Source organism: Zingiber officinale, chromosome 9B (assembly GCF_018446385.1).
Source record: "Zingiber officinale cultivar Zhangliang chromosome 9B, Zo_v1.1, whole genome shotgun sequence".
Taxonomy (NCBI): Eukaryota; Viridiplantae; Streptophyta; class Magnoliopsida; order Zingiberales; family Zingiberaceae; genus Zingiber; species Zingiber officinale.
Window position 1 is genome coordinate 9652564 of NC_056003.1, and position 71741 is coordinate 9724304.

A 71741-nucleotide genomic window follows, 5' to 3' on the forward strand; every position below is an offset into this window, starting at 1 on the left:
TGGATAAGGACTGTTTACCTTGACTCCACTCTTATTTTTCCGGTGCTTGATACTTCCACGTTATCTTTGAGATATTCGTTTCCATATCTATACAGTCTCCTTTGTTGTCCATGATCCGTAGCAGATACTAGATATCATATTTGTATGCTTTAACTGTTGTTTGTTTATGTACGATATTGAGCATGCTGGCTTCATGTAGCATACCTGTTTCTGCTTATATATATATATGATGGCTATTGCATTGTTCGCATCATGTCATTGCATGCATGCCGCATCCTCGGCCACTCAAGAGAGTGGTAGCTGGAGTTGATGCCGCTTGTCCTGTCGTGTCCCACTCGGCCACGCGTGGGTAGTGGTAGCTGGAGTTGCGAGCAGCAGGGACCCCCTTCGCTGTGTAGCTAGTTAGCTACTCAGCACCTGTCCATCCGGTCACTCGCGGGAGTGGCGGCCTTTGGGTGGTACAGTTGTCATTGATCCGGCCTCTCGACCATACAGGGGTCATGGTGCAGAGAGGTGGGCGGGGTGACCATCCGTGCATACGCTGTTATTATGCCTGCTTTGGCTGCTGCTGTTTACTTATGTTGTTATTGCTTACTTATGCTGCTGTGGTATATTTATGTTGCCGTTGCTTCTTGCTGTTGTTCACTTATGCTGATATGCTGTATTATGTTAAGATATGCTCACGTTGTAGGTGGTTAAACCTTGGTTTAGTAATTGGAAATGTTTATATACCTTACTCATTACCTCTGTAGTTATGAGCAGTACTGTAGCAGATTGGTACCATTTCTGACTTTCTATATCTAGCCTAGGATATCGTTCCAGGTATGAACCTTTATCATGGTTTTATTTTTGTATCTGCTATTCTCTTATGAGACTGTATTCTTTTTGGGTATTATTTATTGGTTGATTATGTTCATGCACTATCTCTTTCCTTACCCGCTGAGTTCCAATACTCACCACCCCGTAAAATGGTTTTCTTTCGCCAGGTAACAGATAGATGAGTCATGGATGCTTGGAGAGATGCCGGCTGCCAGTCCTGGGTCCCGCGTCATATTCGAAAATTGATTTTGGTTCTGTTTCTCTTTACTTGCATTTCGTATTCGTTGGATTTGGTGTTGTGTGAACTATGTTTTGATACTTGTTGTGTGGACTTGGTATTTGTGATGTTTTGATAACTTTGCAATTTGTGGGTTTTCTCTTCGTTTTCTTTCTGTTGTGCTTATTTTATCTTTTTTGTCCCGCCGAGTAGGCTGAGTATATTAAACTACGTGGTTGTGTTGTTTCCATTTTCTATGGTATATATATATTCCAGCCGAGTGTGGCTGATGTATATTTTGTATGTAAATGCTTCAGATTGTCACTCATACAGGGGAGATGCTGCCGAAATTTCTTCGGACAAGGACTCCTCTGGGGCGTGACATATTAGGCCAACCAATTATATACTGAAAGATTGTAGCAATAAGTTAGATCTAGCTCATATGCTTGACCAGGGTTAGTCTATACATCCTGGCACTGGGTGGAATGACGAATCTCTTAAGTCTGACCAACTCTAGGGTTGCCTGAACATGTGCTCCGGATAGAAGCTAGGTCTCATAAGTCCAATCAATTTTTTGATCGACCGACTATAAACTGAATGTCTAGATACATGGAGTACTATATCCCTCCAGTCCGATCAACTCTTAAGCCGACCGTCCTCATATCGAAAATCTTAACACTGAATGAGAAGCTAAGCTGATTACAAATGAGGCTTAACTATTATCTCATCTTAATTTTAACTACCATCTTTTCTTAAATTTGACGGTCGCATCACCTTTAAATTTACTCACAGCAGTATAAAAAATGATCATAACTCACAGCAGTAGATTGATATTGTTTAGTTTAAACAACAGCAGAATGAGTTCCACTGGATAACACAAATTGACTCTTAATCCATGTGTGAATGTCACAATGCAAGTAAAAGCAGCCGGTAAGAACACGACAACTACCATTAAACTCGTGCATTGATTTTCCTGCATGCATCTCTATCAGCTGCCAAGTAAGTCAACTTCTGACCTTTCTCAGCTGAACGCAAAAGTCTCCAAGGCCTGAAACAAAGATTCTCTTTCAGTCCCCATTGCCCACTATTCGCTTGGAACTATATTATTTAAGGACACCTCTCTTCCACAATCTTTTTCTCCATGAAGAAGTAGAGTCAATCAAAATGCCTTCTTCCCTCCTGCATCAAATTGCAACTTTTCTTCTCCTCCTCTGTTTTCTGAGGACTTCTTCTGCAGTGCTGTTCTCCTCCCTGCACCAGGCTCTCATAGTCACTGCATCACCAAGACCAGGCCAAGGTTAGTGCTTTCTCCTCGTACAAGTTTGGAACTGTAACTTCATAGAGATTTCTTGGTTGGGCGTGCAGTGTTGTATGCCGGCGTGGATCAGATCAGAGTGAGCTGGGCTCTTAACGGGAGCCTCCCCGCCGGCACCGGCGCGGCCTACGCAAAGGTGAAGATAAGCCTGTGCTACGCGCCGGTGAGCCAGGTCGACCGCAGGTGGCGCAAGACCCGAGACGACCTCAAGAAGGACAAGACGTGTCCGTTCAAGATCACCACCACGCCCTACGCCTCCGTCGGCGGCTCCTACGACTACGCCGTGGAGCGGAGCATCCCCACGGCGACCTACTTCGTGAGGGCCTACGCGCTCGACTCCTCCGACGTCGAGGTCGCCTACGGGCAGACCACCGATGCCAAGAAAACCACCAACCTGTTCCACATCATCGGGATCTCCGGCCGGCACGCGTCGCTGGATATAGCTGCTGCATGCTTCTCGGCCTTCTCCGTTCTCGCGCTTACTTTCTTCCTAGTGGCTGAGAAGAGGAAGGCCAAGCAATGAGAAAGGTCAAAGTTTTCATAAGAGCTTCGTCCTCGATTGAAAAAAGTTAGCCGAGGAAGATGAAGATCGAAGAGCACAGCCGACTTTAGTAGAATCGGAGGCTCAATTCTGTCAATCCCTGTGCAAGAAAAAATTATTATTAAAAATAAAATAATTCAGGAATATGTATTTATCTATTTTTTTTTAATTTGGCGGATATGAATACAATTCGTAAGAAATAATTCACAGGAATAATCAATTCTAGTCCTACTTTATCGACAAATAGTCGACTTGGGTGACAAGCCATTTTTTTCTTCTAAAATTTTAAATATTTTTTTATAATTGTTCTGTTTATTATTATTTTTTAAATACAACTCTTGATCTAATAAGCTCAAGTTAGTTGGGCACGACTCAATTAAACTAATGCATGTGCTAGACGAGCCAGTGTGACGTCGCCAGTTATATCTAACACTATAGATATCACACGTGTACATCGATTTCAATATATCATGATAAATGGATAGACTCATACCTATCCTTAGCCCAACTCATTAATACCTAGAAATGTCGTCAATAACAAAAATAATATTTTTTTTTAAAAAAATTAAAGACTCATACAATTAAATAAAGAAGTAATATTATTAAATTTGACACAAAAATTAAATAACTCAAGTTATAGTACTATCACATGAGTATAATCTAAAAAGTAAGTTAATTGTTTCCAGTGTACAATAATGATAAGTTCATTGTTCCATTGTACAATAATTATAAGTTAATTGTTTTTATGGTACAATAATTATAAGTTAATTGTTTTTTAGGAAGAGCGCCAGTGGCATTCGTGTAATTTTAATACTTGAGAGGGAAAAGAGAGTGGTTGTTCGTATGTGTGTCTGCGAGCAAAGCGTGGTTCAGAGGAAAGCACGGTGGGGGTGGGGTGAAGAAGGCGAAAAGCTAAAACGAAAGATCGGAGAAAGAGAAACCCTAATTTCTCTCCTTTGAATCCACTCTAAATCTCTGCAGTCATCCCCTTACCCGACTCGCCCAACCTTCGAATTGTGAGAAAGCTGGCCCTTGTGCTTCCGCCACGAATCCGCCGCCGGATTCTGGCTTTGGTGGCCCAATGCCGTTCTTTCCTACCAATAATTCGTTCCTTGTGGAGGATAAGGGTCTTGAAGAGGCTGGTTTGGCCGCTTAGGTTGGCAGTTGGTGCAGATGCTCTAAGCGGAGGGCTCGGAGAGAAGCAGATCGGAGGTTTCGGGAGGAAAAGAATGAAAACGGGGGATTCTACTTGTCGGCATCCTGTAGCTTGAATGCGGGAGGTAGGAGTTCATTGATGTTCCTTGTCTCTTCTTTTTGCTTGTTCTGCTGTAGCGTTGAGAGAATTGTCTGTGAAAAAAAAATGAATTTTGATGTAGTAGGTCAGTTCGACGCTTAGTTTTGTACTTCGATGACCTTACCTCATAATTCATGCATTATACGCTCTTTTCTGATGATTCCTTGTTCCTTGCTGATCAGTCTAACAAACATGTGTTTGTTACGATTTGGCATTATGTGTTGAAAGTTTCACGACAGTTAGCAAAAAGGCCGAGGATTCTCTAGATTTGAGTGTTTGCCCGGAAACATTTTTTTTTTTTCCGTTTCTCTATCTTAACGTTATTAATTGCAAGCTCGATCCGCAGGTAGTCACATTAACATTGATCCAATCTGGATGAAGGTCCTAAGCAACTGGTTTTATTGCGCACCTATTGAACATTAATATGTGAGGATCTAGAAGCAATTTTGTCTGCAAGAAGAACTAGAAGATTATAAGATGCCTTCTTCACCTTTGACCAGGCGCTCCCTAGTGACAGAGCTTAAAGCAGAAAGCGCCCACAAACGGGGCCACAGTTTTGAGAGAAAATATTCTCTCAAGGCCAAGGATGATGATCTATTCCTGTTTAACGAGTTGCAGAACCGTGAAAGAGACAACTTCTTGCTGCACTCCTGTGACGACTTTGATGAATCTATATGTAATATCAATATTCTGCTTTTGATTTCCTGATCTATAGACTTTATTCTTTAGATTTCTCATCTGTGTTTAAGTACTGATTTATACAAATTTGTCACTCATCTCAGCAAAATTGAGATATGTTTCGGATTTTAATCTTGGGATCACCATACCAGTTCGAACAGAGAGAAATGGCCTACTTGATGCAGATGGTGAGAAGAATGATTATGACTGGTATGTTCCCTTATGTAAGAGGCTTTGTTCATTGGCTCGATGACAATGTTAATAGTCACTCCACTATGTTGTAAAGAGACACTTAGGTGCTAAGAATCTGGAATAGACTATTGTTATATTTTTCCCGAGCATGAAGCATGTAATGTGAAGTTTCTGTTGGTTCCTTAGCTGTTATGTTTTGAGCTTGCCTTTGTTTGTTATCCAATTATGGTATAAGAAGATAACAGTTTTGTACCTTCTCTTGGAAATTTAGCTATATCAAATCATGACTAATAAATTGCTTTCCATTCAGGTTGTTAACTCCTCCTGATACTCCTCTATTTCCTTCGCTGGATGATGATGTGTCACAATCTCCAAATTCTTCTAGAGGCAGGACAAGAAGTCAACCTATTCCAATCTCGAATATATCAATGGTATGAATTCCCTTTTCTGACAACATTTCATGTATGGGAAGTTTCATTTTATCCCCCTTTCTTTCAAGTATCTTTTTTGATTATTCTTCTTACAGTCTGCAAGGCCTAAAAGAAGCAGTGAGAGTCCACATAGATTAAGTTCATCTCCTAGCTCTAACTATAGTGTCTCCCGTCCAAGAAGTAGGCCATCCTCAGTTCCTCACTCAAGCCCACCTCCAATTCTTCGATCTGCAACACACTTGCGGAGGCCTTCCACACCTCCAACCAAATCATTGCCATCAGCTCAAATGTCTTCGACTCCACCATCACGGAGGATAAGCACTGGTTCCAGTATGCAGAAATTCACTGGTAAAGGGGGCATGTCACCTGTAAAGGCAAATCGTGGGAATTCTGCCTCACCAAAACTGCGAGGATGGCCATCAAATCTTCCTGGTTTCTCCACTGATGTGCCACCTAACCTTCGAACTTCCCTAACAGACCAGTCAGCAACACGTGTCCGTGGTTCATCACCGATATCTGGTAATGGAAGGGGGTCTATGTCGAAATATGGAAGGCAGTCAATGTCACCATCTTCTTCTAGAAGTACAATATCACCACGTAACAGTGAAGGTGACAAATTTAGCTATATTAGCAAGCCATCTGCATCATCTTCCCAGGAAGATGATGCTCAATCACATGCTTCTGCAGGAGTTTTGGTTAATACAGCTACAAGGAAATATCAAAATTTTGCACACAACAGAGCTCTGGGATTTTCCAAGAAACCTTCAGGATCTCTCTCTGCAAGTTTTGCTCCAAAAAGATCCTTTGATTTTGCTTGTAGGCAAACGGTAAAGTGCTGTACATTGCTTTATTACTGCTACAATCTTTTGTTTAGGAGCATGTATACTCTTGAACACTCTTCAACCCTTGGCCCTCTGAAAATACTGGAAATTTGTTTGAGTTGGATTTTTGTTAAAAATGACTTTTTTGCGCTTCAACCATTCCTATACTAGTGCTGATTTTGTGAAATTACTCATTGTTAGTAAATTCTTTATTCATTTCTCTCTAAAAACAAACTGAACTACTTTTGTTTGTCATGCTACCAAAATTTTGAGGTTGGTGGAATTGGTAAATCTAATACTTGAAAAGAATGGAGATTGTTGCATAGGAGCAATCCGGTGCACGAAGCTCCTGCCATGTGGGATCCCGGGGAAGGATTCATTGTACGCAGCCTTACCCTGCTTTTTGCAAGAGGTTGTTTTCAGGATTCGAACCCGTGACCTTTTGGTCACATGATAACAACTTTACTGTTGCGCCAAGGCTCCCCTTCAAATTGTTGCATAGGAACTGAATAATAATCCTTTGGGTACATGAGGAACATGCATTTTTGTTATGCATGGTTATCAACTATCTTTATTCTTTATCATTTAGAAACTGACACTTGTAATTTGTTCATATGGAGCCATAAGTGTGAACTGATTGTCTACCTGTGTGTTTTTTAGCTTCAAAGTCAAGTGTAGTTTTCTACTAATTGCATATCTGTTAACTGCCTTTGTCTCATGAATTCTTGTTTTGTATATATTTTTTGCATACTTATATTATTATATTTGGAAAACTGTTGTTGTATTGCAAAGCTTTACAGAGACAATAATTGTGAGTATGAAATCGGAGTCAGTCATCATGATATATGAAGTACTTTTACAGAATGTTTCTCATTAGATACGACTATGTTCGTTGGTGATAGGACTTAGAAGTTACTTTTATGAGTTATTGGTGTTATAATAGTATATATGGGTATAATTCCACATGAGATATTTTACTAATGTGGTATTGTATTGAGTCCTTTATACAATATCTTTGTCTCAACTGTTGGAATATATATACATACATATAATTTACACATTGTGGCATACATACAGGAATATTTCATCATGTGTTCATCATCCTTGTGTGCTTCTTTTCTTTTATTTGCACTACCTTTGTGGTATTTCAGATTTTCTACCCCTTAAACCTTTTTTAATAAAAAAAGAATATGGTTTTGACTATGTTAGAATGATTTGATGCCTAAATGTTAGTTATATTACTAGCTAAATCAATTCACATTTTCTCTAAATTGCATAACAAGGGTTCCCTCCTTTTGTACTTTCTTTTTTTCCCTACTTTAATATTCTAAAGTTTCCGCGATACTGATTTCGATATAGTACCAACATTTTGATGTGTGGTGCCACTAGTGAGTTAGAGGTAGGACAAAGAAAATGAAGAAAAAGAAAAAAAAAGACAATTATATACTTAAGTTCAAACTTTGTTTTCCATCTGCCGTGGTACTATCTTGACATTATCTTGTATGACAACACACTAAAAAAAAAAACAACATTATCTCAATACATCTTGACCCGTGTTGTAATATATCAAGGGGTGTTGAGTGTTGGCATCATATAATATTTATCAACATCATTGGGACGACGACTTAGGAGACCTTGTATGTACTGAGTAGTATCAAATTTGATAATTTATTGGAATGATACATTTTGATTGTTTTGCCTACATGGTATGAGATTTTAAATCATGCTTTAATGCACTTCAAAGTTAACTTTATCAGCTATGCTGGCATGTAGCTTGCACCAATGCGCTTAGCTAGTTAAACATATTATGATAAAATAAAAATATAATTATTAAAGTCTAAGTACATGAATACACTGTGAGAGCTTCAAGCTATTGAAATATCAATAGAAAATTGCAGGACTTGGAAGCATCCTTGTGATGGAAGAGGTGGCAAGCATAAGTATTCTCCAGAAGTTTGAGTATGCATGTTCTCATAATTTATCATGGTTAAACTTGAAAGCTTTGGTGAATTTGATAGCCAAGGCTTCTTGCAGTCCATGAGAAATTGTGGAGAAATAAAATTCTTTAGCATTTAGTTATCCAATTTGATAAGTGATATGCTATACATGGAGATAAAGCTCTATTTTTCTACAAATGGTGATATCATAATCATGGAAGGAACATAAGTGGAATGAAAATGAATCGGAATGAATTGGGAATCAGAGTGAATCAATCAGGTAGAGCCTTAGGGGATGCCATGATATCACAACATCCAATACAACCAAGGATAACATATTAGTGTACCCTCAGCAATAGGGGATGCCATGATATCACAACATCCAATACAACCAAGGATAACATATTAGTGTACCCTCAGCAACATTTTTCGACTACCAAAGTCATGGTCATGGTGTCACAACAATGGGAGTAAGTGGGCTGCCTCTGTTGGTGGGTGGAGCAAGAAGCAAACAACTGACCTAGGCTGATGACTTCATATACTGAGGCCTAGCACCTATTTTGCCAAGGTGATGGAGGGGCAATTGTGGTGCAAGGTGTTGGTCCGCGTTGGCCGGCTAGAAGAGGGGTTGAATAGCCTTAAAAAAACACAAACACAAAACACCCTTCTTGAACTTATAACTTAAACACTTGCATATAATTAAATAAAGAAAGCAATAAACTACAAGAAGAGGCTCACAGACTTGACTTGGTTACAACCGGGGAGGTTGTTAATCCAAGGAATAAATCGCACACTAAAAGATCTCCTTCAGGCAGAGAAGCCTCTTACAGCAGTGAAAACGCAAAAAGAAAGAAGCTAAACTAACAAGGAAGTACACAAGTGTTGAATGCAAGAATTGCTTGTTGTTAGCTTCTTGGACCAAGGCTATATTTATAGCCTTGGTCGGGGGGTCTGGAAGCGTTCTAGGTGTCTAGAAGGGGATAAAACTTTATCCCTTTCGCATATATCGTGTTTGATTGCGATCTGGATAAAATCCAGGTCCGGGCCCTCTGCTCCGGTTCAGCTCGCCTCAGTCCGGGTCTTCCGCTCCGGCTCCGCTTGCTTGGGTGATCTCGACCATCCGGAATAGGGCTCACTCGAACCCAACTTCCGGTCTTCTCGAGCAACCTTCTGTTCCGACTTCTCGTCCCTCGGAAACGCCGCGCCCTCCTTCTCGTCCACCAGCGTACTCTTCCGCAGCACTTCGTCCCTCGGACGCACCGAGCCCGTCGGCTCTCTCCCGTGCCGTCCTTCTCGCTAGCTGCGTCTTTTGCTCGACCCTCTGTGCTCCTAAGCTCCTGCACACTTAGACACAAAGTTAAAACACTACAGGACTTAACTTAACTTGTTGATCACATCAAAATAACCTTGGGATTCCAACACAAGGGAGATATCCATTGATGATCCTCCAACAGAGTGAGAGGCAACTGAGCAACTTAGGGATGTTGACTATCCACCAAGGCTTGGTGTCAGCACAACTTTCTGGGAAGAGTGCTCGGGTTTGAAAGGCCGAGAAGTGCTGAAGACATGCACATTTTTGCATATCTTCTATGCAGATAATGGCTGGGCAGCTATAAAGGCTGTTCCCTTATCAGACTATTGTATATGGGACGGACACACAATTACAGACCACTAAAGCTACTCAATCAGATCCCTGGTCTGCATTGGTACAATGTTCAGGATGTTAGGACATAGATTGGGTACACCCATACATGATTGTGCACTTTTTTTGGATCATAATTTATTTACCTTATCCAATAAAAAAGATAACATATGATTAAATACCATAAAACTTGTCAAATTACCATCCAAAGCTAGATTAGATGACTTGCCTAGCCCCAAGGATGACCTTCATAATCTTCAGGAGGAGGGGATATTTGCAAATGGTCACAAATAAAAAAGATTTTAGGTTATCACCTAGTGTCATATCCAAAGGTTTACATTACCTATGGATGATTGCATTTTCAATGGGATGTCTAAGTGATTGACAGTATGATAGTATAACACACAACTCTTCAATTTGAGAGAAGCAATTTAGGCGTGGTAACCAAGGTGGAGGTGTTTACATAGGATAGTGCCTGCAATGTTGGTGAGTTACAAAAGTGTGTACGGATGTTGAATCATGGAACTCCATGAACAACCACTTATTAACAATGGAGAGCAGGAAGGTGGAGATTGTACAATAGTCGGTGGTGTCATTAGAGCGCAATCATAAGATGGCATGGATAATAGAGAGGCAAAGGGGTAAGAGGGAGGCTAGTGATTAGATGGAGGGAGGCCACAATCTCTATGTGCTCCCTCAAATTGATAGCTATGGAGGAGGATCAAGAAGATTTATTGATAACGTGTTAGAATTTATCAAAAAAATATTCTCTATTATTCAATGAGGATACATTGCCTTGCATAGAGCTCAATGGAGCAATGACATTCATGTAGTTGACTTGAATGAGGCCTTGATAGAGGCATTACTGAGAGAGGTGGTGTTTGGCACAAGATAAATATGGTGATATTGGAACTTCTCAGGTATTATCGGCTTTAGCAAAATTGCTAAGGAAATAGTGAGTCTCCTGTTGGAGTATCTGTTGTAGTTTTAAGAGAGGACTCATTCTCATTCAAAGTTTAATTGGAGAAGGAAATAATAGTATTGAATCAATAAGAGATACTATAGTTTGCCTTATAAAGTTTAACAATACAAGGCAAGAAAACAGCCTAGTTTAGCAAGGCAAGGCAAGAAAACAATCCATGTGGGATTATTATTACGATAACTATAATCTCCTTAAACAAAGCAGGAAGTTCTGGTTCTTATTTTTGATTGTTTGAGAATTTCAGAAATAGGTTGATAACTTTGTATGTCTTCTGCGCTTGTTGGCCTTACATAGACAAGTGATGTTCTACTATTTAATAAATCATATGATTCATGGTTCATATCATTTGATGGATTCTGATTCATATATAAAACGATACATTTTCTATATATGAACCAAAATATAAAAGAACAATGATGCTTTGGTTTAGATTAATATGATTTGATAAAATCTTATTTTATTCGATTCTTAAAATGAGAAATAAATCCATTAAACATTAAATTTGTCCAATTAAAAGGAACTCATTAAGGCATTAAATTAAACCCCATATATTACAAATCGAACTATATTCATTATAAAATAAGAAAAAAAAAGATGCATCTTATGTTACATCATAAAGGTATAAAAGTAAATCTCAATGTCAATGATAATATAAAAGAAGAAAAATTTTATCACCTGAAGCTATAGTTGACGATAACCAAGGTGGACTCATTATCATTAAGTCCATATTTGTGAATGCACAGGAAGACAATGAAGGCAAAATCAATGGTGATTTAAAAGCTGTATCATGTCTCTGTCACCCTTTATTTCTCTCATTACATAGCATGGTCATTGTCCGCCTCTCTTTATCTACTGCTGTGTTGACACAATTGAAACTCAAAGATTGACAACAAGGGTAGAGTCAAGGATGATATGTTAAAAGAATTTGACAAAGAAATTTTTGATTGCTCATCTCATTTCGATTCGTAATTGAATAAAATAAACAATTATTTATGAATCAGAGATATGATCCTATGTATTTTTATTCTGAATAAACATCAATTTACTCTATTTATAATGGTTTAATTTACTCCATTTATGAGAGTATGCTATTAAATAGCTTATTATTTAATTTTACATATTTAGAATCTCAAGAATAAAAGTAGAATGATTTTCTAAGATATTTTATAATTTTAAATTGAACCTTAGACTTATGATTTGAAATTCATCAAAGCTATTCATTACTCGAAATTTGATTTGATCAGCCTTGCTACTCTGTCATATGCAGTTATTGCTGTCGTGTTTTTTGGGGGTTAAACATAGTTGTTTCATTTTCTTAGTTCACTGTTTTCTTATGCAGTGTAAATTGATTCTTCATATGGCAGAAAACTTGGTGAATATTCAGCTTATGTTTGGTTCATACTTTCTTTTATGTGTGGAACTATTGCAATTTTTACATTTTTTAACTCACTGAAATCTCTATTTACAAAACTCTGTGTAGGATCACAATAGAACTCCTCAAAATATGTTCAGGCCGTTGTTATCTAGTGTTCCTGCCACCACATTTTACTCTACGAAAACAAGCAGTGTGCATGGGTCTATGCTTTCTAGGAATTCTTCACTCACAACCAGCAGTAATGCAACTTCTGAGCACAGGGCACATTTTCCTCTTGATTTAGAGGATGCTGACCATGATCAAAGTGATCTGGCTGGCAAATGGGATAGGAGAAAGATTACTGGATTCCAAGAGGAAGTGTTTATCTTAGATAAATTAGATGAGGTAAATGAAGATACTTGTCACAACACTTACTCTGGAAAATGCCAAAGTAGTATTGGGATTTTTGACGAGAGTATGCCCAGCAAAGTGGACTCAAAGTTGAACAAATCAATGGCTGATGATGGTGTTGCCGGAAATACTGTTGCTTGTCAAGATGCATCATTTGCTTATGAGATTTTAGATATTTATGCTGGTAAAAAAGTGAGCATTTGCTTGAAATGTGGAAAATATTTTGATTTGATGGATATGGATGTTTGTCAAGAATGTTTAGCATCATGTTGTTTGGTAAATTCCAAAGAATCTGAGACTAATGCTACTTCCCAGGAGATCAATTCTATTGAAAGATTATGCATTTGCTTGAAATGTGGAAAAAGCTTCATGGTCATGGATATGGTTGTGGATGTGTGTCAAGAATGCTATGCAATACACGGGGCGATAGCTTCTGAAGCTTCTGGGACCAGGCAAGTTGCATCCCGGGATGATCCTAATGGCGCACTGTGTCATCAGGTTCAAAGGGAAATGGGTATGCCTGTGCTGCATCACAGTAGACCTCATTCTACTCATGAACAGCATGGACAAATTAGGGAAATACCAGCAACTGATTTCTCCATGGATAGTGGAATAAACCTGATGATTCACAAAGAGAATCTTACTAAACAGGAAGTATTAATCCCAAATGAATCTAATGATCTAGACTCCTATTGTAAAAATGAATCATCACAGTCACTACAAACTCCTTGTCCAAATGACAGGGTTGATAACTCTGAGGGCATGGGTATTGCAATACTTCTAACAGACAGGTCCAGCAGCAGAAAACAGCATCTTGTGCTAGGAAACAACATTTCTCTCACAAATATTCTGTGCACAGAGCCGTCTTATGGAGTTGATGTGAACATCATGAAGCACAACGTTGGGAATGATAATTCTTTTGCTTCTTCCTCTGTTGAACTGGGATCATCTGGACAAAAGGACGCGCTCATTTTGCATCAGTTAAGTAATAGAAAGGATGAGATGGACAATGTGAGGTGTGGCAGTCACATTACTGCACATTCAGATTTGGAAAATTTTCCTGGCACATATAGACCACTTTATACTGAAATTGAAACTGAACAAGTTTCTTCTTGCATTAATTCAGGTCTTGAAAATGATGTGGAAAATAAAAGATTGAATGCTGAAATGTCTGAAAATTCTTCTGGATACTCGTGTTTGAGTGGTTTAAAACATGCATATGCAGATCAAGCTGCCGTATGCACAGATGAATCTTGCTCTGCTAGTTCAACTTTGGCATCTGGTGGCATGTTACTGCAGTTGGGTGAAGAAGATACTCTCGAAATGCATGATACTTCTATTTCAGGTAATCCAGGTAGAAGCTGTATCTCTTGTCAAAACATGGATGAAGTTTGTTTTCATTACAGTGAAGGGGGCAATGAGAAAATTGAGAAACCTACTTCTAACCAAGGTGCACCTTTAATTGAAGACAACTATATGGTAACTGATGTTGAAACAAGTAGCTTGCCTATTGTAACCTTACGTCAGCAAAATGAAATAGTCAGTTATCAGGATGCACAAATCGATTGTACAACTGCTGAAATGATTCTATGCCGGGAGGCTTTCTTAGAAGATTCCATTTCCAAATCTCTGGTCAAGGATGTGTTGCCTTCTGAATTGGAATCTAAATTTTCCCAGGATTTTTCCTATGGTATGTGGAAACACCTATTAAATAATTATTATTTGTCATTTAATGACCATGATTAGCTTTTGTTTGACATTTTCAAACCTTATATTCATTGAGGCTTCTAATGATATTTGCTTTTTCTCAGCCGTAAACATGGTTTTTCTGTTATGCACATTCACTCTGTGTTTGATGACTACTTTTATCTGCAAAAACCTTTTTGTCATATTGCACTTAATGTAGATGCTGCAATTTTTTGCTTATCCAAATGTTGAGTTATTAACCACTGGCAATTTATATTTTCTTTGATTTTTATTATTTTATCTTGCAACAATTTATCTTGAATTTTTTGGCATATTTATTTGAAACTCATAACATTGCATCTCTTTCTTTTTAAGTGGACACTATTTCATTTTTACAAATTGCACATACATCCTCACTGTTAGGGGTGTTTGTCTTAATATTTTAGGTTTAGTGTTATATCTAAAGTGTTGGTTACCCCATAAACAATACAATATTGTCCTACTTGCCTTAATTTCTTTATGGTATCACAGCCTCCTGTTTAGATTTTAGCTTAAGGTTCTCTAAAAGTGGTATTAACCTAAGGGGACGCCATGACCTCCCACTTATCTCTTGATTTTCTCTCTACTCCGCCAAGCTTCTTCTCACATCAACGACCTCTTTCCGTGGTAGATACATTCCAGCCAAAGCATTGCAGTGAGGGTCACAGATGCTTATCTACGAGGAGTGCTACCTCCAAGCATCGTTATTGTACTGACGTCTTTGCTGATTGAGTCCTTTGCATCCATTGTGACATCTCAATGGCAACAAGTGCTGTCGCCTTTGCCAGCTCTGCCCAGAAGCCCTCTGACTTGCAATCTTCGAGGCCTACCTTCAGAATATCAGCCTTGACTATCTTGCCTCTTTCAGATCATCATACCTAAACCTCATTTCTGACAAAGTCTTTGCTAGCTACTGCCAGTTTAAAGGATCATATTGAATTCATGAAGCTTCTGTTGAAAGGTGTGCTAGTGAAGACCCCCACAGTGAACTTGATGGTGATGAGCACTATTGCTCCTAGTAATCCCTTCTTTGGTCTGGTCTGTCACTGCCATGCTGATGTGGACAGAAGAGCAATTCAAGAAAGCAATTTTAATCTTTTTATTATTTTTATCAAGTTTGGAATTTAGGGTATTTTTGATAATTTTTTTTTTATATTTTTAGATTTTGAGTCCGTTTAGGATATTTTGGATTTTTAATATGTTTAGAATTTTTCATTTCTGTCAATATTTCTTTCCTTTCTTCGTGTCTTAGAATTTGGAGTCTATATAAATAATTATTTGGGTTGGTTTTTTTAATTAATAAGAATTTGTGATTGTGTCGTTTCTTCCCAATTGTCGAGTTTGGTTGCCTATATTGACATTCTGCGGAATCAATAGGGTTTGGAAGACCACTTCCGTTATTCGTTGCGCGAATCAACATAATCGATAATTATCTCCTTCGTTAGTTAGTATCAGAGCAGGGTTGATCTTGTGGAGTCAATCGTCGTCTCTTAGCATTTTGCAGAATCAACAGGGTTTAAAAGATAGTTTTCAATATTCGGGCATGAATCAACGAAACCTATAGTTATGCGTTGCATCAGTTGGTATCAGAGCGAAGTTGATCTTGTGGAAGCATATCGCTGTGAAGACAACAACGTGTTGACTATGCTTTTGATTGTGATATGGAGCAGTAGGTTCGAGTTATTGATGAATGGAATGAACAGATGGTAGGGTTTGTGGAACAGCTGGCTGAAAGGATGGTGGTTAGGTTTGAAAACCAAAATAGAAGAACTCCGATCTAACTCCATCATTAGACAAACTCAGATGTCGAAATGGGTGATGGGGAGGAGGATGCTTATGATGAAGTTCCTGCAGGCATTGGGATACAAGTATTGATGCAGTGGATAACTGTCGATTTCGAAAGCGATATTCTAAATCCTGTTGATTCCGTAGAATGTCAGGAGATAGACAACCAAACTCGATGTTTGGGAAGAAACGACACACCTGCAAATTTTTATTAATAAAAAAACCCCTTACATCAACCCAAATAATTGTTTATATAGATTCCAAATTCTAAGATACAAAGAAAGGAAAGAAATGCTGACATAAAGAAAAAATTCTAAACATACTAAAAAATCCTAAATTGACTCAAAATATAAAAGACAGAAATTATCAAAAATACCCTAATTACCAAACTCGATAAAACTAATAAAAAGATTAAAGTTGCTTTCTCGAATTGCTCTTCTGTCTGCGTCATTCTCCCCATGGTGGAGAAAATTTGCCCTCAAATTTAGGATGACAAAAGTGAGGGGACTACTATTAGGTGCTATTGCTGACTGATTTTGATGCAATGACCGAGATCCATATGCATAAAATTCATCGCTCGAGGAGGAGGCACTGGATGCATGCTAAAATATCTGATATAAAATTCAATAACATGATTATTCTTACTATCCCTAGATTTCTCTACTATTATCACTATTCTGCAACCCATCATCATAACTTGTATTATACACCATCAAAGGCTCAACCCCAGGGCATCGCCATGGTTTGTCCTCAAAACTCTCAATGTCAACATCAAAAAGTGCCTTATGTGAAGGGAGGGTGAAATCCAATCCAATGCCAAAAGCACGGGCTGAACCCATAGTTTGTATTGTAGCTTTTGGGAGCACCAGGAAAACCCTACCAGAAACAACTCTCCAATCACCTGCCAAGCTGCATAGCCTCTTCGTTCCAATCTTACTCTTCCCTATGGGGGAGGCGATGATGCTGGTCCTCATCGGTGACAATAACCCGATCCTCTTCTCCATCATCATTGTCATAGATTTGGTCACCGATTATTTTGATCTTGTCGTCATTTCCCTCATCGTCGTCGACTTCATCCACCTCCGGCTACCATGAAACTCAGAGATTTCAATTCTTATACCTAATGTGGAGAGAAGAGCAATTCGAGAAAGCAGTTTTAATTTTTTTATTATTTTTATCGAGTTTGGTATTTAGGGTATTTTTGATAATTTCTGTCTTGTATATTTTTTAGATTTTGAGTGCGTTTAGGGTATTTTGGATTTCTAGTATGTTTAGAATTTTTCCTTTTTTGTCAGCATTTCTTTCTTTGTGTCTAGATATTAGAGTCTATATAAACAATTATTTGGTTGATGTTGTTGTTAGGATCGATGGTCGCGGCTAGAGAGGGGGGGGTGTGAATAGCCGTCCCAAATTCTTCGCGTTTCTTCCTACGATTAGGGTTAGCGCAGCGGAAATGAAACCGTAGAAACGAAGAGGAAGAAGACAAACCTAAAACTCGATGGATGTAACGAGGTTCTGAGGTGATACTCCTACTCCTCGGCGTGTCCGTAAGGTGGACGAGCCCTATCAATCCGTCGGTGGATGAGTCCCCGGAGAACCGGCTAATAAATACTCCTTGTGGGTGGAGAAACCTCGCCACAATAGCTTGCAACAGCAATATGAAAATACAAAGAAGAGCAAGAACAAAATACACAATGAATGTACAAATACTCGCTTGCCTTCTCGTCGACTGAAGTCCCGGATGAAGCACCAACTTCACGGACGAATGCCAACAAGCAACTCAGTCGAAGAAGCTCACACGAAGCTTCGGAGCTCAGCAAAGCTCAAGCACAAGCAGCTCAGTTTCGAGGAGGAAGAAGAAGGAAGAAGTTTTTTGTAGAAGCCCTCTTTTATACTGCATCCACCTGCGAAGAAGAAGCCGAAGATAGAAGACCGTTGTGAGCCAGCGGATAGTTCTGGACCGATCAGGCCCCAGTCTGACCCTGATCGGTCCTAGGGACCGATCAGACCCCTGATCGGTTCCCGGACCGATCCCACCTCTCAGAGAGGTGCGTCTCTCGATCGATCGTGGAGACCGATCGGACTCCTGCTGCGGATGACTTACGAACCCTTCATTTGTTATCGATCGGTCACTGACCGATCGGATACTCGAGCGTATCATGGATCGGTCACGGACCGATCCGGTTTAAACTCCGACCCTAAACCCTAAATGGTCCCGAGAAGCTACCGAGCCCTCTCTTGACCTAGTCAGGAGAACGAGCTACCGAGCCTCCGACTTTGTCCGGGTCCGAGAACGAGCTACCGAGCCCTCTCCGACTTTCCGTGCCAAGTCTCCACTTGGTCTTCTCCGTGCAGTCTCCATACTTGGACTTTTCCGTGCAAAGCTCCTTGGACTTTTCACCGATGTCCGGTCAACCTTGACCCATCTGGATTTCCTGCCTACTCACCAGGACTTCCAAACCGCCTAGCTTCACTCACTAGGTCTTTCCCTGCCTGGCCCAGGTCTTCCCAACCGCCTAGCTTCACTCACCAGGACTTTCTCCAATCGCCTAGCTTCACTCACAGGACTTTCTCCTAGCTTCACTCACCAGGACTTTCACCGGCTTCACTCACCAGGATTTCTAGCTGGCTTCACTCACCAGGACTTTCCGAACTGGCTTCACTCACCGGGACTTTTCGCTTTCACCTAACTTCACTCACTAGGATTTTCACCGCCTAGCTTCACTTACCAGCTTCACTCACCGGACTTTCACCAAGCTTCACTCACCAGGACTTTTCGAACTGCCTGGTTTCACTCACCAGGACTTTCCGAACTGCCTAACATCCCAGTTAGGACTTCCCAGTCAAGTATCCGGTCAACCTTGATCTACTTGACTCTTCTTCATCCAACCTGATCAGACCCTGATTAGTATCTCTCCGCATGGACAACTGCACCTACATTGTCCATGTCTACATGTCTTTCTGTATTGTCAAACATCGAAACCATGACCAAGGTTTACGCTTGGTCAACTAGGTCAACCTTGACCTACTGGAAATTGCACCAACAGTTGTAAGGGTTTTTTTATTAATAAGAATTTGTGGTTGCGTCGTTTTTTCCCATACTTCGAGTTTGGTTACCTATCTCCTATATTTTGCGGAATTAATAGGGTTTAGAAGATCGCTTTCGGTATTCGTGTATCAGAACGAGATTGATCTTGTGGAGTCAGTTGTCGTCTCCTAGCATTCTGCGGAATCAACGGAGTGTAGAAGATCATTTCCAATATTAATGCGCGAATCAACGGAACCGATAGTTATCCTCTGCGTCACATGTGCACTGTGAACACCTATGCGAAGAATGTCTTAGTAGCACATAGAAGAGGCATCTGTGATTTTCACCTCTACTGCAGCAACAAGGTAGTTCTTATTGTCTGACTCTTTTCAGACCTTTTAAACACACATTCAAACAATGCTTCAAAGGGTGTACATCCATCAAAATTCTTGATGAAAAATAAAAATGAGAACACATGGAGCTAAGATCACTATCTTCACCATATCTTTGATTTCTACAAGTCTGTTATGTCGACTAGATTTCTCCACTACATCTACGAGTCCCTTTCTTCACTTGATTTGCTTTCTTAGCACGTTTACTTGGTCCATGTTTGGATGATACAACTCTTTTCTTGTTGGTCTCTTTCTTCATCTTTCCCAGACTTCCATCTGCAATTTCACCTTCCTCGAGGTTTTCTTTCTCTGCTCACTGCATTCCTTATCATTTTTGTTCTTAAGAATAAAAATAGTGAGCTTGTCCCTCATGTTTACATCTGAAATAACCAACAAGCAGCACATTTGAGGGTGTTCATTTGGATTTTTTTTAATTATTATGTCAGGATTTATTTTAAACTAATGACATTTATGAGAGTCGGGTTAGATTTTATAGTTGGAAATACAGTATTTCAGAATTTGCCAAAGTTTTTTCCCCATCTATTTTAGGTCTAAGGCTATTTCGGGTATTTAATTTTAACCAAACTTTATTGACATGGACTTATTTTTAACTAATGGAATTTATAGAGTAGTATTAGATTTTATTGTTAGAAATATGGTATTTCAGAATTTTACCAAAGACTTTTCCCCATCTATTTAAGGTCCAGAGGTGTATCCAAGTGATTATTTCAAACTGATGGATTTATTTTAAACTAATGAATTTATTTCATACATTATTCTAAAATATTACATAAATAAATAACTTATAAATTTTTTACTGATAAATGATTAAATTCTAAAACACTTCCTATGATCTTTAAAGTTAAAGAAAAATATTGCCAATGGCAATAACATACTGTTTAAGGTAGATAATTCACTAATGACATATATACAATATTTTAAATTTTAAACAATATATATGAAAACATAAAATTTTAAATGGCAAATATGAAAAATAATATATATACAAAAATATATAGAAAACTCTAAAGATAACCTTAATCCTGGGTTATGCATGTGAGATTAAACCTGCTACTCCAACAATCCTATTAATATCAATACCCCTAACACTCCTTATACTAGAGCATAGATAGTATCTATATCCTAACTTGTTATATGAACTTGTAGTATTTTGGCATAAAGCATTTAGAAGCTTCCCAGCAATCATATGTATTTTGATGATTGCCTATTGTTCCAAATATGTTTTACACAACATAAAATTGTTATATCATCGTTATTCTTTCCGGTGCTTGCAGAAGAACCAGTTACCATTGAATCTCCTAGGAAACAAGTGCAAAGATGTTTTACTCTGGAAGAAGCAACAGATACCATTCTCTTTTGCAGTGCTATTGTTCATGATATTGCCAACAAAGCTGCAACAATCGCGGTGGATAAGGATTTGGCTCTTTATGACTCTTCACATCGACTAATTACATTTCTAGGAAGTACTGTTTCCAATCATAAGGATTTTCGCAAAGCATCCAGTGGGCGGACTCAGAGTCCACGTAGAGTTAAAAGGAAAAAGCAAGAAACTGCTGACAAGATGCCATCTGTTGAGCCAACAAACAACGTCATAAACTCAGAGATCACATCTTGCGACAATCAAGTTACACACAGTATAGATAGTGCGAAGCCCCCAAAGCCTGAGTCCAAGTGTAACTGCACAGTGATGTAGGCAGTTCCTTGAGCAACTTTCATGGCATATGCAATCGTCGTGTCATTCTCTTTTGTATAGCACCAGTAGTGAGTTCGATTCTTTTGTATAGCACTAGTATGTGCAATCTTGTAAAGATAATGTCGTCGGCAGCAGTTCTTGAGAGGAATGTAAAGGTTGTGATAGTTGTTGATTTTGCTTTCTAGTCTGGTTAGATGTGGGTGTTGTTTCCACTGTGTTCTTGAGGGACGTATGTGTGTGGGTTTCCCTCTATATATTTTGGTAAATTTATGTCGTTGGTTAGCTTCTATGGCTTTAATCCATCAAGAGAGCTGTAATGGTTATTAAATATATTCTTATGCCTTCATTCTGATCTTTCTAACCAGGAAAAGATCAAGACAAAGGTAATTCTTTCGAATAATTCTTCAGAATAAAAAAAAACAATTCTTTAGAATAATTTTCTGGTTCTCCGATTGAAGATTTGAAATATTAATTAAATGAAATTTCCATAAGAAACGGGAAGAGTTTTACTTTTTTTGTTTTTAAATGTACAGGGGAGGGGTTCTTCTCAATGTTGCCTTGATTTACACTGCAAGTGAATGTTAAACTATACAGACTGACAGACATCATTTTCATGAACTTGTCTCGTATCTTCCAAATCTTGTACCCACTGAGAGTAATTTCGATAAAATGCTGCATTGTAATAATTCAGAAAATGATACTGCTGCAGATTTTCTTTAAAAGATTATTCATATTCAAAGCTGAGACAATACTAAGCTCTTTGCTCGATCATGTTTTAATTTTTGTAATTATATATTTATTTTTGAGGCGATCTATTACATTGTTTTGATAAATCTATCTAGTTATCTGAGGGTTTATAAGTAGCAAACAATTTTTTATTTATCTTAAACTTGTATATATATATTACATAAGAGAGATAAAATTTTTATGGAGAGTGAAGGCCGATTTAAGTAGTCCACAGTGAGTGAGTCTAATGCGTCCAATTCTATTGTGAGTAAATATTTCATTAAACCTAACAAACTATCGAATTTAAATTCAGTTCAGTTTATTTATTAGAAATTCAATTTTTTCTTTAAAAAATTAATTAATTTAATTCGATTTTGATTTTAAAATTTTTTATTCGGTTAAGTTAAATAGACCTAATTAATTGAATTTTTAAATCAAATCTAATTTTTAGACCCTATTTATTAAGACTAAAATTGAATTTTATTTAAAAAAACTGATTTTTTAAAATATATTCAGTTAATTTAGTTTTGGATTGAATTAATTGATATTTTATAGGCTCAATTTTTTGTTTTTTTTAATTCAATCAATTCTATTTGTTTGAAAAAAAATAAATTTAATTTGGTTGAATTAATTTGATTCAATTTGATTCAGTTTTAACATAATATTCATCTCTAAATAGATGACTTTTCTAAATCAGATAATTGTCACACCAACAAATAATTAACAATTCTCTTATTGATGAATCTGACATTAGTATGGTGGCATTGTTTAATCAAGAGGAAAATTTTCCAAATTCAGCTCTTTGAATCTGACACGGAAGAACCAACTTACCACCTTTCTTTTTTATCGCTAATAAATACCAAATTAAGTTGTCTAAATGTGACTTGTCCTCTATAAATGCATAAAGGTCATCCATAAAATTAGGGTGGTAAATGAACCAAATATTCGTGAATAAGTTTGGTGTTCGGTTTGGTAAGAACTTGTTTATATTCGTTCAATATATATTAGATTAAATAAATAAACAAACTTGAATAGCTCGTTAAGCTAAACAAATAAGCTTGAACACATATGTGTTCAGCTCGTAAACGTTCGTGAAAAATGTTCGTGAACAATGTTCACGAACAATATTTATTAATAAAATTCTTTTCAATATGCTAAATAAACAATAAAATAAATAAATAAATAAATTTAAATTATCAATCTTAATAATCAATCAAACAATTAAAAGTTTCAAACAATCAAACAAGCTTGAATTGAGAACTTGATAACATCTAAACGAACCAAGGTCAAGCCAAGTTTCAAACAAGCTGAAGCTCATAAAAAATAAACTAAGCCAATCTTGAACACTCATTTCAAAAGTTTTGTTCATTTTAAGCTCGGCTCGGCTCGGTTATCTTATCAAACAAGCATGAATACCTCAAAGCTCGACTCGGCTTGACTCGACTTGTTTATAATCCTACATAAAATTTACCTGATTAACTAGGCCGTTGATTATGAGTATTTTCAGATTTATTTTGATGATCAATAAAAAAAATCTTTATAAGATTAGATCGATATCCTCAATCAGTCTGAAGGATTAGATATAAAATGCACATATAGACTTTTAGGCACTTCAAGAGCATGTATATAGCATCCCTGCATTTCAATAGCACCTCAGCATGTATACAACACCTCCATATATATATAGTACCTCCTGAATCAAGACTTAATTAATCAACTTGAGCTCCACACCTCCGGATTCAACACTTAATTAATCAACTTGAGCTACATTGAATAACCACTTTCACGGCATCCTGCTTCATAATATATATTAATATATAGTGACTTAGTCCCAAGAAACGGAGGGAACACGAATGCACCCACCATATAATCCCCTAACCTCAATTCTAATTAGTAATGCACGTGGTAATTATGACTTTTGTTCTTAAATCTATTCCTGTTTTGTAATGTTCTAATTAGTAATGCACGTGGTAACCTTTCTTCTCTGTTTTTTTGTACTTCTTTCCTACACAATTATATCTTCTTTTACGACAGACATATAATCCTGTTTTGTAGTGAAATAAGGAATACTATAGACAACGACTCTATCCTTTGCTGAACACAACCAACTAAAGATGATAATCAACTTCATCAAATTGACTATGTCCGGATATTTATGGATCCAAAATTCATTGCTAAGTTTGTGCTAGGTTAAAGCTATCCTTTCGACTTAGTAATTGACCATATGCTAGCCTAATATCCTTTTCCATGCTTATCAATGTCTTCCCATAGGTCAATGGCGTGAATAGTATCTTGATGAGCTTTCTATCTAACTTAGATTCAATGATTTCCATCTTGAACTAATTATCATTTGTTTGTTTGATGATGCAAAAATTCCATTAAATCCTGGAGCAAGTACACGTATACATCTTGTATTTTATCATCAGGGTGGGGAATAAGATTTGTTCTCCCAGCCATCTCTTCGTTAACTCATGATCTGATAAGCACTGGCTGCAGCATCTTGAGTTATTGGTATTCTACAATATTCTTGAACTCCATCGTTACACAAGGCCTTGGCTATGAACTGAAATGGTTCTCTAGCTCCCTTTGCGAAGCTTATGAAACTCTCATCAAAAGTATAGATCAAACTCTGTACCATGCCCACTACCCCACAGCTTACACAAGTGAATTTCTGATCTTAAAAAGAATCTTCACAGTGTAGGCGATGAAACCTCATTGTGTTTAAGGAAAGCTCCTCAAAATCTGAAACAACATCCATTTCAATACATGCTCGAGCAAATAAGAGTTTAGCATTTTAGCTGTTAGTCCATCAATAAAAAGGATTTGCCGAGCGCTCAAGATAGAACAAAAGACCTTCATACAAAGGTGCCCATGAATTCTAACCCAGACAGGCTTAGAAGAGAGAGGTACCCTTTCTGAAGATAAGTTCTTGCTCTATCTATGCAGGATATCATCACACAATTCAGACATAGAAGAGAGATGTTTTTTTCAAAGAAAATCCTTGCTCCATCTGCACGATCAGCACGCATGGTTCTAAAAGAACTAAGGTCTCCAAGAAGACAACTAAATAGATCTTCCTCATTGGTGAATCAAAATACCAAAAAAAAAAAAGGTCAAGGCAAGAGAGAAGACCATATCTTTGAGGCTTCCAAAAGGCTTGACCCGTTGCTAGGAACTTCCAGTGAATCTCCCCTTCTCTCGTCTCCTCCGAAAAATGATGCACAATTAGCTTCTCAACACTGAGATCCACATACAATTTTTTTGAGTACAACCTCAGCTTCACACAACAAGCAAGTCTGGAGAATAAGGAGCCTTGGGAACAATCACTCGATCGAGCGGGAGACTATGCAATCACTCTTATCCTTGACTAGAGGCATCCAATAAAAATGTGCCGCACATAAAAAAAACAAAACAAAACAAAATGCCAACAAGAAAATACTAACATGACAAGCTGAACCACTCCAGAACACCATAAACCCCCAAAGAAGAGCTCATTATTTAACTAACTAAAAGAAGAGAGTAGAGAAGACGATTCTCTTCTCTGAACTCATCTGAACAGATCAAACCTATGAATCTTCACTAGATCACTTAGAGAGTTGATCAAGCAAAACACAACCAAAGAAGAGCTTCTGAGAGGATCATCCGAACTCTGCTAACTAAGCCACTAGAGTGTCACCCAATGGAACAATGATCGTAAACCTTCTCTAGCCTCAGCAAGGTCCCTCATAAACAATGGTTCATCACATCACCCAAAGATGATAATTCGATTCAACCAGTGCATGGGTGAACACCTTAGATTCAAATTATCTAACCTGTTTTAATTTAAAAATAAAATAAATTATTAATTATTGTTGGCAGACAATTAGAGAAAATTGATAACGAATAAATGATACTTTCTATACTTTTCTTGATAACATAATTAATTTGATCAACTGAAGCTAAAAAATACAAGTACATATATTACCTTTCAACACTAGCTTTCGCAATGGTGTTCACTAGTTTATCAAAATAATCATAAACAAAATTTTACAATTTGCATCGGCATCCTATGCTAAATTGCTTGTTTGTGATTTTGTTACCTAAATATTTTGTTTGTGATTGTTTATGCCTAATGAATATATCAGCTAGCAATGAATGCTCTCCAAATAGGATTGAATTTTCCAATTAATTAAGATGAACCAATGATTCTCATAATGTGACATCCGAGACTATTGTGTGATGAATCAGATATTGACAAGTCAGTAAGCTTCTTATTAAAAAGTAGTTAAAACATACCAAGTAGACGACATAATTTTATTACCGGAAATCCTAGAACAAAAATTTTGCATATTCATTTAAATGCGTGAATACATCTGAGAATAAATTGCTACGGCCTTCCACAACTAACCTAATCAGTGGAGCCAAAGAAGCTTAACTAGATAATACAAAGAAGTACACAAAGTTAGAAAATATAAGATAACAAACCCGGGGGATTGCACCAACGCAATGAACTAGCACTAAAGATTATTTTGTACCTTTTTCTGCATCTTTCTATCCTCATTTCAACAAATTCTTCAAAACATCAGGTCTTTGTCGTGCAAAACCCGGCTGAAAGGAAGTGATTTGCAATGTCAGGCCCCAACATTAGTACAAACCAGAATTTGAATTTGTGATATGAGCAGCGTCAGTAGGTAAATCCCACAAACGGACGTAATTATGAAAAGGATGATGGGGTTTTTTTTAAAGCCTCAGAACAGCTGCAGTAGTAGTACCAAACTTGTGTCCCATATATTATGGGGCCAGAATGTATTGCATAGCTGTTGTCATACATGATATATTTCAACTGACTAATTGGGGAATTTGTACCTGAAGTAGCATGGAGGGAGTTGGAAGAGCCTCAGCAGCGACATGGCTTCTAGTTTTCCTTCCATTTAAGGCTATAATTGAAGGGCTATTGCCAGTGGTTATGTCCCAGAAGCTTCGCTTTTTAGCAGTGGGAACAGGGGAAGCAAAACGATGACTTGGGCTCTTCAATTCCTTCTCCGATGTTACAGAGCTCTTTCCTTTACAGGCTTTTGAACTTGTGACAACTCTCTTCTCCCGTTGTCCTTCGAGACCATACTTTGTTATCAAGTCACGAATAAAATCATCTTTCTGCTTAAGCTGGAGAATATGCTCTTTCTTTAGTTGCTCTATCTCACTCTTCAAAGCCTTAACAGTCTTCTGTAGTTCTTGGACTACTGTGCTATTTGTCTCTCTTTTCTTGCTCTCTGGTGTGTTGAAGCAGTTGTTAGATAAGATAGATCGCTTGACTTTTCTTTGGGTTGAGCATGGAGTAACGAGAACAGAAGATGGTGCATTGGCAGGTGAAGCTGCCAATGATTGCGCTTGAAGGGTCAGCATCTTTTGCTGGTGGCGAACCAATTGCTGCCGCAGTTCACTGTTCTCTTTTTGCAACTCTAGTACTAGTTTAGCTTGATCTACTCCAGAATCTGGCACATGTATATGTTCCTCAACTGGCACACATCCCTGAAGTATGATGCAATTTCTCAAGATTGATGTACTTCTTAAGCTAGTAAAGATACTGCAAAGTTTGATGCTAAGAAGAAGTGCACAACTCAAATTGAGTTCAAACAGTGTCTAACACTATGGTGCACAAAACTTAAGTTGTACTTCAGGCATATGAGTGAGGGACGCAACCATTTAATGGATGAGTTGATCCACAAGGATGATCTATTGCACAACTAAATTGTACAAATAAAACTAGTCTTTCAAGTGACTAAAAAATTAATATCCAAAATTAGGCTACTTGATTAACGGTGAGAATTATGTGTATTACCAATTTGATATGAGTCAATTTGTGATTCGACAAGGGCATGAGCTCAAATATGAACTTGAAAATGTCCACAAACGAGAGTGCATAAACTCTAGTACATGTAAACTCAAATTTGTATAAAACTTAAAGGATCAAAATATGATAATTTGTATCAAGAATGACAATGGACAGAGCCTATGCAAGTTGCTAACTTGCTACATAGGCCGTGACAACCATGAATTTTCCTCCCAAGCACCACTCAAACTAGTACAAAGAACCACATGAACTGTGCGATTTGACCAAAAGTCAAAATCAACAAGGGGTTGGCCCCTCACTTGTACATGCGGAGCACAATTTCAGCACTACAATGTTAGTTAAACACTATACACAATGTTAGTTGGCACTTGTTGGACTCAAACTGAGTTTCACATCTTCAAATTCAATTTAAATCAATACATCCCTTCCTTGTGGCTCTTTAGAAAACCTCTCCATCTTTATAAAAGAGACCCTATTGTACCATTCTAACTTGTACCAAAGTCAAGTAATCTACTTTTGAGTTTTCTTCGCTTATTTCCTAAAAGACTTCTACAACATTGGAGGTCCGTTGGGTCTCAAAATTTAAATTGCTTCCATTATCAGATGAAAATCATTATATCAAGGAGATGATTGTTGATACACAATGACAACATTGTCTTAAAGAGAGAGTCCAACTCACATCTCAACATTTGGCTACTTTCCAATAATATTGTCAAGCCATTGATTGCTCCATGTCAAAGAAAACACCCAAGGAGTTGTAGATCTATCAACCAACCAAGCTAAGTGGTCACCTAGTCAATGAGCTCACCACCAAGGAATACTATCTCTGTATGATTAAAGCATGTGGGGTCATCTCTTGTTGTGTCATTAGTTTACTAGATATCTTAATATGTAATATCTTTGTTCCTAATTTAGAGGCAAATAACTATATGTGTATACTTATATTTGTACTTACAGACCTACTAATATTGCTTTGTTGATCATTCTCCTCACATACATAATCAGCATAATGTACATATAGATCAAGCTTTATCAAAAACATATTATGAAAATTATAAGGCTTCATTTTCATAGCCAAAGAAGTTAGAGTAGCAAACCTTTGTTTTTATCTCCTTGGCACGATCAGCCCAATGAAGCGTATTCTGCGTTTCACCAAAAGAAATATTGCTAGGACTTATATTGGCAATCATGACAGTGTTGCAAGGCCCTCCTAAAGAATCCTTGAGAAGTTGGGTGAGCTTTGAATTCCGGTAAGGTATGTGCTTCTTTCCCTCCACAAGGGCATTGATACAACTGCTTAAAGCAAGGAGGGAGCGATTGATGTTTGCACCTTCTATGGATCTCTGAGTCCGTTGATCAGTTGCGAGAGCCCTCTCTGAACCAGCTAGATCAATTAGTGAAAGTTTCCCAATACGTTTTATGATGCTACCTGAATCATTGCACTTGTATTCTGCAACAACCTATGAATAAGAGTTCATGATTTTAGAAGCATGCCAATATATCTAAAGAGATTTCCATTAAAAAAAATGATAAGCACCTGAAGTATTGCATGAGACCGCGAAGATGTTTCATTGACTCTAGTTGGTTCAGTGGTCCTATTTTGATTGCCTTGCTGAAGCAATGACATTACCTGTACATATGAGAACAACATAAAGAAAATAATTATAATGACTAATGTCCCAAGTATTTGCATTAGAATAATTTTAAACAAGGAGGGCCAAACTACCTCATCTGTTGTGTAAGCTCTGTATTGTGTAAGGCCAGCAGCTACAATTCCCTGAAAATTTTTGACAAGTTTGTTGTCATGTTAAAATAAATAAGAGAGAAAATATGTTGTCCTTGCTCATAAGCATTTTTAGATCATTGAGCTAAGGTGTAATTTTAGATCATTAGTTCTATAATTCGTTTCACTACTCTAGGGTGTAATTTTATGAAGTACAATGACTAGAGATTCAAATGTCTTCCCAGAGTCAAATAAGAACAAAACCAATAAAGAATATATTTCTATTTAAATTTTGGATGTGAAAAATTTCATCCAAAAAAATATGCAATAATGAATATGAGAAGTTGTATCATAGCTTAAACTAGATAAAGGAGTTAATAGCCTGAGAAAAGGATTTAACTTACTAGATAAAATCTAACTGGTGTCTTCAAATCTTCTCCAAGTGAATCCCTGGTTTCCTCCTAATCATGTTATCCAATGAGTACTAAAACTCACTAGATAAGTAGTGGACCTGATGTGGTCCAGAGACCATGATATTTGTTTATAATGTACTAGGTAACCTAGGTAACCTAAGCTTATAGAACCAAGAATAATCCTACAGTGATGTAAGATTAATGGGATTGAACCAAATGTTGGTAGAATATGAGCAATGGTGAATAATAGGTTGTTACTAGCACAACAAAGAATAGTGTTTTCTAGATTTGGACCAAACTGGCTTGTGACACCTCAACCAAGAGTTGCCTGATAGTTTGTCCAAAGTATTTGTATACTTGAACTGTAAAACACAAATCAAGCCTGTCTAAAACCATAAAATAAAAAAAAAAGTTCTTAAAGGAATAAATAAAATTGCTATCATGTAACGGTTGAAGTATGAAGGTGAACAAAAATCCAAAATGGAAAATTTAAGCTACAACAAGATAACATTTAGCAAGAATGTAAAGATGAGCATAATAGAAGGGTAATAAGAAATGTAGTCATAAAAATATTAATAAGAAATGTAGTCATAAAAATATGATCAAGTCCAGCAAACACATAGCTATCCCATATTCTGGAACTGGAGATTGCCAGAAATTGGAGATGGTGAAGCATGTGAGGATGAGTGAGGTCTTTTGATTGGGTGGATCAAGCATTGCCAGAAATAATGAAGAGAATTGTGAAGTGAACTCTACAGGAATTTTTCGTTGAACCAAAACAGGGAAACAAGGATGTTCATATAACATGTTCAGGAACTGAACCAGTTGGATGAACTGATTGCACTACTGAGAACTAATAAAATCTCCATTTCTTTGGCCGAGCTGATTTTACAAATATTGACAGAGAAAAAAAATCAAAGAATTCTCACTGAGAAATGGAGGTAAGGTGGCCACAATCTTAAATTAAGCTTAAACATACAACAAGAAGATGGAAGGTCTGTACAGTTAAAAAAAAAAATCACAATATATAACTAAAAAGAGAAGCAAGAGCCATCATAGGTTCATAATTAAGCTTTCCTTTATTTTTTTTATGCAAGAAATAGCCTTCTGAGTCAAGTATAATACTATACAATCTTTAGCCTCTTTGCTGTAAAAAGTCACCAAGTTATAAATTAATCATGCAGAAATACAGCTTGCATTTAAGATACCTGTTTATCTTCTCTCAAGACAAGTGGTCTACCAGGGGATAACAAATCTCTAACAGTCTCATTGTAAACTTCCAGGTAAGAAAGCTGAACAGAGTGATCCCCATCGTAACTCCGCTGCCTAATCTTGGAAAAGAGATCCTTGATAGCTAGAACCATCACACCAGGATTCTCTATTGTTCCTAGCATTGTGTATGTTTTACCAGCTCCAGTTGCACCGTAGCAGAATACTGAACCATTCCTCCCTTGTAGAACACCTTCAACAAGATCTGAAGTGCTGAATAAATTTACAAGTGTAACATAAAACACTATAGTCAGTCAAAACCAGAAGAATCTGATATTCCTTATCAAAACCTTGAACTAGAGAACAGAAAGTTAAGTTAATCACAGTAGTGTAGAGAAAATTAAGACAATATAATTGGCATTCAATTGCTTGGAAAGAAATATTAAAGTAGTACAGCATAATATAGCCAATATTTGACATAGCATGGAATGCTAATAACTTGGCATAAAATGATAAGAGAAACCATGAGTGATTCATAGTAACCATAAAGTAAATCAGATAAGTTGATCACGAAGAATAAACAACTAAAGTCTGACATATATCAATGCCATCCTTGGACTACCAATACATAAATCAAGTATTATGCTAACACGTCCCCACGGGGGTGCCCAATTGGCTAGACGATGACAGATTTGCTATAATGGGATAGAGATCAATTTCCGGCAAGTGCATGCCCTCAAGGAAAAAAATCCTCCCACCCCCTAGTCACTTGGTGGTCGGCTATAAGCTGACCCTGTGATTTACCTCCTTTTACTAGCTTGGGGACGGGATATGAGGGGTGCCTGGGGTGATTTACCTCCCTTCACTCGTGATGTTGGGCTGTCCGCTAGGACCCATATGTCCTTCCAGGTGGAAAATTTTTACGAGGTAGGCTGGTCACCTCTAGGATTAATCGGATCGAAAGAACGGGAAGGATTACCAAAAAAAAAAGTTTATTCTGCTAACAGCCTTTTTTGGATCATATTACTCAATCAACTCCTGAATGTACCAAAGATATCTTTAGTTTAATTACCAACTCACTCCAATGTATTTCCCCATTTAATTGTTTGTTTTCTGGGTTCATTTTTTACTTTTTTCTGTGAATTACGTTCCTAATTTAATTTTCATGTAAGGGAGAAGTTAGACCATAGAAGAACAAGTTAGGCTTGTTCCTCAATAGCATATTCTTTTGGATTAGGGCAATCAATCAAATGTAACATTCATTACCAGAGTTTAAACTTAATCTCAAAGATAAGTTTAAAAAGTATTGTAGTTGTCTAAAGAATTGTGTATAAATCCCATCAATACCACGTCATAATAAACTGTTTTCTGAACAAGATAAGAATCATGCTTCAGACATGTGAAATAACTATAGAAAAATTTGAGGTAAATAAGCAGTTATAATTTAGAACAATGAGGTTTTACGTAGTGGTGTAGACTTCTTGCTGCGAAGTTGAGTCCGGAAATGAGGCGTCAAAGCAGAAATGTCGTCCTCGGACCCTCTTCAGACGGAGATAATCTGTCTCAGATGCAAACTCAGTCAAGTAAACATCTTTCCTGTTCACGATCTTGACACAGCACCGTGAGCCAGCATCCTTCTCCTTCTTTGCCATTGGTCTAAGACGGACGAAGACATTGATCCGGCTCCCTCCACCCTCCCTACTCTCCTCAGTCTTAAATTGGTTCCCCCTGCTTTCCTGGCTCCCTGTCTCCACTGCTGTCGCCACCCCATACCCTGTCTTGCCTCTCTCGATCCTCCCTTCCGATTGCATACCGGCACTGATCAACTCCCGCAGTGAGAGCTTCCTGGCTGCTACCTCCTCAGCGCCTGAGGTCACTTCTGTCACCTTGTTGGGACTGGAAGACGAGAACACGATGATCCTGTTCTGGTCACGGACCTCGCGGTTCTCCTTCGCGGCCTCAGATTCCGGGAACACAATGTGGTTCTTGATCTCCGGTCTGATCGGCTCTCGATCCTCTGGCTCATGAGGTATTTCATTCTCCATCTTCCACCTGCGACGACCGGAGTCCACCAGCTCCACGCTGGGGTGGTGGGAAGCGAGGACGCGTGACTCGATGCTGCTGCCCGTCGTCCTTGCTGCCGCATGGCTTCTCTGCTGCTCGTACATGAGGGTGAGCGCCCTCAGCTTGTCGCGGAGGCCGCGGTGCGGATCTCGGAGGAGCCGCGCCCTCTCCGGCTGCCCCTCGCGATCTTGACATGCCGATGCCAACCCATCGCGGCACGCCGAGATTTGCCCCCGGGTGGAAACCGGCATTATCCAACCGCAAGATCTCAAAGCGGACAAAGAAATTAGAGCATTGAATGGAGCAAAATGTTTCTTTGATCGATCTAGCTATCGGAAGATAAATGAGCTAGGGTTTTGCTTGAGCTTGGCCTTTTTGTAACAGTGATCCCCGAAGCAATGTAATCGGAGGCGTGGAGAGGACTTTAGGAGGAGACGAAGGATCAGGGGCGTTGATCGGGAACAAGATGGACGGCTGAGAGACTCTAGGCGAGAGGGATTTTAAAATTGGGCAACGGTCGGAAAGCGTAACGGTACAAAAATATTTGAATCTGACCTAGTAATCATTGGTGCGATTTGGCTTTTACCACGTATCATCTGTTTGGGTTCACTTTATGGCCGCGAATAGCAGGCGGTCGGTTTAAATTACACATTTGACCTAAACTTAAGCTATGATATATGTTTAGTAATTTTATAACTAATATTATATTTTTTTTCTGAAAAATATTTGATCTAGAATTATTACTTATATTATATTAGATTTTTAAAAATATTTTATGTAAAATACTAGATATAGATTACTATTAAATCTTTTGTATAATGGACGCTCAAGTTATCTCTTACTTTATTGGTGATCAAGATTTTTAGTTGCTTAATTATTGTTTTTGGAAGGAATTAATTGTTCTTTATTAGTATTAGAAAATAATCGTTATCAATTATAAGTTAAAATTATAAGGATGTGAATCGTTGTAATCTCTTCCTTGAAGCAAGGATCATATCGTACCATTAATATTGTCTTTATGTGTCGATTTTGACTGTTGAATATTTTGAGAATATAAACTTTTGTTTCATTAAACGTATTTTTTTTAATGTTTAATGTAATAAAAAAAAAATGTAGTCGCTGAAAAGTTTTTATTGTGAAATTTTTAAAATGGTATTAAAAAATTTAATTTATTTGATCGTTACTAATGGTCAAGGTGGGCCGGTTATAGAGGTCTATCAAATTGAATCGAATTGATTGTCAATCATGAGGAAAATAATTTTTTATATGAACAAGATAGGTAATTATAGTTTGACCGTGAGCTATAAACTAATCCCTTACTTTTATATAATATGGAGATCAAATACGTAGATAAATATAATCTTTTACTATAAAAAAATAACTAAATTATATATATTAATTTTAAAATTATTAAATTACATATTTATATTTGATCCGGCAGTACAGACAGGGGACCCCCTTTGAGGGGAATCAACACCACGTGGAGGGCAAAAGTCAAGGACAGTATGAGGTTAAGCCGACCGGATAAGGGTCGGGTCAACCGGCCGAACGGATCAGTACAGAATCAAGGACAACCCGCGCGGGGAGTCGGGTCTCCGACGCTCAGGGTGAAGGCCGAGCGGGCTACCCGCTTGGCCATGACATAAAACAGCAATGCTGCGGACAGTCTCAGCCGAGCCGAGCACGCGACCAGGCATCCCACCCGCTCGAACCGATAAGGTTCTTGCCGAGCGGGTGGGAGCTCGGCGCGGGTAAAAGAAGACAACGACAAGGGGACATCGGGGAACATTTCCTGACAACAGGCATATCCAACAACCAAGCCATACGCAGAACCTTACGACATAAGGTTCTGCCGTCCCATCAGAGAGGTGCTCGGACTGTAGCAGTATGGTGTCAGACAAGCTCCTCTGACAAGCCCATACTAAGGTATGGTAAGAGGGCACGTGTTCACCTCGGCATATGTGCATGAGCCTCCTCACAGCTCTATATAAGGGTCCTCATACTTTGCCTGAGGTACGCAATCTCTGATATTGGAAGCCACTTTATAATTTCCTCTTGCCTGACTTGAGCGTCGGAGGGTCATCGCCGGGAACCTCTTCCCGGCCCGACTTCTTTGCAGGTTCGCCGGAGCTCCATACGGCCGGTCAGAGACCCACGTCGTCAGTTGGAAGAGCGCCACGTGCCCAACGTCCATCGATTCAGCGTTTGGACAGGATCAAATTGGCGCCGTCTGTGGGAACGCACCTGCATCCGAGTGGAAGCGATGGACGAAGCTGGACGACCGCACACCGTGATGCTCTCCCAGGAGGAGCTCGACGCTCTAATCGAGGCAAGAGCAGCTAAGCTCGTGGAGCAACAGAAACAGAAGGTGCAGGCTGAGCGGATGGAGCAACAAGCAACGTCAGCGTCAGGTGGCCGAGCGGAAGCACCGCCTGCCACGGTTCCATTTCATCGAGCCCTATTCCGTACGCCTCCTGAAGTCGCAACAGTTAATCGTGATCGAGGATCTTCATCCGACGAGGCGCCCATGCGGGACAACAGAAAAGGCAAGGCTCCTCGAACGGACGCCTCCCCCGAGCGGATCAACCGACAGTTTTCAGAAGCCATCCTGCGGGACCCTCTGCCAAAGCACTATGTGGCCCCGGCGATCGGTGAATACAACGAAACCACCGACCCGGACGATCATCTAGGTAAGTTCGACAACACGGCTACACTGCATCAATACACAGATGGAGTGAAATGCCGGGTGTTTCTTACCACCCTCTCGGGATCGGCGCAACGGTGGTTCCGGAGGCTGCCGGACGGATCCATCACCAACTTTAAAGAGTTCCGCGTCGCTTTTCTCCATCACTTTGCAAGCAGTCGGCGCTACCAGAAGACCAGTGTCAGCCTATTCGCCATCAAGCAAGAGCCCAGGGAGCCGCTCAGAGCTTACATCCAACAATTCAACCGAGTGGCCATGGATATTCCAACGGTCACCTCAGAAACAATGATGAATGCGTTCACGCAAGGCCTCGTGGACGGTGACTTCTTCCGCTCACTCATTCGAAAGCCGCCCCGAGACTATGATCATATGTTACACCGGGCTAATGAGTACATTAATGTGGAGGAAGCCCAGGCGGCCCGAAGGAAAGAGGCTCCAACCGAGCGGCTAGCCCATGCCGAGCGGAAGCCGCTCACTGGCCACCAACCGCCCAGAGGATCGCGAGCTAAAGCAGCCCGCCCTCAGCAACATGCAAGATCCCACGCCATCCAAGAGGTATCCGCCGAGCGGCCCAAACAAAAAAAAAGGTATGGACCCCCATGTTTTGCTCGTTCCACCGGACCGACACGCATAATACAAGAGATTGCCGAAGCCTTCCCCTGATCGCCCACCCCGTTCCCCGAAGTGGCCACCGTCGATCGCCATCATCTGACAGGCGACAGCGACACTGTGAAGCCGATCGACGACAGTCTCCCGAGCGGCATCATCCTCAGAGGCACGAGGACAATCCCCGGATGTCCAAAGAACGACCTAGGCCGTCCGCCCGGGAGGAAGAAAATAGAAGCAATACGTCCCGCGGCGAAATCAATATCATCGCTGACAGACCGACCGGAGGTGACTCCAACAGAGCAAGGAAGGCGAGTGTAAGGCAGCTCCAGATCCATGCGGTAGGCTGCAGTCAAGAACGGGCGAGCGGGCCCGAAATCAGCTTCGGGCCCAAGGACCTTGAGGGAGTCGAAGTGCCACATGACGACGCCCTCATTATCAAAGCGGTAATAGCTAATTATACTATTCACCGCATTTTCATTGATACAGGCAGCTTGGTCAACATCATATTCAAAAAAGCTTTCGACCAACTGCAAATTGAGCGAGCCGAGTTGCTGCCCATGACAACCCCCCTCTACGGGTTTACGGGCAATGAAGTTCTGCCGGCCGGACAGGTCCGACTGGCTATTTCATTGGGAGAGGAGCCGCTCAGAAGGACGCGGACTACCAACTTCGTCGTGGTCGACTCTCCCTCAACATACAATGTTTTCTTGGGGCGACCGGCGCTCAGTGAGTTCCGAGCGACCGTTTCCACCTTCTACCAGAAGATTAAGTTCCCGGTCGAAGATAAAGTCGGAGAAGTGCGAGGAGACCAGCTAGCGGCTCGGCGATGCTACGTCGAGATGGTCCGAGCCGAAGCTAATTCCGCTCGGAAGACGCCACGGATCGAGGTAAACGCCATAGCCGAAAAACCACCCTCTTTAGTTTATGAAGAAAAAGAGGACGTGCAGATCCACCCGACCCGATCGGAGGCCACCACATTCATCGCGACCGATCTGGAGGCAAGCCAGAAAAAGGAGGTGATCAAATGTCTCCAGAGAAACTGCGATGTCTTCGTTTGGTCGACGCATGAGCTGCCGAGGATTTCGCCAAGTATAGCACAGCATGAACTTCACGTCCGACCGGATGCTCGGCCGGTGAAGCAAAAGAAAAGGGACTTCAGCGCCGAACAAAACGTCATCATCCTATCGGAGGTTGAGAAGCTCTTGGAGGCCGGCCATATAAGGGAGGTCCAGTTCCCGAGCTGGCTCGCAAATGTAGTGCTAGTCTCCAAGCCGGGCAATAAGTGGAGGGTTTGCATCGATTTCCGGGATCTCAACAAAGCATGCCCAAAAGATTTCTACCCTCTGCCTCGGATTGATCAACTGGTGGACTCCACAGCCGGATGCGAGTTAATATGCATGTTGGACACTTATCAGGGCTACCATCAGGTGCCGCTCGCCCGGGAGGATCAAGAGAAGGTTAGCTTCGTCACAGCCGACGGCACTTACTGCTACAATGTAATGTCGTTCGGATTGAAGAACGCAGAAGCAACTTACCAGCGCTTGATGAACAAAGTATTCAAGGAGCAGATCAGACGCAATTTAGAAGTGTATGTGGATGATATTCTCATCAAGTCCGTCCGAACGCTGAGGAAGTATGAAGTCAAGCTCAACCCTCAGAAATGTCTGTTCGGAGCAAAAGGTGGGCGTTTTTTAGGCTATATAGTGACCGAGCGGGGCATAGAGGCAAATCCCAACAAAGTAAAAGCGTTGCAAGATATGCCGCCTCCAAGAAATCTGAGGGAAGTACAGCGCCTGACCGGTCGGATAACTGCACTGTCCAGATTCATTTCTAAGACCGCCGACCGGAGCCTCCCTTTTTTCAAGATCCTGTGCAAAGCTACTAAGTTTCATTGGGACGAAGAATGCGATCAGGCGTTTGAGGAGCTGAAGACATACCTGAATTCCTTGCCCGTGCTAGCTAAGCCAGTCGTAGGGGAGCCGCTCTGTATTTATTTATCTTCAACCGAGCGGGCAGTAGGCTCAGCATTAGTAAGGACGAGCGGAGAAGAACCCGTGTACTTCTTGAGCCATATTTTAAAATACGCTGAATCTCGCTACACTGGGCTCGAGAAGCCGACTTTTGCTTTGGTCCTTGCTGCTCGGAGGCTTCATCCTTATTTCCTAGCACATACAATCATCGTCCGGACAAATAGCCCATTGGGAAGAGTGTTGCTGAACCCAGAAGCGTCCGGGCGGCTCATCAAATGGACAACGGAGTTGAGTGAATTTGATATTCAGTATCAACCCCGTTCGGCGATAAAGGCGCAGTCCTTAGCAGATTTTGTTACCGAAGTGCAAAATCCCGAGCCCGAAGCCATGTGGAAAATATTTGTGGATGGATCGTCCACTCGCCTCGGGAGCGGGATTGGTGTGCTATTACTCTCTCCCCAAGAAGAAAGGATGCACCTATCCGTCCGGATGGACTACAAAGCCACAAATAATGAAGCGGAGTATGAGGCCCTCATAGCCGGCTTGCAAGCAGCCCGACATGTTGGAGCTGGTCGGGTGACACTCCATTCAGACTCTCAGCTGGCCGCCCAGTAGCTCTCGAGCACTTTTGAGATTAACAATGCTCGGCTCAAGCTTTACGCTGAGGCCTTTGAAAAGCTCAAGACCCACTTCAGAGAAGTCATCATCCAGAAGATACCCCGAGCAGAGAACCAGACAGCAGATGAGTTAGCCAAACTTGCAAGTTCAATATCACCGGTCGTCATCCAACAGCCAATCGAACAAGTATCCTTGGTGGCGCACATCGACCGGATGGAGGGCCTCACATTCCCGAGTGATTGGAGGACAACCATCAGGGAGTTTCTGCGCTCGGGTGCGACACCGTCCGACCGGGAGGAGGCCCATCTATTAAGAAGGAGAGCCGGTTGGTTCACACTCGTTGGAGACCAACTCTACAAGAAGGCTTTCTCCCGCCCACTTCTGAAATGTGTGAGCTCGGAAGACGCGGCGTACATCCTCCAGGAAGTGCACCAAGGATCGTGTGGAGGACATCCGGGCGGACAATCGCTGGCTAGGAAGATCGTGCTGGCTGGATACTTCTGGCCAACACTGCAAGAAGACGCCGCTCGGACCGTTGCGACGTGCCTCTCCTGCCAGAAGTACCACAACTTCTCCCACCGACCGGCAGAGGAGATGAAAGCGTCTACGGTATCCTGTCTGTTTGATCAGTAGGGAATGGATATCGTGGGTCCGTTCCCTATGGCGACCGGTCAGCGGAAGTTTCTACTGGTGGCGGTCGACTACTTTTCTAAATGGGTGGAGGCTGAGCCGCTGGCGAAGATCACCGAGCAAATGGTCAAAAAGTTTATCTGGCAGCATATAATCTGTCGGTTCGGCATTCCTCGCTGGCTCATATCTGATAACGGACGACAGTTCGTCGGGAAGCAGCTCGAAGAATGGTGCAAAAGTTATGACATTGAACAACACTTCACTTCCGTGGCATATCCCCAGAGTAACGGCCAAGCGGAAGTGACCAACAGAGAAATACTCAGAATTCTTTGAGCTCGACTTGACCACATAGGAGGAAGTTGCGTGGACGAGCTGCCAGGCGTCTTATGGGCTATCCGCACGACCCCAAAGGAGGGAACGGAAGTCACACCCTTCCATTTAGTGTACGGAGGCGAAGCAGTTATCCCGATTGAAGTCGGCGTCGAGTCCGTCCGGATCCAGAACTATGATGATGACAACGCCGAGCGGAGGAACATGGAGTTGGACATGATCGACGAAGACCGAGTCAAGGCGTCCGTTCGGCTGATGGCGTACCGGCAGAGGATGAAGCAAAACTACAACCGGCGCGTGATCCCCAGAGCATTCCAGGTCGGCGACCTAGTGTGGAAGAAAGTAAAGCCGGTCGGGGACGTTAGCAAGTTGGAGGCTCCTTGGGCGGGCCCTTCAAAGTCATCGAAAAGCTCCGCTCGGGTGCTTATTATCTGGAGGATGAAGACGGACGACAACTGGATCGACCATGAAGTGCGAACCACCTCCAGCCTTACCGGGGTGAAAGGTGCGCCAATGTAATATGTGTTGTGTATTTTCCGTTCGGCTGTATATTTGAAATGCAGGAGTAAAAAAATCAGAAAATTAGCACAAGTAGAAGGCATTGTCAGCCGAACCGGAAGACCGTCGAGCTCCGACATTAAAAATCGAGAGTCGTGCGTGGCGACTATAAACCCTCCGGCCGGAAGACCGTCGAGCTCCGACGTTAAAAATTGAGAGTCGCGCCGGCGACTATAAACCCTCCGGCCAGAAGACCGTCGAGCTCCGACGTTAAAAATCGAGAGTCGCGCCGGCGACTATAAACCCTCCGGCCGGAAGACCGTCGAGCTCCGACGTTAAAAATCGAGAGTCGCGCCGACGACTATAAACCCTCCGGCCGGAAGACCGTCGAGCTCCGACGTTAAAAATCGAGAGTCGCGCCGGCGACTATAAACCCTCCGGCCGGAAGACCGTCGAGCTCCGACGTTAAAAATCGAGAGTCACGCCGGCAACTATAAACCCTCCGGCCGGAAGACCGTCGAGCTCCGACGTTAAAAATCGAGAGTCGCGCCGGCGACTATAAACCCTCCGGCCGGAAGATCGTCGAGCTCCGACGTTAAAAATCGAGAGTCGCGCCGGCGACTATAAACCCTCCGGTCGGAAGAGAGAAGGCAATAAAGATGTCGACTTTTAAGTCGTTTGGCCGATCGGCCAAGTAACCAAAAGTACTTCGCAACCTCTGGCGAAAATCCCATTTGCGAAACAGGATATATTCAGCCGAGCGGACTAGTTATGCAAAATACTTCGTAAAAAACCCTTTTCAAACACAAGAAAAGTGGGATGAGAGGCGAATAGCGAGGAGAAGTGAAGGAACATAAACAACGTTAGTTGGCTAGCCGAGCGGACAGCGCTCGTATTGATTAGTAAAAGGAAAAGCAAGCAAAAGGATAGCATTAAAGAAATTAAGGCCGAGCGGCCGAATTACAAAAAAGGATAGTCTTTGGCCGAGCGGCCGAATTACATAAGAACAATTCTAGATAATCGTATAGGTCCTTCGGGATGGTGCCGAGGAGCGTCGCCTGGTCTTGGGCCGGGATGAGGACGACGTCGGGAAGATGACCCTTGGACTTTAAATAAGTTGTGGTGGCCGTCATAGCGAGCTCGAAAGCAGTATACATCCGCTCGCACACTTTTTCGGAGAATTCGACCGAACGGATGTAATTCAGCCTCAAGGCGGCAACCCGGTATGGCTCAGCATCTTGGTATTCTTTGAGAGCCGCTCGGGAAGCATCGGCGGCTGCTTGATGTTCTTGCAAGGCAGCCTCAAGCTTCTTCACTTCATCCGATCATGCCGCCTTCTCGCCGGCCAGATGATCCATCAGCTCCTTAACCTTTTGTTCTAGGCCCCGAGCCTCAACATTCTTCTTCTCCAGGTCGGAGATAGCCGTTTTCTTCCGCTCGGTGGCCAGACTTATTTTGCGATCCAGTGATTTGTTCTGGCGATCGAGTTCGACCAGAGTGTGAGCCTGGTCGGCCGTCTTCTTCCGTTCGGCCTCCAACAGAGCTTGGGTCTTTTTGAGCTCTTTCTGCAGCTCGGCGTAAGAGGGGCCTTGGGAGTCGACCGGGCCACCCGAAGCCTTCAACCTCTTTAGCTCCTCGTCCACCATCGCCAGACGATTGGAGACCGCGATCTTCTCCACCCATCTCTAACATAAGCAAGAGTGTTAGTAGCCGATCGGAAAGAATGCATAAAGGACTTGAGAAAATAGGCTTACCCCAGTAGTCTGCTGCATGTGGCTGTTGGCCAGATTGTTGAGTGGGATCATATCGACGCGTGCCCGAGCGTCGGCCCACATTTCGGCTAGAGGCCCCTTCATCGTGATCATGTGCTCGGGCGCGGTTGGTCGATCAGACTCAGGCATCAGCTCTTCAGTGGGAAGATGCAGGGAGACCCTGATGGTGCGGTGCCGACCGGGAGTCGTTTGGGCGGAAGTCGGGGAAGGATCGGAGGCCGGCGCAGAAAATTGGGACAGAATGGCCGAACGTTCGATTCGGCGGGGAGCGGGCGGAAGGGTGCTGACTGGAATGGCCTCGAGAGGGTCTGCAGACGCATCCAGTTGGGATGGGGTCCGATTGGACGAAATCGCCTCGACCGCTGGAGCTTTGCCACGAGAATCAACAGTGGTTCGTTTGGTCGGCTGGACTGCGGAAGTGGCCGAGCGGAGTGGTGTCTCCGTTCGGTGTCTCTTTTGTCGAAGAGGGGGCTCTTCCTCCTGAGCGGAGCCTTTTTCTTGGATTGTTGGTCCCCCGCTGGGGGTGGCCCCTCTTGCTACATCCTGGGGAGAGGCCTGAGCGACCGACTCCTGTTGAGTCCCACTCTCCCCTTCATGTGAGCCGACCGGCTCGATGCCGAGCGCCTCCATCTCTTTGGCAACCGCGGCCTCGAGCGCCGCCGCCTTCCTCTTCAAAATTTCGGCCATCACCGACTCCATGACAATGTTCGCTGCAAAGGAAAAAGGAGAAAATCTGTTAGCAATCAAGGTAAATGTATAAGTAAGATTCTTACCGAAGCCGCTCGGGAGGGGGGTCCTGATCGGACTCAGGCCGAATATGTACATCACCCCTTCAGGTAAGAACTTGTTGATATTGAGCTTCAGACCGGCTAGCATGTTGGTGTTAGAGTGTATACTAAAAGCCTAGCTTTTGGTATAAACATTAATCTAGAAATAAGAATCGCATTGGTCAAATGTCTACATTTATGATAAATGTAGTTGCTCAATTAATTTATATTGTAGATAACATGGTGTGTGGTGTCACATACAGAAGATCATGTTATCGGTTCCTTATAAATTATAAACAGTAGCTCACGACCAAGATGGAAAGGAACAAACCATTGGAAGGTCGTAGTGTAATTAGGTATTAGTTTATCTTAACTATATGATTACACTAGTACACTTAGAGTGTATTGAGTAGGACCATTTGAGGTCGTTCCTTTTATACTGACTTTATAAAAAAATAAAGACCTCAGTTATTATGGAAGTGTGTGCTCTTAATCCTAATATAATAACAAGCACATATATTTGATATTTATTTCTTTAATTTATCAATGGGTGAGATTTAGTTCGATAAATCAATAAACCCGATAAGTTGGGAAATGGTATCACTTATAGTGTGTGTTGTTGATATAGAAGGAAACTGTGTCCTAGAGATACTAGGTTGATAATGTCATCAAGAGGAGCTCATAAGGATTGTCATGTTAAACCCTGCAGGTGGACTTAGTCCGACATGATAATAAGGTTGAGTGGTACTACTCTTGGACTTAGATATTAATTAAATGAGTTGTCAGTAACTCACTTAATTAGTGGACATTCGATATCTTAAACACAGGGAGACTAACACGCTCATAATAAGAAGGAGCCCAAAATGTAATTTGGGATTGGTGCGGTAGTTCAATAATAGTTCTTTAGTGGAATGAATTATTATTGATGAAATTAAGTTGTGTTCGGGGCGAACACGGGATGCTTAATTTCATCGGGAGACCAAAACCAATTCCTCCTCTCGGTCCCTATCGTAGCCTCTAGTATATAGAGATTAATACCCACCGCATACCCACCTTCTTACCCATCCAATGGGGCCGGCCAAGCTAGCTTGGAACCCAAGCTAGGCCGCCAAGATCAAGTGGATGAGTCAGTAGGTGGCCGGCCAAAGCTTGGGTCCCAAGCTTAGGTGGCCGGCCACTAGAATATTAAAAGGATTTTTATTAAAATTATTTCTTATGTGGATATCATGATTTTAAAGAGAGTTTAAAATTAAAATTTCCTTTTATAGTTTTCTACAAAAGATTAAGAGAAGAGATTAATCTCTTTCCTTATTTGTAGTTTAAAAGAATGATTTTAATTTTTGGTAAAAACTTTCCTTATTTGTAAATCATCTACATGTTTAAAGAGAGTTTAAAATTTGAAATCTTTCCTTATTTGTTGATTAAAGGAGGATTTTAAATTTTAAGAAAACTTTCCTTTTAACCATGTTCATGATTTAAAGAAAAGTTTAAAATTAATAATTCTCTTTTATTAGTTTCTACAAAGATTGAGAAAAGATTTGATATCTTTCCTTATTTGTAGATTAAAAGAGATTTTAATTTTTAGAGATAACTTTCTTTTTATCCACATGTTTAAAAGAAAGATTTTAATTTATTAAATTTCTTTTTTATAAACCAATCATGAAGGGATTAAATTATTGGAGAAATTTTATAAATTTCTGGAGACAAATTAGGAAGTTTTAATTAATTAAAACTCTCCTTGTTTGTAGCTTTGGTGTGGCCGGCCATGTAAATTGAGAAAAGGAAAATTGTTTTAATTAAATAAAATTTTCCTTTTCATGGCAAAAGAATTAAGGAAGTTTTTAATTAAATTTCCTTATTTGCTAAGACCAAGGATTATAAAAGAGGGGGTAGAGAAGGCTTCATGAAGAACAACCTCTATTATTTCTCTCCCTCTTTTCCTTGGTGTTGTGGCCGGCCAATCTCTCTTCCTCTCTTCCTCTTGGTGGTGGCCGAACCTTCTCTATTTGCTTGGAGCTCTTGTGGTGGCCGGATACTACTTGGAGAAGAAAAAGAAGAAGGAGAGAAAGCTTGTATCCCTTGGAGCTTGGTTGGTGGAAAAAGATCTTCATCTTTTGGAAGCTTTGTGCTTGGCCGAAACTTGAAGAAAGGAGAAGAAGGTGCTTTGGTGGATTCTCATCTCGGAAGATCGTTGCCCACACAACGTCCGAGGTTAGAAGAGGAATACGGTAGAAGATCAAGAGGTCTTTCTAAAAGGTATAACTAGTATTTTTTCTTTCCGCATCATACTAGTTATTTTTGGAAATAATACCAAATACAAGAGGCTTACGATTCTAGTATTTCGAATATGTTTTTCGAAGTTGTGTTCTTTTATTTTATTTTTCCTTGTGATTTGATTGTTCTTTTCGGTTAACCTAAAGTTATTTTAGGAAATTAAATATTAGATTTCTATAAAAGGTTTTGTCTAGTCGGTGGTGGTTGCTCCCATATCCAAGAAGGCCATGTGCCTCGCCACGTCAGTACTGGGAACCAATTATGGAAATTAATATTTAATGGAATTAATAACTTAAGGTGATTTGGGTCGAACGTGTTAAGTTCCGCAGGAGATCCAAGTCAAAACCTAAAAGAACAAATAGATTAAGTTTTGGATCAAACGTGTTAAGTTCCGCAGGTGATCCAAAATTTAATTTAAAAGAACACATGGTAGCTAGGAAAAGGTTCAGACCTTTGTACAAAATTTTTGTACAGTGGAACCTCTAGGCTTTCCGAGTAGCAACCAACAGTTGGCAGCGTGAAGATATTCCGGTCGGGTCTTGAACCTCTTTAGCTCAGGGGAGATTGGTGGTCCGACCTGCCACTGGGTTCGGAAGGAGGCCCGTTCGGGCATACGGAGGTAGAAATAATATTCTTTCCAATGCTTATTGGAAGAAGACAGTTTATTAAAGAAAACTAAACCGGGCCGAGCTTGGAACATGTAAGTGCCCAGCTCGGACTGTTTGGGGTAGTAGAAATAGTAGAAGACCTCCGGTCGGAGGGGAATGTTGTGGATTTTGAACAGGACGACAACGCCGCACAGAAGGCGGAAAGTGTTGGGGACTAGGTTTCCGAGCGGAATGCCGAAAAAATTGCAAACTTCAGCGATGAAGGGATGAATTGGAAATCGCAGATCGGCTGTGAACTGGTCGCGGAAAACACAAAAAGCTCCGCGTGGTGGTTTGTGTGGCCGAGCGGAGGGGGAGGGTAAGATGATTTCAAAATCAGAGGGGATATCAAAATTTTCTATCAGAATATCGACGTCGCGCCGATCGAAGCGCGACTCCAGGGTAGTATACCAAGGGCCGAGGGCTTGGTCTTGAGGTTGAGAAGAGCTAGCCATTGTCCGAACGGACGAAACAACGAAAGGCAGAGGATAGAGGAAAGAAAATGGCAAACGAAACAGTGCCCCGAGGACCAAAACTCGGGAAAGAAACGCAAAGAAAATGCAAGAACCAAAGATAGAACAGAATAAGAGCCTTACAGAGAAGGATGAGGATCGACGAAGAATGCGGAATCGCCGGAAAGAGAAGAAGCAGCAACGAGATCACCGGAGCAGGAACGACAAGGAAGTTTCTGGGCACGCGAGAGTAGAAATGCGGCGAAGGCGGAGAAAGCGAAGGCTTTATAGGGTTGAGCCCGAGCGGCCTCCACCTTCGGATTCAGGTCGCGAGAACCGGAGCACGCATCGCGCCGTCCATTTCAAACCGCCTCGGTCTCGTCACCCGCGGCGCCGCCGCCGTACGATGACGGCAGCAATGCCACGTGGCATTCCACCACGGGAGAGCATTTAATAAGCGCCTTAACGAGGCACAGAGCGCGTGTGTAAAGTACCGGAAATAGGCAAATATTAATAAGGGAATTTTTCGGAATTTTTGGAAATTTTTCGGGAATTTTTCGGAGCTCGTACGGACGAGTTAACGAGGATAAAAACGGGGCCCGGGAATGCCTATTTTGGCTACCCCATTTAAATAAGGAAAAGTTGATTTTTCTTAATTCCTTTTTCTATTTTATTTTTCCTTGTTTTTATTTGCTCTTTTCTCCGATTTTTCCCTTGACGCCGAACCCATACCCGAGCCCGCTGCTCCTTCCCTCGCGCAACCGAGCCGCCGGCGTGCCCTAACCGCCGGCCCAGCGGTTCCTCCCTTCATCTTCTCCTCTTCTCGGTGAAGCCGAGCCTGTCCTCCCGACGCTACCCATGCCCTAGCCTCTCCTCTCCCCATCGCGCCGATTTCTTCTCCAGTGTGCCCTAGCATCTTCGCCGACGCCGCCTTTCTTCTTCTTCCCTACCCAAACGCCGGCGACGGGCGAGCCCGCCGGCTGAGTCTTTTCCTTTCCTCCGGCAGAGCAAGAGCCGACCGACTGCTCTACCTCCCGATCATCGGCCATCATCACTCGACCGCCACTGTGCTTTGCCGCCGCCGACTCTTGACCCGAGCACCACTGCCGGCAGTCCGAGCTTCCTTCTGGTGTTCGGGCCCTAGCCACAGCCTACATAGCCGCGACTTCCTCTGCCTTAGGTCAGGCCGACTCCTGATTTCCTCTCCTCTGTGCTGCCGCTGACCCCAACAATCGACTTCGACTATAGGGTGCTGGCGTCGCCCGATTTCTGACTGTTGTCTCTGCCTTCGATTGCCGCCTAGTGGTACATTCTGTGCCCTAGTTTTAGCCTTACTTCAGTTGAGTTTTTGGCATTAGGGTTCCCAGCATCAGCCTTGTCCGGTCCTTGGTCGTTGCAGGCAGTAAAGGAAGAGGTAAAGTGTTCAGGTTATGTTTTTGGAACATGGTTTGGAAGGAAAATGGTTGATGTGGTTTGTTTGTTTTGTTTCCAGCAGCTAACATTCCTTAACGGCAGAAATTCCAGCCAACAACTCTTTGATATCAGTACAAACTAGTGGCTGTGAGATTCAATTGAGACATTCAACTCAGGTGAGTGATATTTCATTTGTTAGGTTAATCCTTAAGCTAGGATGATTAGGGTTAAGGAACTAACTCTAGTGGATCCACTGGTTTTATTTAATTAGAGTTCGTTAAGTGTATTGGGTTGATTAGTTGGATTCAATTTAAAATTTCTTAATTGGATTAGAATTTAGTTTGGCTAATTGTTGTATGATAGAATTAGATAAACTAGACATTTGTTTAATAACACAGGACCTTGACGCGAGACGAGCATCTCGATTATCGGATTGGACCATTTCTTATTGGAGGCGGGTACTTTGACTTATGTCTTTGATATGCATAATAATATGTTTAACATATAGCAGTGATTCTGTAATCATTTTGTTTCGGTTGGTCACTACATGATAGTTACATGTTTGCTTGTTTATTTATTCTGCACTGCATATTGTTTACCTGATCATATATGCTTTAGGTAGTGACCCAACCACATGCTATGTTATCTTCTGGATCTAGGGTTTATTTGATGCCCTATCTGATTTGTGTACCTTCTATCTGATACATCTTCTAATGATACACACTTTGTATTATTTATATGGTCATTACTATGTTATTCATGAGATTGCCATGCTTAGTGTCATGCATTATGATTGCATGCTGTGCGATTGTCGGCTCCACTATGGTTGAGCCCATCGCCAGTTACATGTACTGCACACACCACCACCACCTATGGGTTAGTGGTATATCAGGCAGGTGTGTTACGGTTCTGCTGTTTGCCTCCGTTGGTCAGGTGACTCAGCGTGGTAGCCGGCAGTCAGTTCCGCTCTGTTTGGCTCCGTTGGCATTTAGTGTAGCAGCGTGGTAGCCGGCAGATGGTGGACTTTGTTTGGCTCCGTTGGTCAGATGACTTAGCGTGGTAGCCGACAGAGATTTCCTCCCCGTCATTGTGTACCGGGAGTTGAGAGCATTGAGCTCCCCCATTTATGATTTGGGGTTAGAGGACAGGAGTACTCCGACAGCATCCCGTCCACTCGGTCGCTCATCAGGAGCAGTGATGTCAGAGTCCACGGTCACCATATGCATTTATTGCATTTATTGTTTATGATTGCTGCATTTACTTGCTGCATTTATATGGATGTATATGATTGACATGCATACAGGATTATGACTTCCCCGGTCTGACGACCCTGTTACCTTTGTACTTTGATCCGGTTAGTACAGTTATCTCCTGATTTCGTTTCAGTTGCATTTATCCTTCTCGTATTCAGGAGACTGTACGCATGATTAGTGTTGTCTGTTATTTGTTTTATTATGCATATCAGTTGTACCTGCTAAGTGTTGGACTCACCCCGCCTCCATTGTTAATATATTTTCAGGTTGAGGCTGTCCGGAGCAGTTCCAGTCGCTGGTCCCCACAGCACGTAGTGCTAGTCCATCTGCTGGTCTTTGAGTTGTTATTTTAATTTAGTTTTTCTCTATCAGACTTTGTTTTAGTCTTGTTTTGGATTTTACATATGGATATTGTATGAAATCCTTCTGTTTGATGGACTTTTGGTATGATTTGGATTTTATTCTACTACATGCCTGCCTGGACGGCAGAAGAGGTGAGTTCATCGGATTTGAGCTTTACGAGTGTAGTTGAGTAGGGTGGATTTCGAGTCAGAGTACTATTGTTTGTGATTACTATTATTAACTGCGTGGTTGTGACAGCTAGTGGCTAAATATCTATATAAACTGCGTGGTGATTGTTTTTATTTATTGTTATAATTCCAGCCGCCTGTGGCTGAGGTATATGTGTTATGTAGAAGTTTCAGATTGTCCGCCGTACAGGGGAGATGCTGCCGAAATTTCTTCGGACAGGGACTCCTCTGGGGCATGACAGCGTGTCTGGCCTTAATGTCGAAGAGTGACGCAAATTCCGAAGAGATCCGAGGAATATTGTCGTTGACTGAACGCCGTAGCTACTCACGTGGGGGTCGAGCGGAAGATAGTTTCACGGAGACGCCGCTCGGCGCAACTAACGGTCCAGTCAGTCGGACTAATCGCCTCCTTCGACTAGACTTGAAGGGGAGGCAAGTGATCCGGCAGTACAGACAGGGGACCCCCTTTGAGGGGAATCAACACCACGTGGAGGGCAAAAGTCAAGTGCAGTATGAGGTTAAGCCGACTGGATAAGGGTCGGGTCAACCGGCCGAACGGATCAGTACAGAATCAAGGACAACCCGGCGGGGAGTCGGGTCTCCAACGCTCAGGGTGAAGGCCGAGCGGGCTACCCGCTTGGCCACGACATAAAACAGCAATGTTGCGGACAGTCTCAGCCGAACCGAGCACGCGACCAGGCATCCCACCCGCTCGGACCGATAAGGTTCTTGCCGAGCGGGTGGGAGCTCGGCGTGGGTAAAAGAAGACAAGGACAAGGGGACATCGGGGAACATTTTCTGACAACAGGCATATCCAACAACCAAGTCATACGCAGAACCTTACGACAGAAGGTTCTGCCGTCCCATCAGAGAGGTGCTCGGACTGTAGCAGTATGATGTCAGGCAAGCTCCTCTGACAAGCCCATACTGAGGTATGGTAAGAGGACACGTGTTCACCTCGGCATATGTGCATGAGCCTCCTCACAGCTCTATATAAGGGTCCTCATACTTCGCCGGAGGTACGCAATCTCTGATATTGGAAGCCACTTCATAATTTCCTCTTGCTTGACTTGAGCGTCGGAGGGTCGTCACTGGGAACCTCTTCCCGGCCCGACTTCTTTGCAGGTTCGCCGGAGCTCCATATGGCCGGTCAGAGACCCACGTCGTCAGTTGGAAGAGCGCCACGTGCCCAGCGTCCATCGATTCAGTGTTCGGACAGGATCAATATTTAATTTCCATTTTACCCCTCATCCCTTCCGCATTTCATTTTTAATCAATTGTATAGCAATTGATTGGTAACAATAACTCAACTTCAATACTCACCAATTGATTGTTATACTGTATTAATCAATTAATAACAATAATTTAATCGATCAATCGATTTAGAATAGTTTTATGACCATGAATAATTTCCGTCAATTGATTATTACAATGTAACAATTGATTAATACGCTCGTGATACATCCATGGACAATTAATTGGTTTCATTTGCCCCCAGGGCGTAGCACAGACGGTGGGCGCATGGTATCTCTGGCGTAATGGCCAGGGGTCGATTCTCAGGAACTGACGACCTGGGGTTTACCCCGCCATGCGCCTATGGCCTGTGTACCTGCATGAACCTCCCTCCATATCCGTGGGGCCGGCACTAGGAGGGCCGCTAAGGTAGCGGATCTACCTTTTTGAAAATGACTAATAAACCTAGAGAACTCAAGATTACTTTAAATCAAGATCTTTGTACTCATATAAATCTTCTTAATATATTTATACTCTCAAACATCAATATGAATACACTATATTAAGAGTAATATTTTTTCAGTTCATTCCTGATATAAAAAATTATGTCAAATGCTATAGTACTACGATAATAATACTTATTAACTAATACCATAAATGAGTTATTAGGACTCTCATCTATGGGCCAAAATCAAAATTTTGATTTTCTCAATATAATCAATTTCGTCTAAAATTAATTGATTAGTCATTTGAGTTACTATTATTAATCAATTGCTATACTGTATCAATTGATTGGTAACAATAACTTAATTCGTCAATTAATTTGGAATGTAATAGAGAAGGGATAAAGGGTAAAATAAAATTGGATACATAATTTAAAATTTTTAAAACTAATATATTTGATTTAAATATTCTAAAATTTTATTTACGTGGTTAGTAAATTGTCATAATTTTGTCATGTACCTTAAATAAAAATATTTTAATAAAATTTAATAACATATTCTAATAATATGTATATTTAAAAAAACAAAAATACTTTCATTACACTTGAATACCCTTCATATATCAATTAATTATCTCCGCAGCAACCTACTTGATTAGTAAGAACAAATTTACTATAATAAAACATAGATTAATTCTCGACGAATACATATGTTTTAAGAAAAAATTCCTCCCACATCCTAATACTCGAGTAGTTGACTATAAATTAATCATATGATTTCACTCCTTTCACATAATTTTAAAATAGAAAAAAAGAACATCCGAAATAAATATAATAACCTTTTTACTACACCACTACAACAACCTCACACCACTTATTTTCGATCTAATTTATTCAAACTAGTACAAAACATCACCTCCCGAAATATTCTTATCTCACAGTTTTTATGATGTCGAGGAAATACACCAATACCTCGTGTGCAATGCAATCTATTGCATGTAAAACACTACAAGTACAAACAAAATAACATAATTAAATTTACATTTAATTCAAAATAAGAAATAATGCCAGCACAGAAAATATTAGTTAATTTTTAAAAGAGAAAAAATGTTCATATTTATGACAATAAGATCTCATTCATTAGATATCTCTGAAATTAGATGAAGAAAATAATTTTTCTTCTCTTCCAGAGCTCCTTCACATCCGACTAATAACTGCATGCATTTGGAGGTAATAAAATTAGTCATTAGCTAGAAATGAATTATAATGTATATATGTAATTAATATATAAATATGATATTACTAAAATTTTGTATTCTGACTGATCAATTTTAACCATTTAGCACTATCCAAAAAAACTATTACCACTCATTTCAAAGCTGAAATCAACCTTAAACACAAGTTAACTTGTCATGCCCCTCAAGATCACTGCAAGTCGATTCCAACACAAATTCTAAATTTCTTACTTTTAAGCCAAGAGATCGGTTTGAAACTTTAAACAAACAGTTTTACTAGCAACATGAAAGAACAACGCTAAAATAAATGTAGCAGACAAACCACATCAAAGTGACATAGTGACTCCTTAAACCATTCAAGTCTTAACAAGATTACATGAGCAATTAGAAACTCATAACATGCCCAACCATCTAGTTCTGAGGTAAGCACAAGAGAAAGCACATATCTGCATAACAGAGAGAAAAAGTTGCCATAAATTTATCTCGACTATGTTTATTTCTCCACACGGATAACAAGAATTCCCAGGATGGTTTACATGAAATTTCAAGATCGAAATCTTTCTCTGTCATGTGGAGAAGAATAATCTACACTTGGACCAATTGGAATAATTCCAAATGGATTGATAGAAGGATGACTTCCATAATAGTGCTGCTTAATGTGCGCCATGTTGACAGTACTGATCATGCCTGGAATTTGGAATATATCCTTCGTGTAATTAAACAGATTTGGGTATTCACGGAGGAGTTTCTTGTTGCATTTGAAGTGAACAGTATACACCTGTAAAAAAAGCAAATATCTCCCATTAACAACATACTCGATGTCTATCCAGATTGCAGATTTTATCACTTTTATGAAATCAAATTTAGGACGTGTTTGGTAGACCAGATAAGGCCTAGACTACCTGAGAAAGGTCGTGTTGAGCCAGGCGCAGGCAACACTACCCAAATTGGTCTATATGCCCATCATAAACCCTGGCCGGATCCCAATTTATTAAAAAATATTTAATTTAAAATTTTATATTTTAAAATTAATATAAAATTTTAAAATCGGAATAAATATTATTAAAATTGTTTTTATTAAATATATTTTAAAATATTTGATATTTATATTTATTGTTAATATTTTATAAAATAAAATGGGAAGAACAGAGCTGGTGATTTGTGCCAATCCCAAGCTTAGCTAGTGGGTTGTGTCAATCCCAGTCCCAGTCCCAATCCCAATCCCATGTTGGATTAATAACATTCAGGTTTGGGATCGGGTTGAGCCTATGGGCTAACCTCCACCCCAGTGCAACCTCACTTCTAGTATCGTACCTAGTATGGCTTAGACCTAGTCGACACCTTTGCCATTTGAAAATTATTTTTTTTTGTTCAATTTTCATCTCTTATTTTGTTATTATTATTACTACTACTATTTTTTTTTACCACAAAGTGTCCCCATCATGGTTTGCAATCTCGTACCGGACGAAACAGTCGAAACGATTTTCAATATATTACGAAACTCCATACAATTTGACATAGACAATGTCTCCTTTCTCTTCTTCTCCTTCCTCCTCAACCTCCAATCGAGTCTTTCTAGACAAGCTTTTATCCTTTATGTCTTCATGCCAATGATGCTCCTCAGTCTTTCTCAACAAGCTTCCCGTCCTTTATGTCTTCATGCCAATGATTCTCCTCCTGTGACAAGCTTCTTGTCCTTTAGACTTGGACTTTTTTAACCTATATTTGCTTACAATTCTTGTTGAGTTCCTAAACACTTATTAGAATAATATAGGTTAAGTTTAACTTCAAACTTTTGCCAACTACATCAAATTTAACAATACTTACCAACAATCATCAGAACATGATTGTACTAATAATTCCCCCCTTAAGTCAAGCAGATATGATTGCACCAACAACAAAGATATGGTTATATTCAATCAAACCATGCTAAAGTATCTTAAAGAGGCAGAATCCTATAGGGTTAATAGTATAACCCCGAGTATAAAAGTACTTCAATTATCTTAAGTACATGCTCCCTTGGCCGATTAAGTCCTTGAGTGGCATGCCAAGAATCCAAAGTCCGATGGTATTAGTTATTTACCATTCATGTATATGCTACAGTGTGACAGCATCAAAATAATTCCTTGAACAAAAAAAAACCAAAGAAAAATACAAGAAAAAATCCATTAATCAGGAATGATAGAAAAGAGGTATATAGTAGCTAGACAACATAAGCTAATTATCATTATCCATGATCCATGCATAGTATTGCCAGATAAAATAGCTCAATATGAAACAATAAATTTTTAGCTAATTATAAACAAAGATGGAGCCCAATTGTAATCCATGAATTACACAACTAATTATATACTTTAATCAACACAAACAGGATAAATCTATACAAAAGCAATAAAATATCATATTCCAACTTATAAGCTTTAGCCCAAAATAAATTTTCAATTACATACCTCATCAAACCTGATCAGAGTAACAAACAAGCGAATATCAGTTTCAGTAAGTGTATTCCCACAAATATACCGTTGCTTGCCAAGGATCTCCTCACATTTGTCTAATGCTTCATATAATTTTTCAACAGCCTACACAACCACAAAGAACCAACAGACGTTTCATGATGGAGATTAATCTAAGAACATTTCAAGAAACAGGAAATGAAAAACCACCAGTTCAATTTTGCTAAATTCAATTACCTCATTGTAAGGACCTTGTTTCTTGGCAAAGCCACATCTGTATACCCCATTATTTATTGTGTCGTACACCCATTCATTGAGCTCATCTATCTTGGTTTGCATATGAGGGGGGTATAAATCAAGGGTTGGATTATCAGCTATGTCATTGAACTCAGTATTTAACATACGGATTATTTCTGCACTCTCATTGTTCACAATTGTTTTGAGTTTTTTATCCCATAGAACCTGCCAGATAATACAGAATCTAAGCAAGGTAACTTTTCAGGGTAACTAAAAGAATATGGCATGTTTTATTTAACAGCATACTGGAACAGTATATTTTCCAATGTAATTTGTGCTAGCAAGCTCATAAAGTTCCCTGATACTTTTGGCACCATTAAGAGGATCAGGTTCTGCTCCTGGTTCTTCTGTACTAGAAGAGGGAAAAACCCATCCAAAATGCTCATCATTCTCCTTGGTCCTTTCCCATATTGGTTTTACAGCCTACCAATGCCATTGCTGAAGTGTTATAATGCAATTTCCATAACTGGACACAGCCATGTAAAGAAGACTTACTGTGTAACTAATGTCCTTTTCAAGTCCCTTGAGCATCAGAAAAGAAAGACATCTGGATGCCCACGGACATGCATATGATATATATAGGTGATACCTTCCAGTTTCAGATGGAAATTGAGATGTCTTCTCTTTGGAAATGAAATTGCGGAAGGTTGATGGTGTGCGATTGAATGCACCAGATTCTGTCATCTCATCCAATGCTGAACGAGACATCTGAAGAATGTAACTAGCTGATTAAGTTTTGTTAAAACCATAAGATAATCAGAAAGAAAATGAATCAGGAAAGAACAATGCAACAGGCAGCAAAAATATGTTTGATAATAAAATAAACATACCTATCTGCCTATCAGTAAGTTGATAAAAAATCCCTTCAGTTCATAGATCACGACAGTTACACTTGAATTAAAAAATATATATATACAACAAATTTCAAAACAAATAGACAAGATCATTTTATATTTTGGCAGTAAAGCATAATAGTATGCCAAGTGCATTGATTCACCCCTCTTAATATTTTGGTAGTAAAGCATATAGCATGTTGACTAGGCTAATTCGTAAATTTAATGCAGGCATGCAACTTGCAAATCAAACTAATGACGCTAACTGGAGTTAATGATTGGCTAGATTCTTCACATAATTAAATATATTTTTTTTATTTCTGTTTAATTTGTTAATAAGTTAAATTGTTCAATTTGTAGTATCCTGAAGGACCAAAACTTGAATTTTAGTGAATTGGTCTGAATTAAAAAAAAGAGGCCAAAATGGATAGGGTTGCACAAAGATATAACAAGTAATAGCAAATTCAAATTCACTTATTAAACATCTTGATATTAGATCCTGATTGGAGAAAAAACTGATGTATCCATGGGTAGTTAACAAGCAAACAAAAAGTCAGACACATCAAACCTTTTAAAAGACTTGTGCTCTCAGAGGTTGCTGCTATCAGTTGTTGGGATTGCTAAACCATATAAAGATTTTGGTTTTCTGAATACTGAAAATCTAAGGCTTTAGCATAATTCTTACAGCTCAGTGGTGATCAGTCAATACTAATCCAAGCCTTACACTGAAGCTCCAATACTGTGAACAAGCTTTGCATCATTGGGTTATTGGTTCGACTAAACGTTAAATGACCATAACACCTTTTTCTTTTGATATGTAAATATCTTATACAATACTAATATACAGATTACAAAGAATGAACGATATTAGCATAGATACCATGAACTCTTCACTTCTTGTTCTCTATACTTTCTTAAAATCTCATGCCGTAGCAAAACAGAATGCTTTGCCCGCCAACCAGCACGCCTCCTGTGCCGGTACACCCCAAAGCCCCGTGGACGCATCACGTGGGCCCCTGTGGCAGCGTCACGTGGGCCTCGCGGCTGTGTGGGCCCTGGTGGCTGTGTCACACGAGCCCCACAGGCCCCACGATCGTTGCGGACGCATCGCATGAGCCCCTCTGTCACTAGCGGCGTGGAACATGTCGTGGGTGAGTGGACGAAGGCAATAAGATTTTAATTAAATAACTTATGTTAATAATTTTAATCAACTCGTAATAGGATAATTTAAACCGGTTTAATTAAACACTAATTAAATTAATCTATTAATTTAATAATGGATTAAACACTAATTTTTAGATGAATTGAGATATTGCTTTATGACCGATAATTTTACACTCAACAATGTTTCCCTATTAAACACAAAAGCATATTAAGCAAAAGGAAGCATTCCTGAAGTTGAATCCCCTGTTTCTCTTCTTTCCCTACTGTAATAAGAACAGCAACAATTTTGCAATATCACCTTATGAAAGAGAGTTATTGGTCATATTAAGATGGATAAGGGGGCATGAGAAATTGTATGCCTTCACAAGCCTTGTTGAAGAAGTTCCCAAATGATTCTTTTATTGGCTTGAGTCAATCAGTTCACTCTTCATCTCCTCCAAATAATATCAATATTGAAATCAGGATCTTATATTAAGTCACATGATTCATAGATCCAATGACAAAGCATCACCAGGAAATATTCTGAGTAATCAACATAAAATACTAAAAACACTTTATCGTGAACTGATATATTTGAAGAGGTAGCATGAAATTGGGTGTGCTGTTCAAATGGTTGAGATTCAACTAGTTGAAGCTGGAAGCTACTTTCGACTTGACAACACAGTACAGATACAGATCCGATCAAGATTACAAAGTAATCGTAAAGAAAAAGATTTCCTATAAGTGAAAAATGACTTCAATAAGGAATATAAGAAGAAACAGAAGCCACATAAATAAGAATAACAAATCAAAACGAACCAGGTGCACCAAAAAGATGGATTTACATCCTGAGATTCGAAATACACTTGCAACTAATTAATTAATCTTCTTTTAGAATTCACAAACTAAAGAAGCAGCAATAGTAACTTACATATGCATATCTTAAACCCTAACAAAGAATTGTTGGTAAACTTAATACAAGTAGTTGTGAAATCAGATCGAGATTGCACCTTGAAGGAGGAAGAAAAGGATCGGGCAACAATATAGCGCGAGGCAGATGAGACGCAGATCATTCGGAGCCTTCCGGTCTTCTAATAAACCACTCCATAGACGAGGGCTGGTTTTGGGGGGTCTTAGGAGGTGGGTGACGTGCGGCGGCGGCCGACGATGTTCTGACCACTTGATAAATATATCTGCATGATAATATATAATATTATTTTATAAATTAAATTTAAATTCTTATATTATGTTCACAGAAAAGATTTATTATATGAAAAAAGATGTATTATTGGAAGGTTATTATATTTTAGAGGACAATTAATAATAATCATAAACTTTTAAATGACACAATATCATCTGAAAAAAATAATTAACTAACAGAGAAGATGTGTTGACTATTCAAGGAGTTCATTGCCTAATTGAAAGTTCAGTGACTATTCCACGTGTCCTCAACACATGGGTCGAAGATAACTAAACTAAACTGAAGGCGTGCATTGATTGCATGAAGGGGTGGATATTCTCATTAAAGAGTCATGTCATCCACTAGTGATTTGATAAATTCAGATGCGATAACTATCAACAATCATTTGAAGGTGATAAATTCAGATGCTATTATTTGGGGAGAAGATGGATTTTGAACCTAACAAAGTTCTTATTAATTGAAGGATGCTGGACCATGATTGAGGAAGATCCTTAATTAGACGAAGGTTGCATAAATGACATGAAAGCAAAATAACTTCCTTCTATAAAGATTATATCTTCAATAGATTGAAACAATTTGATGATTACAACCTGGGGTTTTAGGAGTCATTGGATGAGAAATACAAAGTAAAAGATATCAACTTATAGAAATTAATAGTTGAGAGGTTCTTGGACCACAAGATAAATTTCAAGTTTATTGATCCTGTTTAAAAAGCTGAAGATGACACGCTGAGTAGGTGATTACGACGTTGAGCGGATGAAAACATCTAGATGAGATCGAAGACACTTGACTGGTGCGCTGAGCTCCTTACACACACCCAAACGAGCCAATAGAACGTCAGCACCCAAAAACCAAGGAAGGGATCCCTAGCGAAGACTCTCCGACTCTTAAGTCAGTGTATGCTCAGGCTAGAAGTAAAACAGTAGTAATCAATAGCAGGATGTGTGCTTAGTGTAATGAAGTGTGCGCACCTTATCATCAGAAAGGATCCCTATTTATATATCATCTTTATAACCTCCGCAATCATAAGATGACAAAGAATATCGGGTGTCAGAAGTTGTTAACCAATGGAGTATATGCATCTTAGAAGGCGCATAGCCAATCCAATAAATTTTTCGCTACCCATGTGCGCTCTTTTTGTAACTGACGTCATTAAAGAAGCGGATGAAGGAATATGCTATCATAATGTGTTGACTGAGGGGAAGTATAATCGTCTCCAAGGAAGGTTTCTTGGACATGTATCATCTTAGAAGAATATTCTTTGACAGACGATTATTATTCTCTGACAAGTTGTTAGGATTCTATGACAATACTATTCCCTGAGTATATCTCAATCGGGTGTTGACTTGCCAGGGCGAATAATAAATGGAACCTTACGTTTTATGAGTATATCTTGGATGGGAGTTGACGTGCCCGGGCAAATAATAAATGAAACCTTGTATTTTCTAATGTTAGCCTGCACTTTGCGCTGTTCTAATATACATGTGTGGTAATACTAGAGATATAGTGAAATACCGTCCAGTTCTTAAGGTTGCTTGAATATATGCTAGGAGTTTGGATATTTGAGTAAAATATCGTCTGGTTCTTAGGGTCACTCGAATATATGCTAGGAGTCTGGAGATCTGAGTAAAATACCATCCAGTTCTTAGGATCACTCGAATATATGCTGAGCGTCTGGAGATCTAAGTGAAATCATAGAATCGGGTGTTTTAAGCCTAGATGACCTTATCGTCGTCCTGTCGTATACAGAGCTACTCATCTTCTAGAGAATAGAGAACTAAGTTCCTAGAGACTAGACCAACCTTTCGGTTGGGCGTCTTCATAACTGGGGACTGGTCCCTAATTATCAAAGTAATATCTCAAGTCATTCAGATCTAGTCAGGTCATGACCATACCTAGGATTGAGATGCTTGTTCCTCAAGCAGGACAAGCCATCCTTGAATTGGGAGTCTTAGTACTGGATGAAAGGTCGAGCTCTGCCCAAGGGTGATCCATTGACTGTTATCTTTCCTTGACTTGGACATTCACCTCACCTTGACTTCGTCTTCCATGTCAGCCTGAGGTTCTCATTTAACACCCCATATGAGTAGCATTCCCTTTAAGTTTAGTCAAAGGAGGCTAGTAGTCGATTGACTAGACCCAATTGTTCTTTTGGCCCAGACGGAGACATTCCCACCCGTTCTTGAGTAGCATTCTTAAAATGGCCCTTCAAGAAGGTTATAACATCGCTCGACCACCGCTCTTCATCGGAGACAATTTCGGGTACTGGAAGGGTTGGATGGAGGCATATCTCCAGACTCATTTTGAAGTATGGATGATCGTCAAAACCGGGCTCCAACTACCAACTGACGGCGTCGACAAGCAACTACCATACGAGGACTGGGACGCAACACTAATCAAGAAAGTGGAAGCAACTGCCAGAGTAACTTGCACCCTCCACTGTGGTCTATCGAAGGAGGAACTGAACCCCGTCAGCCCCTTCACCAGCTCCAAGGAGTTGTGGGAGAAGCTAATCGAACTTCATGAAGGAACATCTGACACCAAAGTAAGTAAAAGAGACCTTATATTCAATAAATTATATAACATTAAGTTGCAGGATGGTGAGACAACTACACAACTCCACGCCCAGATACAAGATCTACTCAACGGGCTTCATGCAATCGGGCAGAAGGTAAATAATCGGGACATCATCAGGTATTCCTTGAATGCCTTTTCAAGGAATACCTTGTGGGCATCCATGGTAGATGCCTACAAGGTTTCTAAGGATCTTTCTTCTATTAAATTAGATGAGTTGTTTGCTGAGTTCGAGCTTCATGAACAAATTAACTCACGTCCGACCGAGAAAGGTTTAGCTTTGATTGCAGGTACAAACAGAACCAGGGAAGCCAAAAAATAGTGCAAAATCAAACCCAAGTCCAAAGACGAATTGAACTCAGAGGACGATGACGAGATTGTTACCGAGCTATTAAGGCTCGTATGAAAAATTTGCAAAAACAAAAAGACAACTCAAACAAACACGAAAGACAAGACTGGAGTCACCTGCTATGGCTGTAACCAGAAAGGGCACTAGCTAGATTGTCCAAATAAGAAGTAACAAAGAAAGAAAGTATTGAAGGCAACTTGATCCGAGTCGTCAGATGAATCCGAGTCAGACAAAGAAGAACCGACAAGCTTCCTCGCGTTACCAGTGCAAGCAAACATCGTCGAAACCGATTCGAGTTTGAGTTTGAAAGCGAGAGCGAGTCAGAAACCGAGTCCGAGCGAAGCCACGGATCTGCATCCGTTTCCGAAGGATCGAACCCTACTGTAAGTTCTCTACTCGCCGAAACTCAATTAGATGAATTAAAGAATTTAGTTCCCTATCTATTAAAGAAGTTGGCTAAATCCAACGTCCGGGTCAAGTCACTCCAAAAGGAGGTAACATCCCTTAAGGAAGCGACTGGCTTGAGTTCTTTAAATGAGCCAATTCAAATTGGAAATTCAACTCAATTCCAACAACTTGAGGAAGAAAATTTCAATTTGAAAATTCAAATTAAAGAACTCAAGGACACGTTGGAACAGTTCACTTTGGGTTCCAAGAATCTGGATCTGATTCTTGGAAAACAGCAAGCCGTTTACAACAAATTTGAACTTGGATTTAAAACCAAAAGAAAATATAAATCATATCTATCCCTAGTTAATAGAAACAATAGAAACATAGTCCAAGCATGAGTCCCCAAGTCAAACCTGGTTAATCAAGTTGGACTTGGAACATATTGGGTCCCCAAGGATCAGATCAATTACCTTGATAGACCATATCGAGGCTATGATCCAGGGGGAGCCAATAAAAAGACTATTTTTATCATAAGATGAATTGTTTGATGCTTGAACTTTCTACTTTTTAATATGCATGTTTAAATCAGGATAGTTTAAGGACCTAGGCGTAATTTACACTTGACCAGTTAAACCTAGGGGTTTCAAAAAGTAAATTAAATACATAATTTCGTTGAGCGGCTCTTTCTAGGAAGTAGTGGATAATTCCATACCCAAGAAGGTCTAGTGCCTCGCTACGACCTGGGAACCAATCCTTGAAATGTGTGTTTAATTGACTAATTGAAAACCCTAAGTTTAACTCAAATGTAAATTAATCCTTAGAAATCACCTAAATTAAAGATACCGTCTCACAAAAATTAATTAAGATTACCTGATTGATAACCTAGAATCGGGTGAGATGGATCTAGGTTAAACTTAGTCTAAAATAATTTTAATAAATTTGATTAAGTAATTTTTAATAAATTTAATTTAATTAACTCAATTAACTCAATTTAAATAATTAACAATCTTAACTTAATTAATCAAATTTATTTAACTCAAGCAAATAAATTAAATTTATTTAAATTTCAAAATGATTTGAAAAATTATTTAAAAATACTTCAAAATCGTTTGAAAAATTATTTAAAAATACTTCAAAATCGAAAATACCTCAAAATCATTTGAAAAATTATTTAAAAATTATTTCAAAATCATTTGAAAAATTATTTCAAAATCACTTGAAAAATTATTTAAAAATACTTTAAAAATTATTTCAAAATCATTTGAAAAATTATTTAAAAATACTTCAAAATCATTTGAAAAATTATTTAAAAATACTTTGAAAATTATTTCAAAATCATTTGAAAAATTATTTCAAAATCATTTGAAAAATTATTTCAAAATCATTTGAAAAATAATTTTAAAATACTTTGAAAATCATTTGAAAAATTATTTAAAAATACTTCAAAATCATTTGAAAAATTACTTTAAAATACCTTGAAAATTATTTCAAAATCATTTGAAAAATAATTTAAAAATACTTTGAAAATCATTTGAAAAATTATTTAAAAATACTTCAAAATAATTTGAAAATTTACTTTAAAATACCTTGAAAATTATTTCAAAATCATTTGAAAAATTATTTAAAAAATACTTTGAAAATCATTTGAAAATCATTTGAAAAATTATTTAAAAATACTTTGAAAATTATTTCAAATTCTTCTAAAAATCTTTCAAAAGAATTTAGCATAATGTTTCTCAAAATAATTATTTAAAGAAGCTAAGTTTTTGTTGACAACACTAAGGTTTTTCAAAACACTTTCAAAATTAACTAAGTGTTTTTCAAACATTTTTTCAAATTTAGCTACTCTTCAGGGGGAGCTAAAACTTACATGAAAAATAGAATTCTTCACCCTAAGTAAATTCTTTTTGATCTATGTCAAAGGGGGAGAGAGATCAAAGTTAAGTAAGGAGGGAATATAAGGAATTTTTCTTTTCTTATCTCAGTTATTCCTTTGCTTTAAATTCCTAATATTACTGCTATATTTTCTTAACTTTGAACTATATTGTCATAATAAAAAAGGAGGAGATTGTTGGTGCAGGAATCATCAATGATCGAACCTATGTTTTGATTATGTCAAAGGGTTCAAAGTTAAGGTGTGTTGTTGTCTGATATGGTGAATGAACATTGCAGGAAAGTCCTAAGTTTACTTAGACAAAAAGTCCTAGCTGCGGTTAGGCAAAGGGAAAACCCTAGGGGATAGTAACCCTAGGTTATAGGGGGTGGTAACCCTATTCGGAAAGTCTTAGTGGGTCGGAGCTTCTGGCAAAATCCTAGGGGGAGGTAACCCTAGGTTGAAATCCTGGTGTCGCCAACCGGGTAGAAAACTGGACGGGTCGGGGACCGGACGTCCAGCATGAAGACCGGAAGCATCGGACGCTGAGTAAAAGTCCAATCGGTCTGGAGAACCGAATTGGTAAAAGGTAATCTCTCTTGAGGGGAGTAGGTGAGGACACGTTCCCCGGAAGAGGGAACAGTAGGCGTCGGTTCGACCTAGGGTTTCCGGATAGAAATCCGAAGTCAGAACCGGACAGTCCGAAGATTGTCAAGTTACTTACCCATATATTCTCTGCTATATTCTAACTCTGTTTTACAGGAGAACATTTCTAATAGTTTCTGTGCAGGGTCAGAATTGACCTGGATCGATCGACCGAACCGGGTTATCGGACGATCGAACCCCCAAAGTAGCAGATCAGACTTGCAGCGAATGGATCGGGCTCGACCAGGGGATCGATCGAACGAACTGGATTTTCGATCGATCGAACTGAGGATAAGGCTTGACTAGATCGAAGCGAAGCGAGCGGATCGGGCGGATCGGATAGGATTAAGACAAAGTTTCCTTAGTTGCCACATATGCACCATGTTCACTCTTAGTTGGTTAAGATAGAGTTTCCTTACCGTATATGCTATATTATGATTGATATTTCCTTTTCAAATTTAATTCCTAGGGAGAAATGCTTGAGTTGGTTTTGTAGTCAAAGTAAGTTCAGGTGCTATTTTTTTTGTTTTAAATCTCGCTTGTTGTTTATATCATGTACCTACTTGTGAAAGATATATTTGCGGGGTCTGTGGATTCACATTATAAATGATGTAGGTGGGGGAAATGACACCAAGGATATGATAGGGGATTTGAAGGCAGAGTAACTGAGGAGATAAGATGGAATGCATCGTACACTACTCTAGGGGCCTTAGAACATATTAATAAATTTTGTTAATAGGTTTGTCTTGTGGTTATGAGTTGAAGACTATTGTTTTCTTTATGTCATTAGGAGCTAATGAAATTTTTATTTAAAAATTATACATTGAGCTTTGAACTTCATATGTGATGCAACTTTCTATGACTCTATAGTAATTATCGTACTTTATATGTTGGGGATAATAGTTAGGAAGTTACGAGTCTTTTTGATGGTGGTTGACCTAGAGAGGGACAATAAAATCCTGAAAGAACGTGTCCAGGAATTAAAACTCTCTGTCTCCAACCCAAGTGACGAGATGACCCGGTTATAAAAGCAGGTTGAACTCCAGGCGGGGCTATTAGCAAGCAAGGAGCAAACTTTAAGAGAGTCTCAGCAGATGGGAGAGTCTCACCGAGATGACAAAAGAAAATTAGAAGCTCTATTGGCTCTCACTAAGGTCCGTGAGGAAGTGACCTTAAAAACTAAAGCATTGTTAGTTAACTAGGCAGACCGCGCTATTACGAGAGTTGAAGGCTTCCCTACTGGATTTGCCGAGTGACTTAAAGGAATATCTTCCAAAGATATGTAAATCTCGGAACAACAGCCAACCTGGACATCCAAGAAACCCGGCTAGAATCTCTACAAGCTGAATTAGACACCACCAAGTCTGAGCTATTATTTTACAAGGATGAAGAGAATGACCGTTTCAAGGCTAGGTAAAAAGGTTACTTTGAATCCCAACAATTTGGTGAGATCTTTGGGAACCAGATTACAAATCCCCTCGGGGGACTAAAGGAGCGATTCAACAACTGCGTGAGGGTGGCTACCTCTCAGTTGTGTTGGTGCAGGTTGCACTAACAGTCTGATTTTGATGTATGACAAATATGTTAAAATTAGATGAGTTGTTTGTCTAATATTTCTACCAAGTGTGCAGGAGTTGACTGGTCTGAAAGACATGATACCAAGCTGAAATCCAGCTAGGTCCGTGGAACCCGATAGATGGTGGGAAATATAGCCAGGTGCATTGGGATTGATAGCTGGTGTGAAGTCCAGATAGGTCTGCGGGGCTCAATATTTGGTGAAAAGTCTAGTTGAGTTTACAGACCTAACAACCGACCGAAGTTCAGTTGGGTTTGCGAACCTAATAACTAGCGGGAAGACCTAGTGGATCAGAAGCAAGTCGAGTGACTACAAGTGGTAAATAAAGGTAAGCAACTGGAGGAGAGATCCAGTGAGGGCATGTTTCCCGTTGAGGGAACTATAGGCATCGGTCCAGCTTGTTGGTGCGGGAAACATCCGACGATCGAACCCATGTTTTGATAATAGCAAAGGGTTCAAAATTAAGTTGTTTTGTGATCTAACAGTTTGAATGAGCTTGCAGGAAAGTCCTAAGTGTACTTAGGCAAAAGTTCTAGCTGCGGTTAGGCAGGTGAAAAACCCTAGGGGTGGTAACCCTAGGTCATAGGGGGTGGTAACCATATGCGGAAAGTCTTGGCGGGTCGAGTGCTTCAGACAAAAGTCCTAGGAGGTGGTAACCCTAGGTGGAAAGTCCTGGTGTCGCGAGCCAGGTAGAAGACTGGACAGGTCGGGGAGCGGGAGTCCAACAGAAAGTCCGGAAGCATCGAGCGCTGAGCAAAAGTCCAGTCGATCTGGAGGATCACACTGGCAACAGGTAACTCTCCTAAGAGGAGTAGGTGAGGACGCATTCCCTGCAAAGGGAATAGTAGGCGTCGGGTCAACCTAGGGTTTCCGGTTGGAAATCCAAAGTCAGACCCGGACAGTCCGGAGACTGTCAATATTTTATTTACTATGACTATTATGTGCTAACTTTGTTTTGCAGGATATGTGTTTAGGAGTAACATATTTTGTAGGGACAAAGGAGCAAGTCACATCTCGGATGAACAGTGTCCGAGGCGCCTCGGGTGCAAGACTGAAGCTGGTTGTGAAGTGGAGCTGGAGGCGCCTTCATGGGGATTGGAGGCGCCTTGAACCGTTGCTTGGAAGCGCCTTGGAGTGGCGTTGGAGGCGCCTTCAGGTGGATAACGGGCAGCAAGCAGAGGCTTATCGCAGAGTTGATTTCGGGATAAAATTTCTAGTTGGAGGCGCCCTGAAGCTTGATGGAGGCGCCTTGAACACCCTATATAAGAGGGTCTCGACCAGCAGCTAGAGATATAATATTCTAAGCTATTCCTCCGCTACAAGCTGCTAACGAGACGATCCCGAAGTGCTGCAACAACATCCCGACAACTCGGAGCTTTAGTTTTCAGTATTCTGTTATCGGTATAAAGTTTATTTACTGCTTTTACATTGTACTTAGTTTGTAATAACATTTTCCGAGCTTATAGTTGTTGCCTACCGGAAGCGATCAACGATCGCGGGCCTTGGAGTAGGAGTCGCCACAGGCTCCGAACCAAGTAACCAACTTGTACGTTAACGTTTGTTCTTTTCCTTTCCGCTACGCTTATCTACTCGATACGTTTTAAATCGAATGAAATAGCCACGAGCGCTATTCACCCCCCCCTCTAGCGCTTCTCGATCCAATAATTGTTATCAGAGCGGGATCGCTTCGATTTGATGCCACCAATAAAGCATTTTTTTGTGTGGTTATTTTCAGTTTTACGGAGTCAATTAGAATTAGCTTAATAGCTACATTCTAATTCTTTTTACGAATCAATTTTTTTGTTCGAAATTGGTGCAACACCACTCGAGCTCGTTATTTTAACTTTATTCTCGCACTATTAATCCAAGATCTAGTCTTGTGACATCTCGTTCTATTTTGTACTTGCATATTAACTAAATGGCCCAACAAGAAGGATACAACACTGTTCGTCCTCCGTTCTTCACTGGAGAAGATTTTGGGTACTAGAAAGGGCGAATGAAAAATTTCCTAAAGATCCAGTTCGAGATATGGATGATCGTCAAGACTGGATTCCAACTGCCAACCGACGAAGACGGCAAGCCTACACCCTGCGAGAACTGGGAACCAACCCTAATCAAGAAGGTGGAAGCCAATGCCAGAGCGACCTGCACCCTCCAGTGTGGACTGACCAAGGAGGAGCTCAACAGAGTTGGTCCGTTTTTAACCGCAAAAGAGCTACGGGAGAAGCTGATCGAACTACACGAGGGCACCTCCGACACTAAGGTAAGCAAGAGAGATTTATTGTTTAATAAATTATATAATCTTAAAATGCAGGAAGGAGAGACAACAAGTCAACTCCACGCACGTATTCAAGATATTCTCAACTCCCTCCACGTGATCGGGCAAAAGGTCGAGAATAGAGATATAATAAGGTACACTCTCAACGCGTTTCCGAGGAGTACATTGTGGGCATCAATGGTAGATGCCTACAAAGTCTCCAAGGATTTAGCTTCTATAAAATTAGATGAGTTATTCTCTGAGTTTGAGTTACATAAGCAGACTAATACACAACTAACCGAGAAGGGCGTTGCTTTGGTTGTAGGTACAAGCAGAACACGCGAACCAAGAACAAGGCGTAGAACCGAACCAGAATCGGATGAAGAACCTGACTCAGACGATGAAGATGATGAGCTAACGGTTAAACTCGTCAACCTTGTAAAGGAGCTCTACAAGAAGAAGAAGGGATTCAACAAGAAGGACCTCAAGAAGGCAGTCCAGTCCAAGGAAGCTCAATCAAGCTCGAAGGTAAAATTTGAAGTGACGTGTTATGGCTGCAACCAGAAGGGACATATCAAGGCCAACTGGCCCAACCAAAAGGAGGTATAGAAACAAATAAAGAAAAAGGTCCTGAAGGCAACATTCAAAGAATCTTCCTTAGAAGACGACAACGACAAACTCGATCAGACGAGTCTTCTTGCACTGATGGCCCGGGACCAAATCAATATGTCTGAGAGTGAGAGCGAATCGGAAGCTGAATTGGAAAGAAGCCACGGATCTGTATCCATTTCCGAAGGGCTTGACCCCACTGTAAGTATTCTGCGTTTAAACAATTTGGTTAATTATTTATTACGTAAATTAGCAAAATACAATATTCGGATCAAGTCACTTCTGAAAGAGGTAACAACCCTTAAAGAAGTGACCAACCCCAAATACTTGTTTGAATCCGTTCAGACTGGAACCTCGACTCAAGTCCAAAAGCTTGAGGAAGAGAATTCCAACCTGAAAATTTAAGTCAAGGATTTGAAGACCGCGTTGGAACGGTTCACTTTGGGTTTCAAGAATCTTGACCTGATTCTTGGAAAATAAAAGGTCGTATACAATAGATCCGGAATTGGATTCAAGCCTAAAAAGAAGTATAGATCATATTTATCACTTGTACACAGAACAAATAGAAAAGTGGTCCAAGCATGGGTACCCAAGTCCAACTTGGTCAATCAAGTTGGACTTGGCCAATATTGGATCCCCAAGGATCAAGTATATTACCTTGATAGACCTTATCGAGGCTATGATCTAGGGGGAGCAAAAAGAAAAATTATCTTAATAAATAAATAAATAAATGTAAAGGAATATAATTCAAAACTAAAACTTTTAATTAAATAAAAACAAGTTAAAAACAAAATCAGTAATGTAGGAGGAGGCTCCAGAACAACTGGCACCTCCAAAAATAATCTACCCGACAGGGTAACCAAGATTAGTCTACCTGACAGGGTAATTAGGGTTAGAATAAAAAGGGACAACAGTTTAACTTGACCTATAGTACTGGTGAAATTTTGAATGATAGTACGTTAGGGAAAGCTTCGTCTATGTATGTCTAGGAAGATATGACTTCGACTTGATGCATTTGGCTAAGTGGAACTAACCGAAGCTACCCTTTATGGATCCTAACCAGTTAGACCAAGATTTTGTATTAAGTTCAGTGGATAAGACTATTTGGAAAACCTTGAAAGTATGGTTACTCTAATGATGTCCAAATGACTCACCATAGCCCAGAAGTTTATCCAAAGAATGCCTATTTGTTGAGCCCAAAACTAAACCTGAATTTAACACAAAGTTAAACCAAACCCTATAATTGAACCTAATTCATCTCACAAAATTATAGGATTCCTTGATTGTAAAATTTAGATCGGGTGAGATGATTAAGAACTAAATAAAATTAAATTGAATTAAATAAAATTAAATTAAAATGGAATTAAATTCAATTAATTTAAATTAAATTAAATTAAATTAAATTAAAATTAAATTAAAATTAAATTAAGTTAAATTAAATTAAATTAAAATTTCTAATTAAATAACTTAAAAGCTTTCAAATTAATTAACTTAAAGTTTTTCAAAATTAATTAACTTAAAGTTTTTCAAATTAATTAACTTAAAGGTTTTAACTTAAAGTTTCTCAAAATTAATTATTCTTCAAAAGTTAAAACTTAAAACAAATTCAACCATCTCACAATCACTCATAGGAATAACTGAGTGTTAACCTAGATTAGGTGAGATGGAAATTAGGGAGGTTATTTCAATTAAACTATCTTTTGATCTATAAAAAAGAATCCAATTCAAATACTTTATGTATAGGAATTGGATCAAAGGATGTTCGATAGTGGATGCTCCAGATATATGACTGGAGATAGGTTGAAGTTCACTAAGCTCAAATGCAAGAACATAGGATCAGTTGCATTCGACAACGACGATAAACTTAAGGTAATCGGAAAGAGTAATATCGAACTTAGTTCCAATTTCATTATTCGAAACATTTTATTAGTTGAAAATTTTAACTTTAATTTACTGAGTATAAGTCAATTGTGTGATAGTGGCTACTTAGTTATTTTTGATAATTCTGGGTGTTTAGTTAAAAATATTGATAACCCCGAAATCATACTTAAGGGGCTTAGGAAAAATAACATCTACACAATTGACCTACTCATATCCTCAACAAAGTATCTCTTGATACAACAAGAGGAAACCAACCTGTGGCACAGAAGACTGGGTCACACTCATGTCAAACTCATTTAAAAAATGAGTCGAAATGGCTTAGTTAGAGGGATACCCAAATTAAGGAAGTTAGAAAATATAATTTGCCAAGCTTACCAACAAGGTAAACAAACCAAATCAACCCACAAGTCAACCAATCTAGATAGAACTGACTCCTTACTTGAGCTCCTACATTTTGATCTTTTTGATTCACATGGAGCCAAGTCACTAAGCAAGAACTAGTACTGCTTAGTCATAATTGATGATTAAAGTTTCTAAAAACAAAAGATGTAACCTTTGAAACTTTTTATAATTTTTGCAAGTTAGCAGAAAATGAAAAAGATACCAAAATTAAAAGAATAAGAAGTGATCATCGGGGTGAATTTGAAAATCATAGGTTTACCTAATTTTGTAAAATCAATGGATACAAACATGAATTTTCATGCCCTAGAACCCCCCAACAGAACGGTCCAGTGGAACGGAAAAATAGAACCCTACAAGAGGCCGCTAGAACCATGTTAAATGAATATAACTTAAATCATCAATTCTGGGTTGAAGCAATAAATACAGCAAACTACATTCAAAATAGAATTCTGATTAATAAATTACACAATAAACCCCCTATGAAATATACTATAATAAAATTCCCAACTTGAACTATTTAAAAGTATTTGGATGTAAAGTTCACATTTTAAACATTAAAGATTACTTAGGAAAATTTACTCCCAAATCAGTCCAAGGAATATTTCTAGGGTACTCCTCAACCAGTAGGGCCTATAGAA

The 71741-nt window shown here is 39.9% G+C and overlaps 4 protein-coding genes across 6 annotated transcripts; 2 read left to right on the forward strand and 2 right to left on the reverse strand.

The window, feature by feature from the left end:
• The first annotated feature begins 534 nt into the window (after nt 1–534).
• Nucleotides 535–3050, forward strand: LOC122022798 (high-affinity nitrate transporter-activating protein 2.1-like). The gene is made up of 3 exons (XM_042580914.1): nt 535–691; nt 2064–2333; nt 2402–3050. The coding sequence occupies exons 1-3, from the start codon at nt 550–552 to the stop codon at nt 2872–2874; spliced, it is 885 nt and encodes a 294-aa protein (XP_042436848.1). The 5' UTR covers nt 535–549; the 3' UTR covers nt 2875–3050.
• A 672-nt stretch (nt 3051–3722) lies between these two features.
• LOC122022655 lies at nt 3723–21567 on the forward strand. The gene is made up of 7 exons (XM_042580707.1): nt 3723–4172; nt 4533–4862; nt 4969–5074; nt 5367–5487; nt 5583–6314; nt 12350–14324; nt 20860–21567. The coding sequence occupies exons 2-7, from the start codon at nt 4664–4666 to the stop codon at nt 21276–21278; spliced, it is 3552 nt and encodes a 1183-aa protein (XP_042436641.1). The 5' UTR covers nt 3723–4172; nt 4533–4663; the 3' UTR covers nt 21279–21567.
• A 3777-nt stretch (nt 21568–25344) lies between these two features.
• LOC122025637 (kinesin-like protein KIN-8A) lies at nt 25345–33662 on the reverse strand. 2 transcript variants are annotated; one of them, XM_042584471.1, is made up of 8 exons: nt 32644–33662; nt 31179–31452; nt 29561–29611; nt 29372–29464; nt 28932–29294; nt 26850–27512; nt 26519–26591; nt 25345–25816 (listed from the first exon to the last, which is right to left on the reverse strand). In XM_042584471.1, the coding sequence occupies exons 1-7, from the start codon at nt 33492–33494 to the stop codon at nt 26541–26543; spliced, it is 2346 nt and encodes a 781-aa protein (XP_042440405.1). In that variant the 5' UTR covers nt 33495–33662; the 3' UTR covers nt 25345–25816; nt 26519–26540. The 2 variants fall into 2 exon arrangements, with proteins under 2 accessions (XP_042440405.1, XP_042440404.1); XM_042584470.1 differs by lacking the exon at nt 25345–25816 and having other exon boundaries at nt 26265–26591.
• Nucleotides 33663–52930: 19268 nt separating this feature from the next.
• LOC122024248 (glutathionyl-hydroquinone reductase YqjG-like) lies at nt 52931–58522 on the reverse strand. 2 transcript variants are annotated; one of them, XM_042582824.1, is made up of 6 exons: nt 58357–58522; nt 55866–56078; nt 55617–55793; nt 55311–55535; nt 55071–55199; nt 52931–53398 (listed from the first exon to the last, which is right to left on the reverse strand). In XM_042582824.1, exons 1-6 carry the CDS (start codon nt 58417–58419, stop codon nt 53165–53167), a joined length of 1041 nt encoding a protein of 346 aa, XP_042438758.1. In that variant the 5' UTR covers nt 58420–58522; the 3' UTR covers nt 52931–53164. The 2 variants fall into 2 exon arrangements, with proteins under 2 accessions (XP_042438758.1, XP_042438759.1); XM_042582825.1 differs by lacking the exon at nt 52931–53398 and adding an exon at nt 54079–54297.
• Nucleotides 58523–71741: the final 13219 nt, after the last annotated feature.

Excerpts from the sequence above, each read along its gene's own strand:
- LOC122022798 (XM_042580914.1), top strand. The coding sequence starts at position 550 with ATGCCTGCTTTGGCTGCTGCTGTTTACTTATGTTGTTATTGCTTACTT. Across the intron at positions 692-2,063 it reads AAGATATGCTCACGTTGTAG|GAACGCAAAAGTCTCCAAGG; the intron begins GTGGTTAAACCT and ends CCTTTCTCAGCT. Across the intron at positions 2,334-2,401 it reads ATCACCAAGACCAGGCCAAG|TGTTGTATGCCGGCGTGGAT; the intron begins GTTAGTGCTTTC and ends TTGGGCGTGCAG.
- LOC122022655 (XM_042580707.1), top strand. The coding sequence starts at position 4,664 with ATGCCTTCTTCACCTTTGACCAGGCGCTCCCTAGTGACAGAGCTTAAA. Across the intron at positions 6,315-12,349 it reads ATTTTGCTTGTAGGCAAACG|GATCACAATAGAACTCCTCA; the intron begins GTAAAGTGCTGT and ends AACTCTGTGTAG. Across the intron at positions 14,325-20,859 it reads TTCCCAGGATTTTTCCTATG|AAGAACCAGTTACCATTGAA; the intron begins GTATGTGGAAAC and ends CGGTGCTTGCAG.
- LOC122025637 (XM_042584471.1), bottom strand. The coding sequence starts at position 33,494 with ATGCCGGTTTCCACCCGGGGGCAAATCTCGGCGTGCCGCGATGGGTTG. Across the intron at positions 29,612-31,178 it reads TCTTGAGAGAAGATAAACAG|GGAATTGTAGCTGCTGGCCT; the intron begins GTATCTTAAATG and ends AAAAATTTTCAG. Across the intron at positions 29,295-29,371 it reads GGTCTCATGCAATACTTCAG|GTTGTTGCAGAATACAAGTG; the intron begins GTGCTTATCATT and ends TCTTATTCATAG.
- LOC122024248 (XM_042582824.1), bottom strand. The coding sequence starts at position 58,419 with ATGATCTGCGTCTCATCTGCCTCGCGCTATATTGTTGCCCGATCCTTT. Across the intron at positions 55,536-55,616 it reads TTGGAAAATATACTGTTCCA|GTTCTATGGGATAAAAAACT; the intron begins GTATGCTGTTAA and ends ATTATCTGGCAG. Across the intron at positions 53,399-55,070 it reads CTCTGATCAGGTTTGATGAG|GTGTATACTGTTCACTTCAA; the intron begins GTATGTAATTGA and ends CTTTTTTTACAG.